General features: G+C 41.1%; 3 protein-coding genes across 4 annotated transcripts; 2 read left to right on the top strand and 1 right to left on the bottom strand.

Annotated features, from left to right (window-relative positions):
• The first annotated feature begins 33958 nt into the window (after positions 1-33958).
• On the top strand, positions 33959-41548 carry SLC24A5 (solute carrier family 24 member 5). The gene is made up of 8 exons (XM_042824676.1): positions 33959-34064; positions 35037-35120; positions 35210-35313; positions 35636-35736; positions 36498-36781; positions 37470-37676; positions 40564-40665; positions 41226-41548. The coding sequence occupies exons 1-8, from the start codon at positions 33998-34000 to the stop codon at positions 41546-41548; spliced, it is 1272 nt and encodes a 423-aa protein (XP_042680610.1). The 5' UTR covers positions 33959-33997.
• MYEF2 (myelin expression factor 2) lies at positions 35398-59341 on the bottom strand. The gene is made up of 17 exons (XM_042824669.1): positions 59130-59341; positions 54916-55142; positions 53671-53723; positions 52413-52420; positions 52208-52301; positions 51186-51377; positions 50345-50498; positions 49905-49954; positions 49755-49818; positions 48965-49066; positions 48752-48802; positions 48608-48676; positions 48248-48346; positions 45985-46056; positions 44885-45087; positions 44724-44775; positions 35398-42427 (listed from the first exon to the last, which is right to left on the bottom strand). The coding sequence occupies exons 1-17, from the start codon at positions 59324-59326 to the stop codon at positions 42264-42266; spliced, it is 1851 nt and encodes a 616-aa protein (XP_042680603.1). The 5' UTR covers positions 59327-59341; the 3' UTR covers positions 35398-42263.
• A 5199-nt stretch (positions 59342-64540) lies between these two features.
• CTXN2 (cortexin 2) lies at positions 64541-69613 on the top strand. Of its 2 annotated transcripts, none has more exons than XM_042824674.1 (2): positions 64541-64597; positions 69201-69613. In XM_042824674.1, exon 2 carries the CDS (start codon positions 69255-69257, stop codon positions 69501-69503), a length of 249 nt encoding a protein of 82 aa, XP_042680608.1. In that variant the 5' UTR covers positions 64541-64597; positions 69201-69254; the 3' UTR covers positions 69504-69613. The 2 variants fall into 2 exon arrangements, with proteins under 2 accessions (XP_042680608.1, XP_042680609.1); XM_042824675.1 differs by lacking the exon at positions 64541-64597 and adding an exon at positions 68595-68631.
• The last annotated feature ends 2476 nt before the right edge of the window (positions 69614-72089 follow it).

Here is a 72089-nt window from a genome sequence, read left to right as displayed (position 1 = left end):
ACCACTGAAGGGTTTAAAAGGAACAAAACCTGAAAATAATCATGACATTTGGAGAAGAATACCCACTCCTCACTCATCCATTTGAGGCAATACTCATTGATGCTTTAAGGATTACATCTTTATCACTAAGTCACCTATATATTGCATATTTCACATTAAGATCTGCACTGCTTGTTCATGCTATTGAAAAGTTGTGTTATGAATGCACACAACTGAGAAGCAGAAGAATAAACCAGTACAAACTCGGTCAATAAATACACACTTCAAGAAATGGCTTCCTAGTTTATAGCAGATTTATAGTTCTTATCTCAAGTTTCCAAAGTTCATCTGAATCTCCAATACAGGGAATTTCGATGTATCAGTAAATCTTTCAAGTCAAGAAGGAAACTCACTCAAAGAAGCAATGTCCCTTATCAGTGGAAGAAATGATAAATCTGAAATAATATATAATTCATGATGACACATATCAAGACGTTACACCAAACACTGACAGAAGACCTATTTATGACATTGCTTTGCTATGCATATTCCCTACAGAACCATCTCCTTTCTTATTCTGAACCAAACACCAGCTTTGACAACACACATCTCTTCAGAGCTCAGAAAAAAGAAAAAAAAAGCAAATCTAATTCAGCAACCATTTCTCATGATAGAAAAACTAGTCGCCCTCAGCCAGCAACGTATAAAACTAAATGAAAATTTAAGCTCAGATCAAGAAGAAATGCACCACGGTATGGCTACTTTAGAAAATTTACAACCTCAGACCATCAAGCTATCCATTGTTTAAAACACGTTAACATCACTGTTAAACTCCCCTTGGATGGAAAACAAAGTTCTAAGTTTGCTTCCTTCACAGCAGCTTCCTCAGCCTTCGTAATTTAGCATACACGTGGACTGACAAGCTCTGAAGAAATGCAGAGTCTCCTCAGATCTTTCTAAGACAATCCAGCTCCAGTCAGGACAAATTTACATTTCAAACCCAGAATTCAGAACATGGAAGCACTATGCAAATATTAACTGGAACTTGCAACACCCTTGGGAGTAAAGCCACTATCAGACAAATTTGAGAAGCGTATTAAATTCAGTAACAATGTGTGACATGATCAGTATAACACATCGTGTGTCAGCATCACAGCCCTTTGATTAGTTAAAATATCACTCGACCAAACCACCGAGTTAAAAAATAAGGATCATATGTACATATCTGATAAGTTAGAGACTATTTTCCTCCAAAGTCACTTCTGCAGTTCACCTTTGAATTAAAAGTAAAGTCACAAAAAAAAAAAAAAAAAAAAAAAAAGTAGCTTTTCTTGCACAAATGTTTCCTGAGGAACTTCACAGGATAAATGGTTTCTTCTCAAAACCCAGAACAAGGAAACACGTATTCCCTTAATTCTCCTTACACCTCCAAACAACATACCCCCAGTGGTTGGCAAACTAACAAGAAACAAGAAGCTGGCACACACCTAACAGGACCTGTGTGTTATTCCACAGATAGCAATTTTCCCCCCAATCTTTTTAGGTCAATCATACAGAATAACAACATCCCAAATGTTAGTATTCGTGTAGTTGTGTTGTAGTCAGCTGTAGTTATGTCACAGCAGCAGATGTGCTGCTTGCAAAGCCTGCTCAGGCAGGTCATCAACCTGAGATACCGGGGTGACTCCAGACTGGAGGGGATTACATTTTAATGAAATGGCTTCCAATGTATTTATTTATTTATTTTAATACTAAAGAATTGCCAAGCTGGGGGGAGACTAATGGAACAGACACACAGACTAAAAAGGCTTAGAGAAGTCATACAAGAGGAAGAACAAATGAGATAGAAGCACATGCTTGGGTAAACACCACAGTAATTGAAGCGGTGCAGCAGGAATCAATATCATGTCTACAAACAAGAGCAGAACAATGATTTTATACATAGGTACATACACACAAAAATGTAAGTAGGTGTATACATACACACACATATTTACTTGTCCAATTTAGTTAGATTAAGGGCTGCGTAGATCAGGTAACTCTTCCCACCCCTTCCTTCCTCCCCACTCGTAGCCCACTTCTTACCCACAAAGATAAAGCCTGAAGATGATTCCCTAAATACAGAACTTCCAAGCAATCTAGCAACTCAGTATGCTCAATCAGCAGCCTAGATGGCCAAGGCACTGCTCAGACCATACACCAGAGACAGCCTTCCAGCTGGGACTATGAGCCCTTGGCTCTTTTGTTACTTGCCTGCAGGCAGTCTACAGATGGCAGTTTCAATCACTGTCTGCATTACTGAATATAAATTTAGCTTTAAGTGGTATACCTAAACTACGCATAGATAGTAAGTAAACTAAATAATGTCCTTCACCAGACAAGTGATCCTATTTTCCACCTTCAGAATAGCCTGTTAATAAGTGTGCTTCAGTTAGCCTCTGTGATAAAGTAAATTTTATAAGACAGCTAAGAAAAGGCCAAGGCATATGGCAGTAGTGAAACAACCTACCTCCCTCACAAGCAGAGATGAATTAGAGGGTTCTGAAGGGAAAAAAAAAACAAAAGAGAGAGATTGCACTTACAAATACAGTTTCATTGACATCAATACTTTCAAAACAAGAACATCTGATTTTATTGATTCTGCTACTCAGATACATTATTCTATTTCTCCTCCTTTTTTCTTACAGAGTGAACACAACCTCTTGATCTCAAATGGAAAGAAAAAAGCAAGTGTTCTCTTGACCCCAAGCAATAGATAGAAAAAGATAGGCTTGTAAAAGAATAATTATATTGAGTTTCAGCCGGGACATTTTAAGGACATTGTCAAGTAACAGCCTACCCCACCTCTTCTTTCGCAATAAAATACATCTTTGAATAATTTGGTTAAAACAGAGGACCATCACCACTGAAACAGCTTGAAATATAATGCTCTAAACCACCGTCATTTTCAGCAAATACTGCGCAGATGCTACATAAATGACACGTCCCTTACACCACTGTAAAAATGATAAGAGGCCCACAAAGGAGGTATTCAAACAAACAATAACAAGAGATCACCTTCACTGAAAACTAGGAGAGACTTCTCTTTTTTGGGTAATTATTTATATGTGAGGAAATGAACTAAGAACTAAACCAATATGAAATACTTCTAAGATTTGAGATAATTACAATACTCAACAGCGTAAAGACATTCGAGGCATTTTCCTTTGGCTTCACTAATGTGGGATGCTGCTCTTTCTCTTATTGATTTGCTCATCCTTCTGATATAATAGAACCACACTAATTCACACTAACGACTGGGAGGCCAATCGCAAATTACCAGACCTTGCAAATTAGCAAGTAAGCAAACAAACACTATTAAAAAGCCCAGCCAAGGATATCACAGCACATCACTTACATTGTTCATTTGTTTGTAAAGGTAATTTAGTCTTCTAACACTCCACAGCTCCCAGTAAGAAACAAGCACAGAAACCCCATCACTGCTTGTTTCTTATTTTTCACATCCTTTTCCACTCAGTCTGCTTGAAGAACCAAGATCCCAGAGGTGGCTCAGAAGGAAGTCACCATGGCACTGCTGCTCACTCTGGAGCCTGCACGCAGGCACGGCAGCCATGTCAAACATCCATGGATAAGTAAGGAGCCTCCCAGCCCACAGACAGACATGAGGTGCTCCATCCAACCAATAAACCAACGTCCGACGTGAACAATTCAGTTTTTGTAATGCCAAAGTCAACAGAAAGGAGTTGTAGGAAACCATGTCAGCTTAACCTACCTGATTAATTCTCAACATGACTGTGCCGATAAAGAGATAAAGTCATTTTGCAGATCATCCACAGTAGGAAGAACAGGGCAGGTTCACAGTGTTTGTGCCAAGTCATCTCCTGCTCTGACTGCCATATAACTGAAAATGTAACCATGAAAGACCCTTGCATGCATGAAAATGGTGGAGAACCAGTGCAACGCAAACAAGGAGGGATTTGCAAGAATATCACTCTTGCAAGGCTGAGTTTTCACCATATGCAATTTGCACGAGGTATTTAAGGCAGGCAGCTTTGTCCTTTATTACTCCTCCCTGTTCTCTACTGGATTTTTAACACTAAGAACCTGAGACACATGCTGCAATTTCCTGGTTGGTGTGACTGTCAGTAACACAGCCTGCGCCCTACCTTCAACACCTGGAGCCTGGTAGGAGACCCAGATTTTGGCTGCATTAATGCACTGGCCTGCCACCTCAGGAGAAATGGGAAACCTCTCAGCTGCTCTCCTGTTGGCAGGATCAAGTGGGTTTTCCTCTCTTTTAGTAAGCCTACCAGCTACAATAGCCCTTTTAGCTATCTATTCTGCACACCTGGACCCTGGAGACCAGGCAGGTACAGATCAGCACAGCAGGCAGCAAAGGTGCTTTGCACCAGGGACCTTCGAGCTCAAGGTGAGACCTGGCTCTTCAGAGCCACTTCCTGTGCTGCTGTGTTATCGCACAGGGCTCTGCCTCAGCCCTGCCCTGCCATTTTCAGCCAATTTGCTCCACAGCAAATTATTATTCTGCTCACAGCTTCTTTGTGAAAGGGCCACATTAACCTTTCTGCTTTTTCCACTTCCAGCATAAAGCTTCGCAGTGCACACATTTCCTTTATACTTTTCTGTGCAGGGGTCCAGACCATGACCCCGACTGGTTTGTACTTCCTTAGCCCCTTCCAGACACACAAGGAGCTCTCCCTTCCATATTCCAGCTTAAGGACGGGGAGCAAAAATAACCAAAGCAATATTTCTTCCATTTCTCTACCTCCCCCCCCCCCCCTTTTTTTTTTGTGGCAGTGGTTTTGCCTTACTGTACTCTCAAAATACATTTTACCTCAATGTTATTCCCTTCTTTGATGTTGCCAGTCTCTATGAAAAAAAAAATTAAAGTTTCTTCTCCCCTCTTAAATCTTCACAGCACCCATACAACTCAGTACTGCCCAGCTCTGAGTCCCTACCAGAACAGCCAATTCTTTAACTTCAGTCAGCTTCCTCCTATGTTTGGCTCATCATTTTAAGCTTCAAGTAACTGCCAGAAGGACTGATGAGCTTCACATCTCCTGGTCCGACTTGATTCATGCTGCAATTCTCTACTAGTCCACTGCATTAGAAACTAAATGTGCTACACAACATACTTTTAAGGAAAAAAAAAAATGTAAACAATTCTTTCCCAGATCCCTTTTCCTCCTCTGCAGTTACTCTCCCCTGCTTTTTGGAGCTTGTGACATTAAAATTCAAATTAAAACATCAGAATAGTCATTTACAACACTTGCAGGAAAAAAAAAATAAATTCTGTAGCTTTCTGCTCCATGCCCACAAAGCAGACAAATACAGATCCAGTAGGAGCAGGACTGAGGTCCCCAAAATAGTACTAAGCATTGCCTCAAGTGATTGGAATGGGTGGGGGGAGATGTGCTAATCCCTCCATCAATTCAATCCTGTGAACTCCTCTAAAACTCCTCTATTTCCCAAACTGATAGCACAGCTAGGATGCAGCCAGCTGATAAGGCACTACAACTCCCAAGCAAGATCGCAACCCAGGAAGGATTTATTTATTTTCTCCTTTGGGTTCTATTCTGAAGTAACTTTGCACTGAGCCAGCATTGCCTATTTGTAGCTGGAAGAGTTCCTCTCATTAGCCATGATAATCTCATTATCTATAAAGTTTGATCACTTTTTGCCTACTTTAAAATAGCATATACCAAAGCAGGACTGGATGAAAGCCAAGTATAAAACATCAGTAACACTTTGGGTGAAGAACTCCTAGTCCTGTCAGGCCCATGATTTTACCACCCTTCTTGAGACACTACACAGTTTTGCTACTGTTTATGTGCTTACAGATTTTTTTCTTTTTCTTTAAGACTAAAATAAAGTAGTCCTGAGCATGCCTTAAAATTTGATCTTTTTTTTTCCCCTCAGAACTTGAAAAATAGCTGAAAAAATGCAAAGGACAAATTCTGCACCTTCTAAGCATTTAGGGGGCTTTTGTAGTCAGCCTTCAAAGCCATTGCAAGGTGCCTAGTGACACATCTTTAAACAAGCTGCCACGTGTTTCCTGTGACATCTCTTTCACGAATACATTCCTGTACAGTTGTCACTGTAACTCTGCACACTTACAAAACAAAACAACCCTGCACGATTCTGTGAAAGAAAGCTTCTTGCTATGATCTTCCAACAGCTGTTTGTTTCTTGTAGGTTGAAAATATGCCTCCTCTCTTCTGCCTTTTTTTTTATTTTTTATTTTTTTTTATTTGCCCTGCAACTCACTGTATTTTTAATATCACTAGCACTACCACAACATATCAACATTGAATCCAGCTTTCAGAGTGAAAACGCCCAATTTCTTTTGGTTACATTATGGTCCTCTCAAAAACAAAAGCCAAGAGATGCTCTTTTCGTGCACCCCTCCTATGAGACTGTCACACACTGAGGAACACACAGAGAGCCAGACACCCCCAGGACACTTCCATTTGCTGCAGTGTCAGGCAGATGTGGAACTAGTTATATAGTGTTCCTTGAACTTTTAAACCCACGAGCTTCTAGACCTTTTCACTCCTCAGAAGCCCACTGTGTGCCCAACAGATAAACACTGCTTTCTTCCTAAAATGCATGCAGATTATACCTGGCAGCAAGGGCACTGGTAATGAAATAGCACTGAGCTACACTTCCTATATCACCACAGCCCTCTGAGCTACTGCTGTGCTTTTGTGCAGCTCTAAGGGGAAACTGGAACAGCTGGGAACTATTGTAACACAGATTAACACTCATCTACTTACAGTTCCCATTTACAGATTTCCTTAAAAAGAAAGGGAAAAAGAAATCCTGATAAGGACAAAGTAGAACTTCAATCAGAAGCAGAAACTTATGGACTTGGTGATCAGTGGGTAAAACAGCAAAGACATGCATTTCTGGAGAAAGAGTTAAAATGAGCATGGTTTATCATTTCAGCTTAATTGGGCCAGATTCTTGGCTGGCATAAACTAACACAGTCTCATTGGCTCAAATTAGTCTGTGGAAACAGGCATGGCTTCAGCTATTCGGATGCCAAAAGGGGCCCATTACACACATCTAAGCCCCTTTTCATTACATGCCTGAGGAGGACACCTATTAATTCCTCCATCAAGGCCAATAAAATGTACTTCTCATACTATCCTAGAGTCTGGCTCACATGTACAGAGTATGAAAATCTGGTAGAACAAATGGCTGATGTACCTCCCCAGTTTACATAGGGCACTGCTCAGCGCTGAGCATCATAGCATGGAAGGCAAAAGAGGCTGCGAGGGGTCCCAGTCTGATCTTCTTTTTTCTCCCATAGCATTGCCATGTTATTCAAACACATTCTCCCCAGCAGCACTGTGACTGTTGTGCAGTTGTCCAGGATGTCTTAGGGGACGTCTGTGACACATTTTCTTGTTCAGCCATTTGAGCAGAAATCCCAGGCTTTGCTACATAGTTGGATTTTCGGAGAGCCGACTATTAATATCGCCTTGGAAGAAGCTGGGCTACAAAGGGAAGCTCAGGATGCACACCATCTTTTCTCTCAGCGTTACAGCAACAGCAGAAAAATTGGGGTGTGGAGGGCACAATTTCATTCAGCTCATACAGTAAATTGAGTCAGGATTTAGAAGCGGGGCTGGCTATTCTGGAACAGACACCATGATGATAGTGTAGTCCTGCCTGCACATTGAAGTCTGACCTGTGGGTATATCTTTGTAGCAGTATATTCATCCAACATGATAACAATTCTGAAGTCAACCAGGGAAAGTTTGTGGTTTGTTTTTTTTTTAAACATATATTGGATTCCCGATATCCTTGAGGAAATTATTTTGACCTTATATTGCTGAAAGTTCTCCCCAAGTAATACTGCCAGAGCTCCTTTGTGGCATATAAGTTTATTAAAAAAATGCCTGTTGCAGATTTTCTGATCAGAACCTAGTAATGCAAGTCAGAGGCTTCTGTTCAGCTGATTCAGTGATAGCTCTCTTCAGAAGGGAGAAATTACTTTTGTGTAAGCAGCAATACCCAGCTTGTTTCAAACCTCAGCCTCTGGCAAATCTGTCATAGCAGGAGACATTCCCTGTTTCTTTGACAGATTGGCCCGTGGCAGAAAGTTAATCTAACATGTCAGAAAAAGTATACAGTAGGTAAAGAAAAAAGCCAAAACTAACACTCTCAGCATTTTACATCAAGGCACATTTGAAAGAAATGCTCATTTATAGATAGGAAAAATATTGCTCTTAGTCCTTAAATTAAAAGAAAGAGAAGGCATAAAGGTATGCCAGCAATGAAAAATAAGCTTTCAGAGTCAATGGACCAGAATCCATAACCTACACCAGGGATTTAAACCTACTACCACCACCAGCTAAGAACCAAGACTGCTCCTTTTTGCTATTACACATCAATTTTCTTTCTCCTTATCTTTCAGAGTGCTAAATTAATAACTGGTTTCAGCCACCATAATGCATAAAAACATGATTTTGGACTCCTACAACAATAAAAAGAATCATGCTTGCCAATGCTTATCAAATATGCAATTTTGTTGTCATCATTCTATATATTACTCCACTCAGCAGCACAAATTTGCTTCAGTCTCTGTACTTCTTCGTGCTGATAAGGTCCCTGAAGTTATATAAACCATCATTCTTAGAAGTACGCACATGCAAACACACTGAAGTTTTTGCTTTAAACTCTGTCCCAAATCTTAGGCAAAGTCAACAGAATTGCTGCTGGCTAACACTAGCCTGGGAAAGCCTAAGTGAGCCAGAGCCACAGTCTCTGTGGGAAATGTAGTTTTATCAAAAGTCTAAATATTTTGCAGGAATAATTCAATGACTAAGCTCCCTTGACAAGCATTGAAGCAAGAAATTTTTATACTACTTTGTTCCACTGATTTGATTTTCAGTTGTACCAAGACTGTAAGATTATATTTTCATTTTACTAATGTAGAATTATAAATACTCAATGTCTCAGAAATTACTTTCCTTTCAATGAAAGAAAAAAAAAAAAAAAAAAAAATCTTAGAACTGTGGGGAGGAGAGAGTTGGGAAGAAGTAGAGACCAATATAGAAAGGAAACACAGTTAGCAACGTGAGATCTTCCCAGGGGGTTGTATTTCCAGGCAGCCACATGCAGACCATTAAAGCAGGATAAAATTTTGCATGCTTATTGCTATTCTAAACGTGTCAGGAAAATCTCATAAAAACTTCTCAAGTTGCCAACTTTCTTGGGCAAAGTAACACTCCTGATTCATATGTAAAGTGTTTATATAAAATGGCTAGAACTGTGAAGGAGTGTGATAATATTTAATCCCTGCACTGCTTCATAAACTGAAAATTACATAAAGAAAGAAGCAGCTCTCCAATTAGTCTGAAAGTTTGCTAAGGTTCTGAATGCCCGACAGAGTCACCCAACACACCATTTTCCACTTTTCGGGTCTTTCACTCCCTATTCTGGTACGATTATAGCTTCTCTCTCGACTCACTGATGCTAAAATAAGGACAGTTATTACAACAATGTTTTTTGTTCCAGGTGTTATCTGACAGTTTGTTCCTGCACTGCCCTGCAGTGCTGCTAGAGCAGCCCATCTCCACAGCTCTGCTCCCTGCTGGGCGCTCCTGCACTCACACTTTGCTGTAACTGCTAGGGAAAGAACACTTTTCACAACAAGATCTTTTCCTCAGTGCAATTCTTTATGCAGAAACAGCAGATCTGGGCTAGATGTGGAAGGAGGCAGCAGAGTTAAGTGAGGAGATGAAGCAGCCAAGATGACAAAAGGCAGCATCTAAAGGGAAAGGCAGCACCTCAAGCCCCTTTCCTGCTTCTTTCTCTCATGTACCTCCTGACTTGGAGGATTTCCCAGTCCCTCTGACACAAGGTCAGCACCACCGCCTGCTCCACCATCTCTCCTGGCCTCTTAGTCCTAGGTGAAATAAAAAGTGGAAAGTGAAGAAAGTGAGCTATTCTAAAGCAGCTGTGACAGCAGAGTGCCGTCTCACACAAGCTGGACGGCTACTCCAGACACTGCCTGCCAGAGTGAGGGATCAGGCCAAGACAGATGAGGAGCAACACTCCCGACAAATGCGTAACATCTCTAATACCAGCCATCCCTCACAGTTGCACTGCCACCTGCTCCCAGCATCTGTGCAGCTGTGCATCAGCTGGGCACCCCTCCTGCAGTTCTAAGTCTCAGCTAAGGATGACCCTGGTGGCAATGAGAGGAAGAGAGGTAAAAACGTTTCAGAACCACTGTCACACTAGTTTATACAATGACTAAAATCTCAAATTAAACACTTTCCACATTCTGCACAAGCACATCTTTTATGTCTCTGAGAGTGATTTCATGAATGGCTAAAAGTACCTTGAAAACAAAGCACTAAGCATCGTTCTTTTTGTAGTGTATGTTTTGAAAAATTGACCAGGCTCATATTAATCTAGTAAATGGCAGCTTTCCAGCCTGATAGCTTCATAATGGGCATCTTGGCCTTTCAAGAGTCTTTTTTTAATCCCTCAGAGAGCATATATTTGCAATTGCATGTGAACTATCATCCTCAGGTAGGAGGTTCCACATTATATTTTGCTGCTAGCAAGCTTCTTCCCATGATGAATGAACCAATCTTCATATTTCCCATTCTGATTTATCATGAGTATTTGTGACAGCAGGCATGAAGAATTGCATCTAATTTTGCATGCGTTTTACTCTCTCAAAGTAGTGGGAGAAGCTACAATATACTACAGAAGAAAAAAAAAGTTGCTTCTTTTTCAGTTAACAAGAAAGAAATCCCAGCATTGTTAACAGTTACCCATACAACAGTGCATTTCCATAAAACAGACATAGGTAAGTTTTACTTGCAGACCACGTGAAATAACTTCCCAAGTTATAGTGAAACTTCAAGAGACAAAATTTCAGGTGCCTTAATCATACAGAAATCCAACTTCCTCTGCTGTGTACTGATAGATGATTTGAAAGAGTCTGTACTGAAAGGTTCAGGGATTCCTCAGGCTTTGTTTCACACCACTGCTCAGAATAATACTAAATACTTCAGTCATACTCCAATCATGGCTGTCAAAAACTTTGACAGCATCATCAGCAAGTAACACAATCATATTATCATCTAATCGGCATCGCCAGATTTCAGCATCAACAAGTGAATGCACAGGTGTTCACAGGGAGAGGATCAGACACTTCACACTTGGCTGAAGGCTCTGCTGATCTTCCCGTGTGTTTCTCACTGCATTGTACCACAGTAACCTAGGTAGAAGTCGCTGCAGGACAAGCATGAAAGCTGGATAAAGAACAGAGGTTTGATTTTATGAAAGGTTCTGGGCTTTGAAACCTTCGGCCTTTTGCCAAGTCTGAATGGAAATTTATGGAACTTTCCCGTAAAATTATTACAACTCAATCTAAATGTCTGCTTTCACTTCAGTTCTATGCTGTACATGAGACACACACACAAAAAAAAGCCCTTTAAAAAAAAAAAAAAGCTGCTTCCGATTTAAAAAGCATAAAGAAAGGAACTTCCAGTCTTCAGAAGGAGACGTGGGAATGTCATTACCAGATTCTAATTTTCTTCTACAATATCCCAAAGCCCCTAATCAATCCAATTTGGCAAGACATTTTGGTGCATATAGTTCACTCACCCCAGGAAAACATGCTTCTGTCAAACTTTCACAGTAACTCTGGCAGGCCTACTACTCCCCAGAAAGTAGGGCTGAAACACCGCTGCACCGAGAAGCGTGGCTGTCAGTTACAGGAGACAGGAAGCCACATGAGCTACCTAAACCCAAATGAGCAAAAGGGAACCAAACCCTCACCTAGCTGCTCATCTAATGCAGTGCTACCATAACCTTTGGCTGCGCAGTCCGTCTGCCCCACAGGGAGCTTCCAACCACCAAAATAGAGGCAATGGGAATACATTGGATGGGGTGCTCATGGATGCTGTAATACTACGTTGACTCTCAAAGGACCATCCAAGTGAATGCAATCCCAAAACACAGTATTTTTAGGTTGTGACTACAGCCTCTGACACTTTAGGAACAAGCTATTCTATTCTTCAGACACACAAAGAGCACAGTCTAGTTACTGTTCCCCACTTCCCCGTGTGAGGCATGGGGTTATCAAACTTGCCCTTCCCACCAGTCCATGTCCTTTGGGTTAGAAATACCACCTCTGTAAACTGCTTCCATCTAAACAAGCAAGTCAGATTAGCATCAACAGATGCTAAAAAATGCTTCCCCTTAGGATACTGTTCCCAAATGCTCCCATCATAAACTTCTACAAGTAAAAGGCTTCTTCATGGAATTGAACAAGTCCAGTGTTTTGTCCCCCATGAGTCGACATTTGCAGCAAGACCAGAAGAGTTCATATGAGGAGCTCTTTGATTACAGGAGAACAGTTATAGTGCTGTCAGCACAGCACATGTGATTTCGCATGTGCTTGAGGAAGAAGGGAATAACAGAAGTGAAGGGAAGATGATTGCAATAGGGAAGGATCTTGTTACTAGCTTCAATGCACAGAAGGTGTCACAGCACAGATCGCCCTCTGTATCAGCGCTTCTTGATTTTGCTTTCTAGCATCACAGGCTAAATCAATTTCCTTCTCCAGGACCGAGCTGGAAGAAAGCCTTAAGTAAAATGTCTTTGTCATAAAGGATATTATTCCCCTGCAGTGCCAGATGGGTCCAAAGACATGCAATTTATCCAATATCAGGAGGTGAATATAAGGTTACCAAAACCATTTTCTCTGAACTCTTAAGTCACTTTTGCTTTCCTAGGCTAAGGTTTGTGATTTCAGTTTTTTTCACCACACTGCAAGAACTAAAACACTGTGCAAGTACACAGTACAGGAAGAAAGAATGACACCTGCAAGAGAATATTAACCCGAATTAGCTTTTGAAATAGAATCGTTAAAGAAAGCCCCTCTGCAAACACTCTGAGAACTAATTTACCTGTGAAAGGAACTCAATCACATCACAACCACTTTAATTCTGAGTAAGTGATTAACTAGATTGGAAAGAGTCAAACAGTTTAAGACTAGCAGACAAGCTAGTGAAAAGACATCCGGGGGAAATGAGCAAAGCTTGCCTGCACATAGGGAGGGAGACCACAGGACATGGTACGGATCCAAGCAAGGGATCTGTACTCTGCAGAGCCTGCCCAGAGGAACCTGCCAGCTCCAGGGTCGCAGCCTTAAGTATCCAGAAAACAGAGGAGATGCTGACTCCTAGATGTCCAAGATTCTGGTAGCCAGCGATTTAAGCTGAGACTGGAAGGAGGGATAACTTCAGCCAGATGTGGGAATAAAAAAAAAAAAAAAACAACAAAATCAGCCTGGTTAAGAGAGCAAGCATTAGAGATTTGTGACCCAGACTTCAGGGCACATGAGCTGGCAATTACAGATCACTAATTAAATGCAGGGCCACATTCTTTGGCCACCCCCTACCACCCAAGTCACAAAGGAATATATAGTTCACACACACTAACATCAGAAGGGAAAGGACAGCAAAAAGGAGATAGCCAGGAACAAGCTATCGCAGTTAAAGAACCACTTCTGCCTACAAATCTGTTCCAAGTTCTCCTGGGAAGCTGGCCAGATTAATTACTCTGGTAGACCACACACAGCCCATGGGTAAGCAGCCCTTGCTTTGAGTAACTGATTTGAATTATGAAACTCTCCGGAAAGCATTGTCAAAGGTGCCAGTCTTGAACAAATAACACTGCACAACCCTACCTTCATCCATCTGCTGTGGTTTGAGTTGTGCTATTCCAGGATTCAGCCTATTGCACAATGTTAGGAGACTGCTGTTGAAGGGGGAAGACTGACTGTAGGAGGAAAACCACAAAACTAACTAGATCCTGGCCTGTTTGCTGGGCAACTTCCAGAACACAGACTGTTTTAATCACAGACACATGTACACATCCCACCACCCTTCAAATCTCCCTGCCAGATCCCCATTTTAATGAATGAGCAAGGTATTGAAACCAGTAGGAATCCTGCTTTCTCAAGGCCCAAGAACACAATTCTTGCAAATCTCAAATCCTGCTGGGTAAGAGAAGCCAAGGGACCATGCAGCATACACACAGGATGGGGACTGAGATTATTGCTAACTTAGGCTGCTGCGAAGCCAGGATTTCATCAGTTTCACATTTCAGTAAGCATCTTTTGAATATCATGCAAAAAGAAACAGAATGTGACTGCAATGCAGTCATGCCTTCTTTGGGTACCCAGAACACTAGATGACTTGCAAGTACCAGAAACAGTGCCAGAAGGTATTCCTAGTGCCTCCCAGGTACCTTTCTGTGATAGTGATGCTGCTTCTCAACAGCTCTACAGCCACAAGGCATCATCTGCCTGGTCTGGTGTGGGTGCTTTGAGGTAGACCTAATTTCTCCAACCCTCTGTCATGACAATACAGCCCACTGAACACCACAACCATGCTGAAACAGTGACATAAGTTTGTTTGATCTAAAAGCAGATTTGCTCTAAGGTGCAGGACTGTGAAGTATAGAGCTTGCACTCCTAACACCAGCTCTGTTGTAGAAATGCAGCCTCTAACAGCAGGACAGTAGCAAACCACTGAAGGGCAATGACATCATGGACTGCTGCAGCTGTTTGTTCAGAAGTCAGAGCTGGAGCCTTGTGCAAGTTCAGCAATAGGATTGAAGACTCAGAAGTGGGCAATGCAGGCCACAGCAGAAGAATAAATCCAGGCACTCTGAGGAGCAGCGTTAAACAGATCTGCTGTCAGAAGGATTAGACATCTTCCACGGCTGCCTTCTTAGACATGGAAGAGGTTTGCTGAGGGGGACATCTGGACCACTTCCATCTTTATTTTCCACACCCTTCTGGAAAGTTTTCCCCCGTCTATCTGAATTCATTTCCACAGAGCAGCTGACAGCCTGGCATAAGTCTGATATACTCAGCTTCGCTATCACTAATTACATAACACCTCAGCAACTGATAGCACACCAGTCGAATCCACTAAGACATTATCTCAGCAAGCAACTGCTCACAGCACAACAATTAGTAAAATTGAAATCAGTGCTTCTAATACTTTTCCTGTTGCTGGTAGAACTGCAGACAACATTATTGCGCAGTCTACTATGTTATAAACTGAGCAAAATCCACTGCCAGTAAGGTGGCCTGCAGAATGTGGCAGCCTGCAGCAAATCCATCCATCAAATAAAAGCCATTTTCTTTACATGCATACACAATATATACTCTTACATAAAGATAAATCTCTCTCTCTGACGTGGGACAGTTTATAAACATTAAAGTCAAAAACAGAAACATATGCAGGAAATCCTAATAGAAAATTAATCTGAGGGTGCTTAAGGAACACCCAAAATACAGACCTGGTAGTGCAGCATACAGCTCCAGAGTTCTTTGCAGAGCTCTGCATGAGCACAGCCATCAACTCCTCTGCATCACATTGCAGGATAAAGGCCTGTTTTAAAGTCTATAAAAAAACCAGCCTGTAGTACAACTCAGAACCAAAGTGAAATCAAATTTAGGCCTGAATAGACCCAATATTTCTGTAGAGAAGGAATGAAGAAAAAAGAAAAAGATAAGGCACAGCTGTTAATTCAGATATCAGATGAATCATCCCAAGCTCTAGGACTGTAATTTCACTGTTGACATCTGAGCTCACATAGCTTGAAACCAACTCCAGTAGCACTGGTTGTAGGGGCTAATGCCATGTCAGCTGGTTTCAGAAACAGACACTGAGCAGTAAGAACAAATAGTTCCTCAGACTGCTTAGCCACTGATAGCCAATGTCTTTCCTTTTTTCCTCCCCCTACTTTCATTCTCTCATTTCATTCGTGCCCCCTGAAGCCTATTCAGATTTGAGAGATATATGAGATCAGTAGTACATCAAGAACTTGGAAAGAAAACATCACACAACAGGAAAAAGGATATTTATGCTCTAATTCTACAAGGAACACTAGATAGAAAAATATATGTCAATCTTTCCATCCAGTTCTGAATTGCTTTCTCCCACCAAACATTTTTCCTAGTAGAACATTAGAGATTATTTGCAAAAAATATGTTTATGAAACATTGCAGATCCAGATGGCATTTCTGAACAACAGAACACTATCAGTGTTTCTAAGTAAATTACCACATATTTATAGCACTCAGTATTGTAGCATTTTAGAGAGACAACTTCAAACGTGCAAGTGAAAACAGACCAGCATTTATATCACTAGTTACTAAGCTCAACACCAAGCATGCACAGATTCTCAAGTTAAAGGTAATAAATAATATGGAAAAACACATAGCACAAAAGCTTTAGAGCTGCTTTCCCCTGCGTGGGTACTCAAGTCTGCCTGGCCACAGAGCATTTTTAAATTTGGGTAAGACCCTGTACCAAAGTGAGAGCTTCCCCAAATGTACACAGTTACCCTTCGAATGCATGGACTACTGTCATTTTGCCCTTTAGTTCAACTTCACAAAAGAAATAGTCCATATGTCTAGCATAAATATTTAGATAAAATGCACATTATGCAGACAAAAGAAACTGAGAAACACAACCCTGTAATATGTAACACGCCAGGGCTGCACTTTTCAAAGCAAGACTCTGAACACACAGTGATTTTAATAGATTTAAAGATATCAACAGCCACTCAACTATTACAGTTCACGTTACAACAGAAAAGAAATGCAAACAGAAGTACTACTTACCAATTCTACTGACTGCTTCTGCCTTAAAAATGAATGACCTGTAGGACCCAGAAAGGGTATCAGACACATGCTGGCATACATCCACTGCCCTGACCAACCAGGAATTCACAGCACTTAGTCATCCACATCAAAGACTGAATACCTTTTTTCCCCAAAAGTAAAGCTCCACCATTTCTACAAACTACAGTCACATTTTAGGTAACTGTACCGGCGTTGACATTTCTGCCACGTGTGCTCAATCAGTCCTTAGCCACTTACATCTGTAAGGAATCCATACAGAGATAGCGAGCAACACTTGCCCAGACATGTAATTAATGAAGCACTGGTGTTAGTCCATCCAACTTACAAATACAGATTGTACAGAATACCAAGTAAGAATGTGAGAGAGAAAGAGGAGAGGGAGGTAATGAATTATAAATGCATCTAATTTGGCTATAATACAGGCTGCATATGTGGACTGAGAAGAATCTGTGGCTCACAATGTATAAGATGTCACCAAGCTGTATTTTGCTAATAATTCATTTCTATAGCCAACAAATTAAGACAGACAAAGTGTCATCATCCCAAGTAGCTGTCTGTGTTTAGATACTATTTAGCTACAGTTTGTTTTTGCTTAATACAGTTTCTCTTAAGATATTGATAGCTGCCTGAATACTAATAGTTCTTAGCCAAATTATTGCAAGGCATACAACCATATAACTCTAATAAATAACCAGTGCTTTCAAAGACAGCAGAGGAAAGTGTTTCAAAATACCATGCAAAATAAATATACATAGGAAGCCTTAAGCACATACTAGTTCTGATTTATTTAACCAACGTTGTTGGGAAATCAATGCTGTTTTGTTTTCATTTCTACCATTCATTTTGGTGTCCTAAAGCGTCGTTAGCAACAGAAGGTGAACATTAGTTGCGTCTCATTTGCTCTCTGGAACTCTTAAATTCCCCAATATCCTCACTACGTACTTGGGTATGCATTGGTAGAGACGCCCCTCAAGCAACCAAACCCCAGAAGAATGTCAACTATTCTACATGTATAATTTTACTGTCTATTCATACAAGCTGATAACGAGAGCAACATATTTAAGACTATCTGGCTACAATTACTTTGCTTTGAAAAAGTATTACGGCAATAAGCATTATCTATACACAGGAAGATGGCTAGATGCACAGTGACACAGAAACTCAAGCATTTTATTAACGAAGTAGATTATGTCTTCCCAGAACTTGATGGGAGAACACAATTCTTTCTGCTGCAAACACACGGGACCCATCACTTTCACTAAAGGTAGATGTTCTCATAACATCAGTCTGACATACACCAGTGATGCAAAGTGCAATGCAACAGATGATAGCAGTATTCCCACAGCAGTCAGCTTGTGTTATTATCCAAACATCCCCAAAATCCTTTCTCCACTCCCCTGCAAAAAAAAAAAAAAAAAAATCCAACCCCTACCTGTATTAAGCCAGTGTGGTTTAACACTAGCTTTCGTACTACATTAAAAAACTGAATATCTACAAGCACAACTGCTAATTAATAACCACTCCACACCTGAGACTTGTCTGCAGCTGGATGCAGCATCTGGATCTAAAGTGGCAGCTCTGAGATTAGAAAGAAAACAATGACAGGATTTAGATGGTAAAATTTTCTCTCATTGAATGTTTTAATTATATAGCGTATCAAACTCCTTGCAGAAGTAAACCAAAGTAAGGTTTTTAAATATATGAATCTAATCCTCTGATAATCTTGATTAACTATAAGCATTCTATCTATATAAAAACTTACACGTGTGTGAGTCCATTATCAATATTTGTATAGAAATAAGAACTATTACCCCCTAAAATTGTTACAAAATATATCAGTTACCCTCTGTTCTTGTATATGCTCCAGTAGGGAGCACAGAATGAGGCAGCATACTTTATTGAGTCAGGTTTAATCCACTAATAAATCCACCTGGACTTCAATAGATGCCATCTCCTGTCAAAGCCATCAGAAAATGCTTGATCATTTGTTCCTGCTTTGGTTGCCTTGTACAGACTAAGCAAGAGCTGTAAGTAACACCTATCTCTGGACCTTACCATCTTTATGGTTTGGTTTTTTTAGCCTCTTTAGAGAAAGGTGACAGTGTCTTCATTTTAAAGGTCACAAACATGGGAAGGAATCACTACACACTTCCAGCATGGCATGAGCAGAGCCAGCTAATTACTCCCCGAGTCCCATCCAGCCATGGTGTATTTGTCACACTGCTGTCTGTGCTTTGTGCAGCCCTGTCTCCAGGTAGCTGTGAAGAATCCATCTGCACACACACATACAGGCTTACATAGCATGTCTGTGTAACAGTTGCATAACAAAAACACATAAAACAGTCGGGTAAGCTGCCAAAAGGCAAGGAGAAAGCAGATCAGCTCAGGAACAAACAAGACGACATAATACGTGTGCTTGGAGCAAAAATCCAAGAGCTACTAGGCAGTGCAGTTTGAGAGACTCACTTCCCACCATGAACTACCAAGTGAAGAGCACAAAACCTAAAAATCACAATGGATTGCCCTTTTTTGCCCTCCACAAAGTCATCACAAGTCTTCAGTATAGGAAGCTCTTTCCTTCTTATGAAAGGAAAACCTCACTAATTGCAGTTACACAAACATTAACCACATGCTGTTGCTTTACCTGCCTCAAGTCTCTATTCTCAGCACTGGATTTTAAAAACAATCATAGCATCTAGCTGAAAATCCAAACACTCACAGTCTGCATGAACATCAGCTAAACAAATTGCAGCTACAATATTCAGCCAAACATTGGTCATGCCCATTGCACTGAGACCTTGCTAGGTTGGAAAAGATAACAGCAGAATAACCTTGGGCCTTTAAGAAAACTAATAACCAGTTGTTACAAAGCAGGATCAGTCAAAGTACTTTGATTATTTGATATATTATCTCAAGAGTCATCACTGTCCCTATCATGTTTTCACTTGCTCATTCTGCAGTGCTCATTGGCACCTTACCATGAATTCAGAAGTCACTGGTCTCATTATGGAGCATCACAAGGAGATACTGCAAGCCACACCTGGACATTATCCACCACGTACCTGTCAGAGTTAATTTCAATTTCCTCCCACCCCAGCATGAAGCAAGAACAAATTGAAGGGAAAAAAAACAGAACATAATTACTTCCATAATCACCTTCAGTTATGTCATTCTTTCTTATGACTGCATACACAGCTGTTCATAAGCACCAGTGGGGAGTACATGACAATGACTTGGGGTGGTGGGGTGGAGAAAGCATTCTCCAACAGCTTTTAAAGCATCCCTTTTTTCCATTTAGTTTTGGGTGATCTATGCAGACATAACTTATTTAAAAATAGTTGTAAGCTTTAAACACTGAAAAAGCCGTTCTACATTTCCTTCTACCAAAGGATACTACTCATTAAACTAGTTTCCAGACCAACAAACTTTAATGCCAGCAAGCATTGGAAAGAGGGCAGATGATGTTGTCATCAGTGACATTAATGGGCTTTAGGGAACTATACAACATAAGGAGCACAAGTGCTCTACAATCAACAGTTTGTACTTAACCACTAGCACCTGGATGAGAGCCTTTCAATCCTCAGAGAAAAAAAAGGAAAACAAAAAAAAAAAAATAGACTGCAAGGAAAGGAGCAGCTGTTCTATGCATGCATCAGACTCCGCTCGACTCATCACAACATGCAGGCAAAGGTGGTATTAAAAGTGTGTAAAAACAGAAAAGGAGGCAGCTGACCTGCGCTGCACAAATACACCAGGTACCATGCTCCAGTTAGGAAAGAAAAAACAAGAACAGGACATTTTGAAAGAGTTCGCAGCTCAAATAATATATTAAGAACATCCACATAACAGGGAAAATTGTCACTGGATACTACTAAGTACTACTGCAGATTGACAGTCAGCTATAGACTCCTCAATTAGATCTTTTCTTTCTCAACTCCAATACAAATAGAGTACCATGTTCTGCAAGATGTAATGAAGTGAGAAATGCCTGTATCACTTCACCCATACTTTGCATAGTTCTGTTTGATTGCGGAGACAGACAGCTTGCTACAGCTAAGATCAAAGGAGGAATCTGACAGGAGAGAAAAACTATGACCTAAATAAGAAGTATCCCAGCAAACATTCAAACTTCAGCAGACAGGTTACTGGCTGTGAAGAAACAACTTGCCTGCAGCCGGAGAAGTTACACTGCTGCTTTTCCAAAGCTAAAAGAAGAGACATGAGATAAATAAACATAACAAAACACCCATCTATTACAGGAAAAGACGAGCAGGGCCAACACTTTCAGAGCATGCTGTGGTCAGCAGCTAAACCAACTGTAAGAGCTGGAGTGAACTAGCATGCAACCAGCACCTGGAACAGTGAAAGACACAATGAGGCCACAGCAAACCTTCAGTTACTTTGCATGCAATTTATTTTCAGATTAAGAAATAAATGAGTGCTTTCAGTTTTCCACGGATTGATCACTTGGCTTCCTCAACTGGGACCAACTGCTGAGCAGCGCACCTAGGCAGATGGGAAGGGAGGTCTCTGACACAATGCATGAGCATATCAACAGTACAGATAGCTTCATAGTGGTGTATTAACAACCATGCTACAGTCCAGCCCTAGTCCAAGACCCAGCGACAGTCCAACAAAGCAGAGAGGAATCAGCCAGAGCCAGTTAACGTGGCTTAAAAATACTGCCTTTGCATCAGATTTGAGCTGCACAAGCCAGTGCATCCCACAGCATGTCCAATGAGCTGGTCAGGAACCAAATTGTGGTTCTAGCCCCTCAGTTGACTCCTTGTATCTCTCCAAAGCAGCTGGCACAGAAACGGGAGAGCAGCATCCACCATCCACACAATTTGTTACCCATTTCCTAAGAGGTACAATGGGTATTAACTGTTTGCTTTCCTGTATGCTTGCCTTCTGCAATGGAAAACTTTATGCAAGGACCGCTTCACACCTCCCCTGGCACAGGAGCAAGGCTACTGTTGGATCAACAGTATCAGTCAAACATCCTAAAGACCTTAAGAGGGCTTCTTAATGTGGTGCAAATTGTCCAGGACAGTCAAATGCTTGGCCTGTTTTCTTTGCATGCAAGCTTGCATAATACTTTTTTTTTTTTTGTAATAATATGAAATATTCGTAAATATATACAGGGAAGAAAAACAAGTTTCACCAGAAAGTGCTCCCTTGTGCACCTCCCATATCATGCTCTTTTGTTTTGGGCATGAGGCCAGAATAGTTCTGCCCTCCAGATTCCAAACTCATTTTTCTCTGGATGAGTACTGGAGTGCACATATCGACAAAGGACAGCAGCAAAATCCTTTTCAGGAGGGAGGAAGGTCAAAGCATCACGTGGGAACAAGTCTTCTGCTCTGCCAGCAACAGTGACATGTTCTGCATAGATAATGATTGCAGTTTATATTCACATACTCACATTTCCAAACACTGTCCTGATACTATGATGAAGAACACATGCAGTTCCTCTCAATGAACTATGTTTTGGAAGTTGCCTTCTCCAAACAGCTGGAGGAATACTGGTTTCCCAGTCCTCAGGCAGGTCATAAAAATAAAAGACTACTGACAGCAAGGGGAAAAAAAAAAAAAAAGAAACCAAAACCACACACACAACTCTGTTGTGGTACTGCACAGAGTCAGCTCCTTACAAACCATTACTATCCCCATGTTACAGGAAGATCTTTATTCTGTCAACTTAATAATGCAATAAAAGGCAGAGGAGAGCTTTAGTTATAAGTATCAAAATATAAAATTCTACCCCAGATAGTGCTGGGAAGATAAAGTCTCTTCTCACAGACCAGAAGTGACAGCTTTGCATTAGAAAGCAGCAGCAGATATTCAAAAGCTCCAGGAAAACCTGTAGTAAAGACACTGAAAATCAAAGTGCAGCTGCTCTTTTTACTGTTTAAATCATTATATATTAGCAACAAATCTTGTTGTTGGCCAACAGTCAGAAATGGCATATGGCCAATAAAAGGTTCAGTGGAGTTTTCCATCTGTCACTGAAATCAGCTATGGCTCCAGCTCATACATAGTAAGTTTAGTGTCATAATTATTTGTGTACCAGACATCAACCGTTCATTCTAACATAATCATTTGACTACACAGTTTGCTAAATATACTGCCCAAGCATAGCAGTACGTAAGCACAGGAGTGAAATACACACAGTATATACTGCTAGCACACGGATAGAGGCGGTGTCTGCCACAGGAGGTTAAGCCAACAGAAACATACCAAAGGATCCTGTCAATATGCAACAAAGATGTTAAGAGGCAGCCATGCTCTTATTGAAAATTAAAGCACACATGATAGCAAACCAGTGAGTGGTCACCCCATCTATTTTAAACCTGCTTACTCATTACAAGTTCTAAGCAGATGGATTTACTTTGCTGTCTTCACTGCCCTGCCAGCAGAATAAGAATGCTGGAAGACAAAGCTTTGAACTATTTTGTCTCAGGAAATACTAAAGGTATCATTTCAGTTTTTTGTAAAATTATTACTACAGCATTTCTACCTTTACCATTGTCAATCAACAACAATATTTCTCTCCCTTCCCTACAGCACCCAAGTGCTTTGAATCCTGCACCAATAGGTCTCTAGGGCTCTATCTAGATCTCAGTTTTCCAGATGCCAAGATTTACATTTCAGTCAGCCAGGAGTCACAGACTCCTTGGCCCCCTAGATTTGACTGCAGGCACAGGCATACTTACACTCCCCAAAAAACATAATATTCATGAACATAGGACTTATTTCTCTTCCTTATGATTCACTGCTCCACATCTTCTACAAAACAGTGATCAAAGAAGGTTAGAGCCACTGGACCCACAGCTGGATCTTAATGCTTAGCACTAGGAAAGCTGGGAGCACAGCAAAGAGAGGTGCAGGAATTCACTAGAACTTTTTCTATCATTTAGTAATCTTTTGTTGTTTGGTCAGAGCTGGCACAGCAGCAATAAGCTGATTTGCACAGAAATGGGTTTATGGCTCCAACAGAAGACAGCAGTTCACAGGGACACTTTTTTCCCCCGCAAACAAGATCCTATGCATAGTAATGTTCTGTTGTTCAGAACAGGGAGGACAGTAGCAGCAGAATTTGTTTGTTTTTCAAAAAATAAACAAATACAGCAAGAACTTGAGTATTCAACTGGAATGCACAGACACTCATTACTTAGATTGGTACTGGGTCCATAGGCTACCCAGCACATTTGTACAAGGCTGTCAGATACAGCCGGACCAGTTCCAGAGCAGCAGATGGAAAGCAGGCAGGGGAACCTCAGGTATCCAAAAGTCAACCACCACCAGTTATGGAAAAGTGAAATGGAACTTAACCCATTCAAACTCCTGCAAAGAAGATATCCCATGAAGCAGATCCAGCACTCAACAAAGACAATAATACATTGAACATCTTTAAAGCCTGCTTAAGTTTGCACAATTTTCTTTACTGCTCCTATAAGTTGAAAGAAATATCCAAATCAGAAAACACATCCCCTCATTTCCAAGCAGAGCTTTGAAAAGCCTGGAGTCTTACATAAATTTCCAATTTTGTCCTGTCTTGAAGGTTAGAAATTTGTGCAAGTTTGCTTACCAACAGCAGCAACTCACTGAGCAGACAGGAGATAAAAAGAGTTCAAGGAAGTCCTTCAGGAAGAGACAGCTCTAAAGAGACCACAGGAGAAGCTGAAGAACACGCAGTACATGCTGTGAAAACAGCCTTCCTCACCTTGAATTAGAGGAGTCTTCAAAACTAGGAGCCGTAGAACTGAGAAGGATCAAGGGACACATTCAAAGGTCACATCAAGAGAGAAGGGGAAACAAAAGACTGCACCCTTTGTTTACGTGTGCACATGAATGCACCACGTGCCCCTGGAATCAAAACAAGCAGAGTATGTAAAGAAAAAAAGGATGGAGTTTTCCATTACCTGAAAAACAGCAAATTCTGGAACAGGTGAATTTCACCAAATATTCTTCTATGCTTGATCCATAAGCAAAGGCCAGATCACCTAAAATCTAAAGGGGCACAAATGCACACATTTAACTTTTCTCTGGGAGGCCCCGTTTCCTCCTTCTCAGTGACCACAAGACTAATTTGATCTCTCAACAGTTCCAGAGCAAAACCTACAAAAAGCCACTCCTTACTCAGTGATTTTGCCCTGGCTTCAGTGGGCAAAGCCACCAGAAAATCATATGAGAAGCTGCATACAGTCCCAGCCCAACAGTCCAAGCACTTGCACATTAAAAAATGAAAATGCATTTCCAGATAATGAAGTTACATATTTGGGGAAATCACAAAACTTAAACTGTCATCACTGCTTTACCTCAGGATAGGAAACATTGAAAATCCACTTAGCTATGGGCTTCTCAACATGTATGAAATTCAGCCTCAGCACACCTGAGATAGGAAAGACACCATATTATATTTGCAATAACGTCTGAAGCACCGATTGTCACTTGAGGAAGAGATATTGAAGATACAAAGGTAATTCAGTGAAAAGAATGCCCAGTAGCAGTGGAAGGCAGGGAAGCAAACAATACTAGAAATTATTAGAAAAAGAAGTTGTCTGTATGCTATCCTGTAACTCAATGGAACACCTACATCTCAAGTGTCATGTTGAACTACAAGCTTCCTTTCACAAAGGGTATGACAGAAAAGGTGCCAAGGCCTGTAACGATAGCTAAAGGAATCAAATGACTCCTGCACAATGCACAATTACATACGCTCTGGGAACGGGTGGCTGAGGGGGAAATATTACGGAAGCTGCACACTGTGGAGAAGGACAGCAAGGAACAACTACTCAGTGCCTACTGTAATACAGGGAGAACAAGGACAGTGGCTTAGATGGTGAGAGGGCAGGCTGAAAACTAACAAAGGTGTTGCTTCATACTGCCTATAGGCAGCCTGTGGAACTTGCTGCCTCAGGGATGCTACAGAGAGTGAGCGTGTTTGTGTTTTCAGAAGTGAACACACAAGCTGATATAAGTTTAAAAAAGCCTATCAAAATAGCCTACAAAACACAGATAAACAAATCCTGGGCTGAGTATTGAGAGCAGACTGCTGAAGTACCCAAACATCCTTGCCACCCACTTACATTCTGTTAGAAAGTCACTACTACTGCTGCCAGAAACCGGACCAGACCGATCTGGGCTGTGACATGACCCACCAAGTCTGTTTTCATCTTAATAAGTGCCTGCAGAAATACCTAAGGGGACACAGGATTCTGCTGCACCAGGCTGACTGCCATACAGCTCTTCAGCTCCACCAAGTTATTTGGTGAAGAAGAAAGTGATCTCACAGCTTGCTCCAAATCAGCTTTGTTGGCTTTGTTTGATAGGCACAAATAGCATCAGCAACGGAAGGGAAGAGGCAGGGATGGAAAGTTATCACCATGTTTTCCTCCCCACCAGACAGCTTTGTCTCCTCTAGCATAAACAAGCCAATAATTTGCTCTAGCTGAGAAGTCTGTGGCAACTGATGAGAACTTTCAAAAATGGTCCAGAAAAAGGTAAGCTGGGAATTATTCATACAAATGTTTATCAGTAAAGCAGTCAGCAGTGAAACAGCCTTCTTTCCAGACAGGAACAGGACAGCAGCTGGAGACCCGGCTGCCATCTCAGTGCCCTGCTTGCAAGAACAGTTCATGGAACAAGTCCTGCAACTTGCATATACTATTCACATCATCTCCCAAATTGCCAATTATGTGGTCAGTTATCACTGATGAACAAAGAAATAATGTCAGAAAACACATAAGCTGGAAGCTTTTAATTGGATGAGAAAACCCTGAGTCATACAGAATTCACGATATCTGAGAATGCAAAGAGATTTTAGCAGCAAGGACATGACGGCTGTTCTCTGCTGAGGGAGAAAGTTTCAGCCCTGTCACATCAAGTCCCATTGTAGCCACAACACTCAACACACTTGCTAAAAATACAGCATTATCTATATGTTCTGTGCTAGCAATTAAGCTATCAACATGCTTATTATTTAAGGCCTAATAAAACCTCAAGATTTGCCTTAGAAAATTAAAAGTGTTACGTGCACATATATAGCAGTGACAGAATTCCTATAAAACGTGTAAGCCTTTAAATAACCTTCACTTCACAGTGGAGCTTTTTAATGTTAGTATTGTGAAGGAATAATTAGTAGTGACTCGCCATCAGTTTATGAGAGCCTGGGAGAAGCTAAGTCCTCATATAAAAACACAAACAGCGTTTATGGTGATGAGATTTCTCATGAGGAAGCAGTGGGGGACTGCACCAAAGCTCTCTAAAGAGACACATCCTCAGAATCTAAAGAATTTTATGCTTCAGTCGTCTGCACTGCTCAGTTTGAACAGTAATAGTTTTGTCATCTCCTCAACAGAGGCGGAGAATTGATTTTCTTCCTTCATCCTCACGTGGAGTTTCCATCCTCACAGTGTTTCCAGTGGAAAGACAGGCATCTGTATGTATAACTTGTATATTAGGCTGGATATAATTTACATGAACTCTACCCAAAGCATAAAGCAGCAGAACCAATTTGTCTCTTGAATTTAAGCCAGATTCTTTAAACTCCATGTTCATAGATCTATCCAGACCATCTTTTTTGGCATACAGCCACCGTTACATCTTCCAGAAGTTTCTTCCCTTCAATTTGTTGCCCTCCATTGCAGAAGAGGCAGCAGGCTGCCCCACAAAGAGCCCTGCTCCAGCTCCTATGGGGTGGGAGGAAAAAAAAAGAAAAAGCATTCTCTCCAGTTCTCCATTCCTAGAATAAAGGGCACCCATTGAGCAGCCACAGTGCCTGCTCCTCACTGCCCTCACCCCTGGGGCTGCACAGGGCTGCTGGGAGGAAATGAGAATTTCAAGGAACATATTACAACAGAAAAGTAACAAGAGGTGAGCATCACAGACACTGCCCCAAAAACTGAAGGTGCTTTAAAATGCAAGGGCTCTCCTCTAAGCAGACTTATAACATAACCCATCATAGCCAAGCAGTATGTTTTGCAACACATTCTTTTTTACCAGTCTATTTCTGAAAAGGAGAAACATCCTCAAATCAGCACCTATTACATTGTAAATAACGCTAGTACACACTGATGCTATCTGGTGGAACAAGTTGGTAGCCTGTAAAATGGAATTAAATGTGTCACTTCTCTAGTATGTCAATAACAATTATTTTTCTAACGCTTGTTCAGTTATAGGAATACATGAAAAGAAGCAATCACATTACAGAAAACATGATTTGATGTTGTTTGTATACACACACTCGTGTACTGAGAGTTTGTTTCATCTCCTGAGATTATGGTTATTGCCTGCAAGTTCTGTGTAAGAACAGTATAATCATAAGAATAATAATTTCCATTTTATTTATGTAGAACATAAATTTCTAAGTACTTACAACTCAAGGTCAGCTGAAAGTTACCATAGAAGCAACACTGTTTCATTAGCAATGCAATGGAAATAAAAGACAAAAATCAACAACAACATTTTAAGAAACCCTGGAGACTCACTAAAACCACAGAGGCTGCGGTGCAGCCAACACAGAGCTCCATCCCCAAAACAGGACCAGAGCAGCACACCAAAACAATGTCATGCCATGGGTGAAGCCAAGCCTCAAGGCAGCAAAAGTGAAAAAGTCATAGCAAATAGACTTGAGAAGGCAGGGGGGGTAAAGCATAGTAAGTGTAAGTGCTAGCATGAGGTTCTGATCAAGAGCCCGTGTCAACAGGAAGAATAACAAGCACCACCCAAATACATATATAAAAATATATTATATAATATAAAAAGCACAGAAGGTGAAGCAGAAGTCACCCTGAGAGGTACCAGAACTCCTTGATGCAGGAGAAGGCAAGTTATTATTACCCATAGTATTCCCTCAAAAATTTCAACTTTTTCTTTTAGTCCACCCTGGATGCTGGCTGCACTTGCAGAGCACCAACAGTTTCCCATCCTTTTTAAACTATGTGCAGCCTTCTGAGTTTCACAACCTTAAGATATTCTAAAGAACATATCATGAAACACATCAAAGAACTATACAAAAACATCTGATAAGACTTATTACCAGCTAGTACCAGCCATGCTCCACTGGTAGCTGTTTTGCTTCTGAAAAGGATAGCAGTACCAAGACTTATCCTAGCCTTTGAGATAAGGCTTTCCACTGTGATCTGTCTAGGTAGCCAACCAGCATGAGACGTTCACTTTTGTGATACCAAAAGCACCAGCATTTAAATACATCCTAATTGCCTTAACAAGGACTTCCAATTAAAAAAAAAAAAAAAAAAAAAAAAAAAAAAAAAAGCAGTTAACACAGAGGTGCATTCCAAGTACTAGAGAAGGCCCTTCTGACCTAAGTTGGAAAAAAATGTCTGGAAAGTTGCATTTTCAGTTTGAGAGATTCCTTTGATGCCTTGATCAAACCACTCAGCGAGCAAGACTCAAGACCATCAGAACTACAGTTTCACTAGAGAGAACAGATTAATTGAGACAAATAAGTTTTGGGGCTCAAGGATGAGAGGCACAAATTCCTATAGTTGAACCAGGGGGAAAAAAAGAAACACTCAGGCACTAAAATGAACAGATTCAAACTTCTCCAGCTAACAGTACCATGTGCTTCTTTCATTAGGCCCTCATTTTCTCAACAAGCAAGCAAGAAGCCAGCCAAGGAGCTCCTATCCTTTTCGACACTGTGGGCAGCCTATCTCAGTCTATGTCTTTGTCAGACTAGAACATGAGCAAGGCTCCAAAGCAGACAACTCACACTACCCACTAGGAATTACTTCATTACACTGCTTACATTGAAAATATTCCACAGCTGTTATCTCAAGAGAAGGCACCAGCTTCAGCTGTCTCTCCACACACACCTGCCTCCCTCTGACTACTGATTTGAATGTGCTCATGGTCTGCTTGCACTAACCTCACCACTCGCTCTTAATGACTGAAATACAGCCAGAGGCAGCCAGAGAGCACAACTGAAAGCCTAGAAGCTCCCCGCATTTAGTGCAGACATATTAGCATTGAAGTCTAGTTATGAACCATCTAAACACATCCACTGTTCACAACTTCACAGCCTAGAGCCAATAAAGGAACATTCATCACATGTGCAAGGCAGAGCATGAAGTGCTGGTTTGCATTGGCCACCACAAACCATTCCTTCAAGCAGGTTTTCTGGTCATCACCAGTGACTGCAGTCAAGTGATCTGAAGCATTCACAGTAGAAAATGTCACTATTCACACACTTCAGTGAGCTGAGGGTCAGAAATCAAGCCCTTCCTTTTTTCTCTCTGTGTAATGCTATAATGGGGTGACAATAGCAGAATGGCAAAGTCTTCGGCTACAGCAAATGAGAACAAGCCCAAATACAACAGTCAGAAATACAGAAATGAAGGAAAAGAGCTGCTTACCTTCGGAAGGCCTCAGGTAGGCAAGGATATCTGGCAAGAGATGCTCTCACTTCCACTGCCAACCCTTAAATGAAGTCTGGGTCACTGAGGTGCATTATGTTACATGCACCTGAGCTCCCCTGCTTTGGCCCTGCCTTCCTAGCAGGTGCCCAATCACCAGTTTGTGCTGTGACTACATTTCTGCTACACTGTGGTCTAAAGCTATGAAACAACCCACCGCTCCTTCTTCAAGTAGGAGGAAATATAATTTCCAAGATAATCTCATGAATTAAGTTGCCTCAGGATTAGAAACCGAGATACACTTTTTAAAATTTTCTCTGCACCTCCTTATTTGAGAGAAACAGAAAGCAAGCCAGGACTCCAGTGCAGCAAACATACCTCAGGAAGCTGATACTTAAAAAAAACCAGCAACCATCATGAGAGCTGGCAACTCTCAAATCACCAGTTGTAGAGGAAAGAATATTAAACAGCTATCATCAATCTATCTGGATCCAGGAAGCGAGCCATGAAATGCTGACAAAGGGGAATATCTGGTCTGACAGTGAAGGTATATTTATCTTTTAAATGAAGAATAATGGAGTTACACTGAAGAGACATATTTTAGCTCTGCAACAGTGAAGTATCAATCCCGTCACCTCATAGTGATATTTGAACACCCCCAAGGTAAGAAAATTTATTTTATCAGCCATTTTAGAGACCACCATTTTACACAGTTACTGTAGTCTCCAAAGGAACTACGTGAGCAGCACAACCAGAACAGCAGTGTGGAAACCAACCTTCTGAAAAGTTCTAGCACAGTCCCATCACAGCAGCAGCCCGGGTAACCAGCTCTCTTTTCATCCTCTGCTTCTTTTCTGCCAAATAGAGATAATGCCAGATTATCAAAAGAATGTTAGGGGTTTTGTTGAGGCTGAAAACATTTTCATTTGATTTGCTTCCCAACACATTAGGCCTCACAACCAGGAGTATAACTAACACATACTTACACAGAGCATCGCTTAAGGAATGCATATCTGTGCCCTGGGTCACAGGCTGGGACAGAAGCCATAGCACTAGGGTACAGATAACAGCAAGATGCACTCCTAGCAGCTCTGGGGCTGTCTAAGCGCATTTAACCCCAGACCGGGCTAATTTTATATAGACTACTCTCCAAAAAAAACAAAAGAAAGAAAAAAAAAGAAAGAAAGAAGTGGCAAACAACTAAAATCCTTATCTGAACACCTTTCTGCCTGCTGAGTGAGCTGAGATAGCCTCACCTCGTTGTATCTCTTTCATCTGAAGACTAGATTCTACCTCTAAGGACTCAGGATTACCCTCTAATCCTGATATGCTTACCTCCTTTTTTCTCCCAGTATCCATGTCCTGCCTGCTGACGTTATGAAGAAAGTGTGGGGGGAAAGAAAAAAACAAAACAACTCAAAAAACACAAAGCAAATTCACTGCTTACAGAAAAACTCCTCCTTAGCACCACACATAAGTACTAATGTCCTACCTCACTCTGAGCAAAATGAGCACCTGCTGCCTGGAGACAGAGCAGCTGCTCCCAACACAAGTTTCCTCCCACCTGCCCCATCAGCCTGTCCTTCAAACCCTGCACCCTAATTGCATACAGGTGGAGTCAGACCTCTAGGCAGCCCAGCCTCCTTTTGCTTAAAGTGGTAGTAAAGTAAAACAGTCCTGGGTTGAAAGGGGGCACTTGGACACATAATATTTGGTTACACCAAAATACAGATAATGTTCCCATTGAACTACAGCTGTTGTAGTCATCCTACAAGGTCTGTTCTCGGGCAGCCAAAGGGTGGCAGGCTGTTAATGCTAGCAACCTGAAAACCTCTGCCCTTCTCTCCACTTTGGAAACTCTGAAAAATATATTTACATATTATTTTTACTACTAGGGGCTTTATCTTAACAGCAGCCAAAAATGCAGCAGCAGCATACATAAATCTGCACTGCTAGTTGACTTACCTCTGCTTTACAGAACACTCCTACAGACTGAAAAAGCCCAGGCCAGGCAGCCGGCCATCTGAGGCCAAAGCATAGTCTGCCTGGCAGCACTTTTGTGCTGGGTCAAACACACAGATACACAGCACATGGTTCCTCCTGCTGTGAGGCTTTGGGGCTTTTGCTCTTTCTAGGGGAACGCTTTGCAGAGAGAGCAAAAGCACAGCAACCCCCCCCCACCCAACTTCATGGCAAAATAAGCAGGCTTCTGTCTCCTGAAATCAAAGGTTTGATTTGCTTCAGCTGTGCAGGAGAGGGGCTGCCTGTAGAAAGGAATTAGAGCTTGAACACGTAGCAAAAATAGACCATGGTGAAACCTCCAAATCCTGGAAGCACATGACTGAGCTTTCCTAATTCCACAGCCAGCAGTGCGCAGTGCTGGAGAGCCCGCTCCCATCAGAACGGCACTCTCATGAGTAATTAAAGTCGTGAAAAAAAAGAGCACGCTCTCAAAGTGCCTAAATTGAAACAGCAGATATCAGAAAACTGTGCTGGGGTTCTAAGAGCAGGTAAATGATCAGCTCGAGGGAAGAGAGGCACATAATGGCAAGGAAGGCGCTTACCTCCATAACGAAGCTCTTTCTGTTGACCCACGTAGGGAAACAGGCATCAGTAATTTAGACAGGAAAATTTGCACTGTTTCATTATGATGGAAAAGTGGGGTTTAGAAATAAATCCTATCCATAAATCTTTCAAAATCACCACGATTGATTTCCTGCTGCAAAGCAGGAGCAGCAGCTGCCACAGCTCTGCTTCCCTCTGCTTTTCAGACAGCCTGGGGAACATGTCCTCCAAAAGGTACCCATCACCTCCACAGCTTTGGGCGATTGAAGTCATTTCTACTGAGGTAAAGGGCGTTCCAGGCCCCTTTTCATGGAGGGGTCAGAAAAAGGTAAAAGTAATTGCTGCAAAGTCTGTTGTTCCAGAACGTTCTCTCCAGGAACACGCATTCATATTGTAACGGTGGGTGGCTTTAGGATTTTTTTTGTTTGCTCCATTTTACCACGGAAGAAGAAGAGCCATCTTATCACCTCATCTCATCTCCTGCGTGCTACAGAGATGGGTCATGCACTGAGCAAGCAAAATGGGTGCAAGGAACGAGCGCTGGGAAGCACTGGATGCAGCAGAGCACCACGCTGTTCTCCCGTTTGCATGTTTCTCACCAGTGCAAGCATCAGCCCGACGCCTGATGAGCAATGAGCAGAATGTGGGCACCTCCAAATGCCATCGTGCCTAATGGGATCAAAGGTGTTTGTGGAGATGTCTGAGAGGGGCTCGATGGAAAACAAACTCCTTCTATGGGAGTGGGGAACAGCCGTGCAAAGCCATCCTGCAAAAAGACTGCATTTTACCATTTAATCCTCAATTATACACATGACTTCGCTGCAGAAAGGTCACCACACAAAGAACGTTAGTCAACCGGGCTGAAGGGAGGGGCTGCGCGGCCGCGCTCAGCCCAGCTCTCGCTGAACGGCTCTGCCTCAGGAGCACAAACGCCCGAGCGGAGGGCGAGCAGGGGGTCGTTCAGCCCGGGGTCACGTGGCCCTCCCGGCCCTAACCCCGGCTGCCTCCTCCCATCGCGCCCTCAGAGCCGCTCCGGGGCCGCCGAGATGCGGGCGAGAGCGGGCGGGCTGTGGAGGCGGCGGGCGGCGCTGCTGCTGCTGCTGCTGGCGCTGTGGGGCTGGAAGCCGAGGGGAGCGCGAGCGCAGCGCCCGGCAGAGGACACAGGTGGGGCGAGGGGCGCGAGCCGCGCACCTGCCGACCGCCCCCGGCCGCGCTGTAACGGCTCTGTCCTCGTCTTTCAGAGAACGGGACGGATTGCGTTCCCCCTTCGTCTGAGTTTCCTGAGGGATTTTTTACACCGCAGGAGAGAAAGGATGGCGGAATCGTTATTTATTTCCTAATTATACTTTACATGTTTTTGGCCGCGTCCATCGTGTGCGATGATTACTTCCTTCCGTCTCTAGAGATCATCACGGAATGTAAGTGCGTTCATCCCTTTCCCTGTAGCGCCGGGGGCTCGTAGCTGGGGCACTGCGGGCAGAGCTGCAGCCACCCCGCGGATCCTCGCACACACAGACCTTAGCAGCGTACGATGCTGCGCCGAAAAGCAAAGCCTGTAAGCACCGGCGTGAGCTGCCGCCATACAGTGGGTGTCAGAGGAGGGGACAGTTAGAACAGCCCGTGAAATCTCATCACCCTGCAGGAAGTCCCCAGGCTTCAACAGACCGCTGAATGTAAAAGTGGTCCTGGCTGAGTTCAGATCTTCATTGATAAAACAGATTCTCCAGGGAAACTCATCCCTGAACACTGGAAAATGCTCTCCAGACCAGAATGCTTGCAGGAAATGTAAGTTTAAGCATTGCCATAGAGCCAATACTTCATTTAAATTGACATGTTAGACTGTTGTTCCGTATCAAGCTATACTTTCCTATCTCAGCACAGACCTCAATCCAAAAGGTAATGTTTCATAAACAGTTTACAAGAACAAAAGTCGTATAGCGTTCATGGAGGAGGTTCATTCCAGCACTGGTTTAAATCTATTTTTGGTTTACTAAGACACAGGAGCATGGATTTCCCTCAAAACAGACTTGACTTGAATCATCATGAAGAGTTACCACACTGGTCCAAGGAACCTCCCCACCAGTTTTATCCTCATGAAGCAGCATTAAGGCCAACATAAACGTGCCAGTTTTACCTTTTAAGATCATATTGCAATGCCTTTGTTACCAGTTTCTAGTATTTAAATGAGGTTGGGAACAAGTTAGCTCAATTAACGAGGCTACATTTTCAGTGTTTTAGGAATTTCAAATAATTGCATTAACTGTATGAAAGAGAGCAGAGTTCATCCCAGTACACTGTAGTAGCTTCTAACATTACATACTGATGTAAGACTGCTGAAGTATTTAGGTTTTAAAAAAATTCTTAAAGCAATTCTTTTGCTCTGTCCTCAGGCCTTGGCCTCTCTCAGGATGTTGCTGGAGCAACTTTTATGGCTGCTGGAAGCTCTGCTCCAGAGCTTGTCACTGCTTTTCTAGGTAAGAGACACGCACTTTGACTCCTAGTAACCTAGAACTCTTTACCTTGCATGTCAAAGAGGAACGTACCAGAGTCATTTTCCCTGTAGGAGTCTTCGTGACAAAAGGAGACATCGGCGTCAGCACCATCCTTGGATCGGCCATCTACAATCTTCTGGGGATCTGTGCAGCATGCGGGCTGCTCTCTAGCGTGGTAAGGATCAACTCGGACAGGCTGCACCTGAGAGCCAAGTGGTTATCCTTTCTGCTTCGCCAACAAAAGTCAAGAGAGACTTACTATGACAACCGTCAAGTTTATTATTTCGTAGCAAAACCAGCATGTAATCAGATTTCAGATAAGTTGCTATGAAAGTTTTTAAAAACACTAAGTTGTTAAATATCATACTTGAGTCATTCCTAAGAATCTTAAATTTGTACATAATATAGAAACAACATACCGATGCAGCATTTACAGCACTTAGTGAAAGTATTACAGACACATTTTTAAAAAATGAAAATGAATCTGTGATCTGCAGGTTTCCAGGCTATCCTGTTGGCCGCTGTTTAGAGACTGCCTGGCATATACCATTAGTGCAGCGGCGGTCCTTGCGATGATATCTGACAGCAGAATTTACTGGTAAGAGCACAAGTAGTGTTTAATTACCGTTGACTGGAGATTAGTGAAACAGTGCTAAAAAACAAACAGACAAACTTCAGCTGCCATTCACTAACAGAAATATACATCCTGTTGGCTTTAAAAATGTAGAAAGTCACAACACTTGTAAAGATTGTTACCCAACCATTCAAACCCTGCGTATTTATAGTCTGGTCTGCATAGGCTTCTTTGTACAAACTTCACAACTTCTATCTGACCTGTTTTGGCATAGCAGTTGGTCTTCGTAGCTTACTTCTTTTACAGACTTTCCTTAACAGCATTACCACTAAAACGTTCCTCTGTCAGAAGTAGATCATGACTTTCTGATGTCAAGTCTCTTCCATCACTACTGAAGCTCCTCTTGTCTCAAAACAGTCAGGCCCGGCGCCACCTCTCTGAAATTTCTGACTCAAAATAACACACTCTGTCCGCCTCCTTAACCATCTCATAAGACTCAGTTTTGCAAACATCAGTTGTTCAGTAAGTTCCCCTGGAAAACATGCAGCTATACAATACACAGACAAGATTCTGCAGGGGAGGAGAATTAATTAAACTGCTGAAAGACATGAAGAAACTTACAAACTTCCATGACATTGCCCATACAAGTGCAAAAAGATGCTTTTGTTTTTTCCTTTCACTACTCATGCAATTTTTGTCTTCTCATGTCAGTCACTTTAGTTATTTATTATATATTAATCTATATTACACGTTATGTAATTTTTTTTTTTTATTTTTAATTCTAGGTATGAAAGTGCTTCCTTATTATTAATATATGGGTGTTATATTCTGGTACTATGTTTTGACATTAAAATCAACCGGTGCCTCATGAAAAAGCTCAGTCCCTGCTGCTCGTGTTTTACAAAAGCCACGGAACAGAGCGGTGAGCAGCAGCCATTAGCTGGATGGAGGGAAGAGAGAGGGCCTCTAATTCGTCCACAGTCAAGAACTGATAGTGGAATTTTTCAAGATGAGCTGGACTATTCTCAGCTTTCAACAAGCTTACATGGGCTCGATGAGATCTCTGAAGGTATAAGTATTCTTACAGTTGTCTCTAAGTTCTAACAAAGAGCGGGTTTTCAGATATTATTAAGATTTTGCTCAAAAAATATCATAGTATTTAAGTACTTCGTTATTCCGTGCTGGAATATAACGTTAAGTAAAATTGTAGTTGTGATTTTTGTATGAAGCTAGTTGCTACAGGAATGCTAGGACAGTTGCTTATTTGTGCCAGTAACAGAACTTCCATCAGTTATTGCTGTGCATGTTTGAAACTTCCCAGCAACTCTGTCAAATGCAGTATCAGCTGAAAGACACACTGCTACTGTACTAATACATCCTGTTTCGTCATGACAGTGGCCAGTTTGTAACCCAAAATATGCATTAAAGCAGAAGGAATATGGAGCCACGGACCAGCTTCCTCTTCACTTAGACAAATCATCAGTTGGTGCTAAATCTTGTAAACATTTTGCATAAACCTCATAGACAAGTTCATTTTTCATCCACCTTGGCTGTCTCCTAGTGACACAGTAATAAAGAACATCTGATTTCAGAGTTCAGTCCAGTGTGATGTAGGCACTAGTAAGACAACAGTTACAACGTCACAGTCATTTTCTTGTACCTTTTTCCAGTATTCTCACAAGTAGAAGCAAATCGTCTGACTTAGTGCTAAGATTCAAACTTAATGCTACAGTTTAAAACAGTTCATTCATCAACAGATCATCCAAGCGTCTTCACCATGCCTGAAGAAGATATGAAGAGAATTCTGTGGGTGTTATCCCTCCCTATTATTACGCTGCTCTATTTGACTACACCAGATTGCAGAAGGCGGTTTTGGAGGAATTGGTTCATGGTAACATTTTTCATGTCAGCAGCATGGATTTCTGCAATCACTTACGTCCTTGTGTGGATGATAACAGTAGCAGGTAGGTACCTCAGGTGCTGCACCGAAGCAACCGATTGACCACGGCTGGAAAAGTTTTCTTTGTGTGAAGATTTTCCTTTTTCACATTTAGCAGTCAGTATAGCAACACGTATTTTGCTTAAAACAAATAATCCCTTGTGTGTGACTGCTTCGTTTGCCTCCTTCCATCTGAAGAAAACCTCTGTAGAATTTACCTATTTTTGACTGCTTACCATTGTGTGAAAGAGAATTTGTTTACAAAGCTACAAAAAACAGCCTATATTTAAAAAGATAGTTTCATTAAATTGCTCGATGAAGTGAAACAATGAGGTATGCAGGAACAAACTCATCAGGCTGAAGCCTGGCAAACATGGAATCCACCAAGACTGAAATTAAAGATTCAGATTTTTGGAAGAGATCCATTATTTCTACACCTCAACTGCCAAAAATGGTGCCCAAAATTCCATATTATTTTATTCCCACTACAGTGTCACATGTTTATTAGTGTCATATATGTTTATTCCTTACATGTGTTTCTCTCTTAAAAATCTGCATCATAAAGTAAAGCTGAAAAAGCACTGAATTTGAGCGAGGTAAGATGTGAATGAATGTAAAATCAGTTCTAAAATAACTTAAAGTATTAAAAGGTTTCCCCATTTCACTGTTTCTCCAGTCAGCTCAAGAAAAAAAAAAACAACCAGGTTTTAATTTTAAGAACGAGCAGAAAACAGATCTCTAAATGAGAAACAGCACAAACATTGCCATTTCTACATCATAGCTCACTAACCCTACTTGAGTATTCTGCTAGTTCAGCATCCTAAACTTGTTTTCAAACTAAAAATTCAGCGAATAACTTCTTGTTAAGTGCAGACACAGACCTACACAACGGTAGACATGTGAGAAGTTACTAACATTGCTGGATACAACACCCATCAGGTTCACTCCTTGGTCAAACGATTTTCTGTTTGTATCTAAAAATCAAAGATTCACCATCTGAATGCTAGAAGCCTCTGAGACAGGATCCAGATGAAAATTATTGCCCATCTACTAGACGAAACACTAATTCATATGAAAGCAGGTACAGTGGAGTTCCAAATAGCACATTAGTGCTAGTCCACTCTGAAGAGTCATTACAAGCAGCACTGGGGTCTTTGTCCCACTACTTCAAGGTCAAATATGTTCTATTTACACATTAAAACTCTAAAAATTACATGTATTTGTATATATATATATTCAAGTCTAGGTTCTCCGATGAAAGTTGACCCAAAAATATTCTATTTTTGCATAAAAATGGCCTATCAAACGTGCCAAAAGGTTCATCGCAGGGGGCTACGTTTTGATGGTCAAGAGCAAACCTAATTTAGTACACTTTTTTTTTTTTTTTTTTTACTAGCAAGGAAATTTTCATTACTATAGCAAGATATTGCTATCGATACACAAAATGAACTGAAGGCTAGAAAAATAAGACCATTCTCTCTTTATGGTCAATTGCCAGAAAAAAAAACCCTACAGTTCAACTAGAAGATGAATCTATCTACTAGTTAAAAAAAAAAAAATCAGCTTCACCTGAGTTTAGATTCTATCTTATAAACTTCAGAGGGCTAGAAACGACTACTAGGTACATAACACTGGTTCATTCATATTTCAGCTTTGTTTGCTTAACTTATAAAAGCTGATCCTATTGGTCCCTCCATCCTACCAATCTCTTACATTAGAAGCCATGGAAAAATAAATACCACTACATATTTTACAAGAGGATGATATTAGTCCCTTTGAACAGGAAAAATTTCAAACAAATTTATGGGGTTGATCTAGACTAAGCTGTTATGTACTAGGCAATCATTGCTGAGCTACGTTACAGCACACTGCCTCTTATTTTAAGAAAACTGCTTAGAAGTGTCTGAATACTCTTCAGTCTGAATACTAAAACCAATACAGGTTTTAAAAACAATAATAAAATAAATTTATGTGGTTCAGTAAAATGTAAGACAAGCTTTAATTACTTAACAGTCTGAACAGAAATATCAAGTACTTCAAGGTATTGATGCTTATGAATGGTACATAAAACTAAAGGCTGCTACAATTTTGAAGATCTGAATCCCTGTATTCTAAGAAACCTGTATTCTTTCAGCACACACGGGGCTAAAAATACAGGCAGGCAGGAAATTTCTGCTTTGATAAATATATATATATATTTTTTTTTTATTTAAAATCAGTGTTGATGTAAAGAAACTCACCCTTCTACAGAACTACTTGTACTTAAAAGTCATTTTGCTTCTTCCCATAGACTGAAAAACTTCTAATTCCTTCTAACTGCAATGAAGTGATAGAGCCACATAGATGAGACAATATTGTAACCATACCCTTAATGTCCTCATTTCCTAACAAAGTCATGCTTTGGTGTTTTTTCTCCTCTCCCCCCTTTGGAGAGTTTGTGTTTATAAGAATTACTGCTCCATAACACTTTGGAGTGCCAATGATGAAATGTCTCAAACCAAAGAAAACTATTACATTTTCCAGGAATTGAGAAAAGGGAATAAATAGGAATTTAAATTTCAACTGCACCTCAAAGGACAATCCATAACCAATATTTTGAACACAGAAAACCTTCCATCCACTCAGGTCTTTGAAAAAGCTGTAAATAAGATATTTGCTATCCTATAGTTCCTTGATTGAGGAACAAGAGCAATATAACATTTCATTGTTGTTACTGTTACTCTTTTTAACTACTTCATAGTTCAGTCACTGCATGTTTAGTCAAGTTAAATTGGTGAACAGTTTCCACAGATTTTAGAATTACTATTATTAATAATCCTTTTTCCAGCAAAGGACACCTGAATAAATTTCTTCAGATGAAACAACCTAAAAAAATCTCGCTCATATTTTCTCCCATTGTCTCTGAACTACAGGTGAAACACTGGGAATTCCAGAGTCAGTAATGGGTCTCACATTACTGGCAGCAGGAACAAGTGTACCAGATACAGTTGCAAGTGTGCTGGTGGCTCGAAAAGGTAAAGATCGTGGTGGTCAGGCTCATTCCAATTGGTGCTTTTAAAAAGCACTTTGACAACAGAGTTCTAGTCAACATCTCCAGAAATTCAAGGAGCAGCTTCAAAACTTCCTCCAGTTTCTAAGTTTACCATGAATAAATATGATAGCTTAGCTAAAAAAAAAAAAAAAAAAAAAAAAACATAAAAAGCTGCGGTTCAGACATTTAAAAACCTCCCAGTATCTCAGGTAAGTGTTCTGGGCTGGTGTGATTTGTTGTTGATCACATCACAGCTTTACTGCAAAGCACAACCTGTCTTGGTATTTTAAACACAACTGGATTTTACTGTCCTGTTTAGCTTAGCTTAAGAGCAGCTTCGCAGGCACTGGTGACTTAGGGAGACATTTTTTACGCTTGTGGTATCAAAACCACAGTCTGTGGAATCATATTTACCTTTGTGCAAAGAAAAAGATTGAAAAGGGCGCTTCACAAAAAGTCGAGGGCCGACAGCCTATTGCTCCAAAACAGTTTGCCAATTTTGTGTAACACGAGTCAGGTTTATTTGTACTTCTTGTTTTACAGGAAACGGAGACATGGCTATGTCTAACATTGTGGGATCCAACGTATTTGATATGCTATGTCTGGGAATACCCTGGTTTATAAAAACTGCCTTCATAAATACATCCGAACCCATAGAAGTGAACAGCAGTGGTCTGACCTACACAGCCACTTCTCTCATCTGTTCAGTTGTTTTTATTTTTCTGGCAATTCACCTGAATGGCTGGAAAATAGATAAAAAATTGGGAGCAATTTGTCTTATACTCTACTTAGCATTTACTGTATTATCAATTTTATACGAACTTGGCATCATAGGGAACAATCCTACAAGGGTCTGTGGTAACTAGTTTTAATCAGTGATGTACTGATGAAAAATAAAAGCCAGAGAAAAAGATCAGTTTCTTCATTTAGTCAAATAAAAAAAAAAATCCAAGACTTCCATTGGACTCTAAATCTTATTTACAGAACTAAGTCATGGCATTAAAGTAATATTAAGTAGAACAAAAACATCACAGCCTAATTGGAGCCCTTTCCTTTAGAGTCAAGAATTACAGTATGACAACAAGCACGTAAAACTAGAATTCTGGAAGGAAAAAAAACCACCTAGTTTTTACATTACAATGTTGATACAAGAGCTTGGGAAAAAAAATAAAAATCACAAAACACTAAACAAATCCCACTATGCAATCTTAACAGAGAAAATGGCTTATTTTATTAAAAACAGTATAACCATTCATTTAAACTGAATGACTAGAGAGAGACACTTGGCCTAATTTTCCAAAGGCTCCAAGCATCCAAAGTTCCCATAGTCTAATGGAACCTACAGGTGCTCAGTGCCTCTTAAAAAAACAACAAAAAATCAGGCTAATTGTCTTTAAAAACCAAACATAGTAAGATTCAGTTAACAAGTATCACAGTATATTAAACACTATACTGTTAAAGGCTGGTGGGATTTAAAAGTTCCTTTTTACAGCTTTTGTAAGCATACAATGTTACTAAAAATGACTTACTAGGATAGAGAAGCTAAACAGACATAGGAATGTTCCTGAACACAGTTTCAAGTTATGCATTGCGATCCAAGCGAACGTCAATTTCTCTGCCACTGATTTTTATGCCGTTCATTATCCTACAGGCCTTTTCAGCAGATTCTGGCGAGTCAAATCTGACTGTTCCACAGCCTTTTGATTTTCCATTCTCCATTTTTATTTCTGCAAACATTACATGACCTGAATAAACAAGTTAAACAGCAGTTACTTTAAGCCTTCAGTGTACTATAAACTTAAAGAACTAATTAGAAGTGATAAAAGATTAAATATTAAAGATTAAATATAATTTGGGGAACATACAATAATAGCATTTTTAGACTTACGGCATATTCACTGATTCAGGAATGAGACAAATCAGAACAGCAGTGAAGAATCCAAATTATGACCCACTCTTTCAACTTTGCTCTAAACTAAGATGAAGTATATCTTAATTTGACATCAAGTTGGAAACAAAACACCCTAAAAATCTAAGGGAAATTTCCACATTTCATTCATGGAGTCATATTGCCAGAACAGTGATTAATGGACACATTTTGAATGAATGACAGCTCAATCCAGTCCACCATGTTCATTCTAGTATGACAATCACAGTAATATTATCAACCAACCACAACAATCTTGTAATTTTGCAAAAAAGTTGCACAGCAAAAAAACCAGCATGCACTTCCCAATTCTTTTAGTGTTTGCTCAAGTTTGGACACTCAACCCCGAGACAACGCATCTATGTAGATGCCAGAAATGCACTCCACTCTTGAGCCCTCATTTGCCAGTTGGAACAGTAAATTCTCCCCTAAAATACAGGGCTTTTTATATTTAAATGTCATAGAATAAAAGGCTGGCCTTTCACTGAAAGAAATCACTTTCATTCCAGCATCATAAGGAAATATGGAGATGTGGATTCATATGTTTGTTGTTTATATTTGTGTTTATCAGTCTTAAAAAACACTCAGCATCATCACTGCACCTGACAGTAGCCAGAAAGAACAAAAAAAAATTCCAGAACTCTGACAGTTGCCTACACAATTAAGACCAAAAAAAAAAAACAAACCTGTTTGCCCGTATCAATTTTTCAGAAAACAATCTAATTCCTTAGCATAACTGCAAGTGTAGCACTAAGCTGATGATGGCAGAGTGTAAATAACTGTACCAGAACACAGATATTCCTATAATAAGTCACTCGATGCTACAACTGTATCTGCAAAAGAAGTTGTACTTGAAGAATTCTTCTTAACTACCTGTATGCATTTTAGTAGAGAACAGTTACATCCATTTGCACAAGAACTTATTTCACATACCCATTCAAATCATGGCAGGAGGTGGATGGCAAGAAAAAAGAGCACTAGATAATCCCTGAAAAATTTCTGAAGCAAAATCAGAAGTGAACAACACCTCGTTGGTTTCAGATTAACTTGTTAATCAAGTTCACGTAACTGCATAAGTTTAATACTGAACATGAATTGAACAGCTCTGCTGCACGTTTTGTTTTTAAAAGAGGCGAAGGTTTATGTGATCCTTTAGCAGAGTGCTGTCCCAGTACAATGCCAGGATAATGACTTCCAGCTCCCAGAATTTTAACAGCAGCACTCAGTCTTGATAATAGGGGAAAACAGGGAACTCCTCTCTAACGAGCTGGTGCACCAGCTCTGGCTATAATTGAAGAAGAACTTTCAGTCATGGAACACAAGGACACTGAGTTCCTGTAACTATTGAATACATTTGAACACTGAGTTTTTTCACAGTGCTACTGCAAGGTCTGAAGTATTTCTGCTCTACGCATTGGTGCATGACAACTCCCTTAGATATCACAGCAGAACATTTTAAATTCTTTCTTTCCTGCCTCCCAAAGTCAGTAAAGCCATCCACAACTCAGTTATTTAATTCTGAAGCGTTACATTCAATTACATCAAGTTATACCATTCTGAAAAGTGAGATTTCAAAAAAATTAAACTCACCCTCATATTTCAACATACAAGTTTGATTAAAGAAAGAATTACTGGATATTCACAGTACTCCTGTATCTTACAAAAAAGAAGGGCTTTTATTTCACAACAGAAGGCATGACACTACAGCCTGCAAATGTGCTTATCAGGATCACCTACTTGCACTAAAAAGATCTGCTGCTTTAGCAAAATTATTAACACTGCTTTGATGCAGTACCATTACTGCAAATTATATATGGCCTGGACACACTGACACCCCTACAAGCATTTATCTCAAAATAAACGTTTCATTACATACCAGAGGAAACCTTATTCCTATTAAAAAAAAACCTCAAAGGGTAATTTTATTAATAGAATGGGTTAAAATTTACAGCAGATTAGCACTCTCAGTCAGCACAGCCCATGTTGTACCTTAGTCTCACATGCTGTCAAACCTAAAAATTTAAAAATTATTTATAAAACTGCCCTTATCTAAAGAACATCATACAGAATGTGAAGTCAGTGGAGCTGAGTAGATGTAAGAGTTGCATACATACCACACTGACTGAATTTCTCCTTCAGCTTCTGCCAGGTCAAGTCAAAAGGGAGCTAGAATTTAAAAATATTTATTACTAGCAAAAGGTTACGACAGGAGAGAGCATGTAGTGAAACATGCACACAAAATAAGCTTAGAGTTTCCCCGTACTCAAACACTTACATTTCTCACAAATATCTGGTTGCCTTTAGAGCCCAATCTCTCTTTCATGGCACCTCCCATGGGGCCGGGCACAAATCCTCGGTCTATATCGATGTTCCTGTCCAGGCCTCCACCCATAGCTGGTCCCATTCGATCAAAGCCAGAACTCATCCGATCCATTCCCATTCCTCCAGGCATACTGTTCATACCACCCATCCCACCACCTACAGAAAGAGGATAACAGTAATAGTGTATTTTATTAGGAACAAATGCATAAGCATATTATAAACAAAAGTTATTTTTCTTCTGCCATAAAAGAATGCATACATGCAGTCACTCATACACACCACTGTCAACTGAAGAGAACTAAACTCTCAGCTCTACTCAACGCAGCCCCAGCACGCTCAGTGACAGTCAGTGAAAAAGCACATAGTGTAAAGAGCAGACATGACTGCAAGTCCTGTGAAGAGTATGGATTTTCCCATGATACATGCAATAGAATATATTGAAGTACATTACATAAAGAACCAAGATCAATGGCATTCAAATATCCTGTACACTGGTTTTTCTGGATTCATAATTAAAAATTAATGTAAAACAAGTTTATCAAGATCACGAGGGACCCTCTAACTCTCATGTCTCTTGAGATTGCCACTAGCAAGATTTTAGTTTCTCGTGTGCTCTAGCTTGAGGAACTGAGATATTTGCCTTAGTATAAACTTAGTATCCGAGCTTTGCACAAAGTTAAACTCTGTGATAATCTGCAACTCAAGAGATTACTGAAATAACTGAGCTCAGCTTCATCAAGTTCACACAATTCATTTTGCCCATTCATCTTTTTTCTAGAACACAAGTTTACTTCAATCACTTCTCCCTCCACTCCATAAGCTCAAACTATTTCAAACCTGTATGTTTAAGGAAAAGACTAGAGGAAAACCTGCTAAATGAATTTTCACCTTAACAGAACAGCTTTAACAACCACTAGACTTGCAGTCACATGCAACAGACTTCTGACACTGACCAAACACTGCAGTACAAATCTGCTGAAACAACTGCACGTACAACAGCCAGATCATTACATTGCCTGAGCATTCACGTTCCATGGAAACAAGTAAACCTACTCATTCCAGATCCTACTGGGCCCATTCTAGGTGCTCCCATTCCTCCGGCAAAAACACCAATCATTGCACCACCTAAACAGATAAAAAATAAAGTGACATACACTGAAACTGCCAGATAGTGACAACAGCAAGGCACACAATGATAAAGCACACTGATCTCAGTGCTTCCCAGCAATTCTTTTCCACAGAACACTTCAGCCTGTGCCTTTGTTACACGAGCTAAGTAGGAAATACCCAGCAAGTAACTACCTCTTCCTTCCCTATTACAGGATGTAAGCTACTCTGATTTTCTTTCTAGGCAGTTTTTCTCCACTCTGCTATCAGTGCAAACACCTTAAACTAAATAAGCCATTTCCCACACTGGGATTAACAGCCCCATTTTCAAGGCTGAAGGGTTCATTCTATTTGAACCTTACTATGTTTCTCCCACTCTTAAGAAACTCAGGTAAAAGCTCAAATTGTCTCTCAAAGCCTGTCTTTATTGTCTACGAATGCAAAGTTCATAGAACTGGGTGGGAAAAAAAGAGAAAGAGAGCAATACTAGTTAAAAAGTGCCAGGTAAAACCATGAAACCTCCAGAACAGTGTGAGAAACTGATTCTAGAAAGTGGGGTTTAATGAAAAAAAAAAAAAAAAACAAAAACAACACACTCTGATTTTTATTGAAGCGCTATGATTCAGTAAAGTAATCCTGAGGGAGCTTGTAGAATTGTAAAAACTCAAAGAACTACATTCATGTCAATGCCAAGCAGAATAAGGGGCCACGCGGACTTCAGAGCAAACTCTCCCATTTGTTCTGCAGAACAAAACTGACAAAATTAGTTCCAACAAACTTTGTTTCTACAAACAGCATTCTGGAACCACAGGTCTAACAGTGGTACCGACCTGAGAGAAGAGCTTCCTATAAAAACAGGCAATGTTTCTGGATATAGGTAGTGTAATCATTTCAGTTTTCAACCTATAAGTAAGGAAGCAGGAACTTGCAGATTACTCTGGAACTGGCAGCTACTACATTTTTCTTGCTTGATTTTCTCCCTACAAGAAACAGCTCTGTTTTTAACTTACGATAAAACTGATCAACTGCTGGCTAATTTGGGCTGGACACCACTGCCTCACTATCTACGAAACGTAACTGCTGATATTTTCCATTTTTCATCTTCCATCAGATTCATTTTCTGTAGACAGTTCAAAACAGCAGCAGTGGTTCCCTGTCAGTCTCTTGGGAGAAACAGTTTCCTCCTCACAGAAAACACAGTCAGACTTCAAAGAAATACGGACCAAGCTGTTCAAGAAACTATGGTTGTTCAACACCAGCAGGATTACTCCCAATAGTTTGCATATGAGGAAGCCCTTAGTACTTAGTCGTTAGGCCAAACGGGGTGTATTACAAGTAACAGACTTTTGAGTCCTCTTGTACAAGCATTTCTAACTGAACTGGCTCTGGATTTTGACTGAAGAAACAGATGTTCATCCTATGTTGCAAGTACACATAGTGAAAACATACACTCAATTTTTAAGGACCTTAACTCCAAGCCGCTACAACTAATTTAACTGATAGCCTTACTACATCCCTACTACTTGCTACACAATTACCAGTAGCTGTAGAGAAGCACAAAATAGTTAACTTTCACTGAGACTTGTCCAAATTAACAACCCTCTTTCTCCCACAAAAGACTATGAGTTGCATTTTTCCTAGAGTCCATGAATCTTAACGCACCAGCACTTTCACAGTAGTGAACTGAGGTGTGGAGCACAGTGAGGGGCTGGCAGGGGAAAAAAGAAAGGCTGGCTCCTATAATGCATTCACCCAGGTAAGAACGTAGTAACAAATTGAAGTGGTTAACACTGGAACCTTCTTCAGTTTGTTACTACATTCTTACCTGGGTGAACAATTTTCCAGTGTGTCTTTGCAAAAGAAGGCTCCTGGAAGTTACAGAGGTAGTGAATGAACAGCTTGTTCAAGATTGCCAATATGTTTTAGTATCCGAATGATATAATGTCTGGCACAGTTAACAGTCTGAAGTGCAATACTTTCCTCGAATCACTACTTCTATGTTACAGATTAAAAAAACATTTTAACTTCCATCTTCAGAGATAACCATAATAAACACAAATATCCTTAAATTAATAAACATCCTTATAATAACAACCAGTGAGACAGAGGAAGATGGCCAAATGAAACCACACCTCTTACTTCTTCCCCCCTATTAAAACTCTTCCAATACTACTGAAATTTGCCACAGGGACTTTAACAGTTACCATACCCATCCTTCCAAAAGAATCTCCAAAACCACGGTTCAATGCCATCTCACTACGAGCAAAATCTCTGTCCATGTTTCCTCCCATTCCACCACGGAACATTTCTGTAGAGAATAATGCACACAACAGAAAAATTCTGTCATATTCATCTAAGTAGATGGCAATACAACACTTGTTTCATAGTTGCTGTTTAGATAGAAGCAGGTTTAATCCACCAGTCAGAGGTACCCTTCATATCAGCTCCTATGCTCCCATCCATGCCACTGCCCACATTTCCTTTGAATTCATCTACATTACTCATCTCTATCTGAAGAAAGAGCTTTTAATAAAGCTCGCAGATTAGCAACCTAATCATGCTCACCCACCTCCCATTCGGCTGACTCCAAATCCTCCCATGTTAGGCATTCCTTCCATTCCACGAAATCCAGGAAGCCCTGTAAAATAAGGAAGAATGTTTCTCTATCCAATATTTAAAAGATACATAATACAAAGATATTCACTGCACGTACCGCCTCCCATTCTATTCATTCCGCCAAAACCAGGACCATCTATTCCCATACCTTTGAATCAAAGAAACAAATGCCATTTAGAACACAGGTAAGATCCTGATGTATTTCTAAAAGTGTCTCAAAAACACACTATGCAAGGATGGCCTTGACAAGAGCAATGACAATTATAAACTTAACAGCTCTGAAACTTAAAAATGAAGAACATGGCTTTACCTCCTGGACCCATGTTCCCCATTCCACCACCCATGCTCAATTGTGTTGCACTAATGGGCTGCCCACCTGGTCCAAGTCCCATACCAATGCCACCAAGACCACCTTCAAAAAAAAAAAAAAAAAAGAAAAAGAAAAGCTATCAACATAAGATTTTCAGCATAAGGAGATCACTGTAAGCAAAACTACTACTAAACGGTTCCAAGACCACATCAACATATATTATGTGAGCTGCTCTGAAAGTAATGCCTTCTATTTTATTACACTGGGCCACAACATCAAAAGCAGATGTCGGTGGTCTGGTAGTAAAGGTTGAACCTTCCCATCAATATTCCCTTACATTTTGTTGCCATGCAACAGGTGGCAGCAGAGGGGTAGTCTGACAAAATGGTGTCTGACATGGAAGTGCACATGAAGGAAAGGTGTGTCACTGAATTCCCCCAGGCAGAAAAAATAGCAGCCACTGACATTCACTGATACTAGCCGAATGTCTACAGAGAGCAAACAGCAGATGTTAGCATAGCGAGGTGGTGGCGGTGGGGTTCAGCAGTGGCGACAGCAATATGAAAGATAAGCCACATTCTAGATGGCCACAGACATTTTTACAGGCACAAAATGCATAGCTAATGATGGCAACTGTGTCAAAAAATAGTGCTTCGTCGTTGAGAATTTGCTCTATCAAACAGCATTGTCGTGCCTTTGTATCTTTTGTGGTTTCAGTGGAAATAAATAGGAGGCAGTACCTTCAGAGAAACATTCACAAATGCAAAGAGTGAAAAAACAGTGTACTCACGAGGTAACTGAGGAGCTTTGCTGTCCACAACGCGGAAATCTTCATGAGGGACTGATTTGTCATCCTGATAAAAAAGAAGGATGCTATGCTATGATTCCTTCAACACTGTGGCATAGAGAAGTAAGGTAAAAAGAAATGAGAGCAACTTACCATTTTTACATGCATAGGTCTGTCAAACAGGAATTGTCCATTGAACATAGCTTAAGAAACACAAGTCAAGGAATCTAACTACACAAGTCAATTTAACTTTTTCAAAAGAACCACTATAAAAATTATGTCTGTATCACTTTCAGTTTTCTCCTCTTCCTCATCTGATCTTCAGAATGCCAATTCAAAGGCTGTTAGGACTACAAAGCCAAATTCACATGTCCACGTATTTTAAGTTTGTTCAACATCATCACAGACATCTTTCTACAATCTAGAAGCAAATTTAGTCACTATTACAAAAATTGAGCTGCATAGTATAAGATCCAGCCTGTAAGTGGCTAGAAAGCAAGTAAGCACAATTTGCAAAACTGTGCTAATAAGGAACCTTAAACAAAGACTAATCCATATTTGGTCCTTTTTCATTCCCCCAAAACCAAGGATACATATTGCTTGAACAGCTTCAATTGCTTGTTCAAATGTAACTGTTCCCATTCCTCGACTCTTGCCATCTTTATCTTCTTTGATGTCTGCACGCTTTACAGTTCCAGCAATGCTGAATACCTCTTTTAGTTTCTTCCAACCAACTTTAAAGTCAAGCTTACAGACAGAAATACATAAGTATACATCCCTGTTCTATGATTAAATTTGGAATATTTCCTACACTGCAGGAAATCTTCAGATTCTCAAAATGCTTGATGTAAACAGCAAGGATTTTTTTTTAAATGTACACACGCTACAACAAAGTCTAACAAAAAGGATAACTGAAAGCATCAAGTTATGCTATGTATATCTATTTCACTGTTCTGATTATTGTACCAGCACTGGAAATGGATGGGTTGTTGCACAGAGCAGATATACACCCATATGGCCCCCTGCAGACACAGCACAGCCTCTCTCTGACATTTGTGCAAGTAAAGAGCTGATGATCCCCAACGGTTTAAGTTCGTCTGAAGTAACCAGCAAGAAATAACAATAAACAAGTTGTATATTGAGTTTAAAAAAATAATGAAGAAATGCATTTGTAGATATTGAAAATATGTAGTAAGCATATTTTTAAATTGATGTATGTGACTGTGCAATAAGTAAAAATCCATGCCAATTTTAAGATTGGAATGCATCTTTCATGCCCAAAATTTGGGTAATATTTTTCATTTTTAGTTGAATATACTGACTGTGAACTAAGATTTCTCATTTCCTCTCCCATTAAAACTGGATTACACATGAATAAAAGATATTTTTACTAAGATCAGGCACTACAGTTTTAAAATACGTTTTTAAACTTACATTTGCAACAAAAATAGTGGACCCAAGCCTGCCTGCCTGCAAGTTACTGATAACCTCAGGAGGAATGTTTGGATTATTGACAATAGAAGGTGGTAAATTCATCAATCCAGGTGCAATATCAGCTCCGTGTCCTCCTGCAAATTGTCCTCCTCCACGCTGCAATGCCCTGCGAGCATGTTCACCTTCAGGATCCTGCAACAAGCGCAAAAATTAAGCCCAACTCAGTGATCAATAACAAGACTGGTAACAAAAACTTTCTATTTGAAATTCTACATAAACCCATCAAAATTATCAACTAACATCCTTGTCCATACCAGAGCGATCAAGAACTGAATTAGCACGGAGACCTAATGCCCTCACCTCTAGAGGTGGGTCCTTTCAGATGAGGGTTGAGTCATATTGGCAAAGCACTTGTTGAGGAAGCGTGCACTGCCACTTCACATGCTGTACCTAGCCTATGGACAAGTAGAAAAGATTTCAATCTAAAGGACTGTCAGCCTAGCACCTTTTTCCAAGAACTGAATAAATCTAAATAGCTTTTTTGATTTGTTGATACCATTATTAAAGCTGCAACAGGACAAAGAACTGCGTGTCATATGCTACAACACTACAATAAAAAGGCTGTCGTTAATTTCACTTTCCAAATCAGCAGCAATTCTCTACTTTCCATCCCATCTGTACAAGTACATAGTGGTCTCACAACCAGCTCATTCTTCTCCAACTCCTGTTTGAAGCAGGTAAGGAATATGAACATAGCAGCAGAAGACAACACAGGTAAGAATATGAAGTTAAAGATAAGGTTGTTTAAAAGGAGAATAGCATTAGATAGTTTGAGCTTTGAAACACACTTTTTGTCAGATCGCTCAGTATCGTATCAACTTTCCACAAGCCAGCAGGCACTTCAGTCCATTCAGAAAGTACCATAAAAAACGAAATTGAAAGTTACACAGCTGAGACTCACGTCACTAAAAGAGAAGACTATCTTTAGAATTTTGTATTAAAAGCAACAGCAACAATCATACCTCTTTAATATTCAGTGGTCTTCCACTAAGATCATATTTGTTCATAGTTTCTAACGCTTTCTTAACAAATTCTTCATCTTTGAATTCAACCACACTTAGAGGGAACAAAAACATTTAGAGTATTAAAATAAAGTTTAGAAATATTAAGATTGACAGAATGCTTGGTTAATAGTGCATTTATACGCACATAGAAAGAGAAACTTACCCACAACCCTACAGCCACGATGATTTGTAATTATATATAAAGAGGAAAAAAAAAAGAAAGAAGTCAGTCAGCACAAATGTTAGTATATTACAGATTAAAGATCCTGTTAAATAACTATTTATCAAGTTATTTTCAGCTTCAAAATTTATAATAAACTTTCTTTACTGGTAGTCAAGCTGAATTTTTTCTCCTTTCTCAGCATACATATCATTCAAATGCATTATACTATATTGGGTTCTCTTTGAGCCAAACCAGAATTGGACTATAGAAAAATGCCACACAGATCTGCGTAAGGAAAACTGGGGGAGGGAGGGAAGGGGTGGAAGGAAAAAACACCCAGAACGTAACCAAAAACCAGTCAAGACACTCATTGTGCCATTAAACACTGCCCACAGACTGCAAAATTCAACTCCACGTACATCATATGCATAAGAACAATGAACAAGGTGTCTGCATACCTCTTCAGTATTGCTAACATACTTGAGAGATTACTTTGTAAGAAAGTAACATTTTTGGCTGCACCAGAATCCTTCTAATAAACCACAGAGTTTAGGATTGCTTTAAGTGAAGCAAAGCTGAAAGCATGATTTTGTTTTAGCAAGCATGGAAGAAAGTCATTTACAACTACTGTTACAACTTCAGTTAAGACTCAAACCTGCATTTCTCATGTTCTCACTGCAGGTTTGGATCTACTGCTGGCCAAACTTTAGACAGAGGAGCTTTAACAATCTTCACTCTTAGTACCTCATTGCTGCTGGTACTCTGTTGGCCACCAACCATCACCACCCATTTAGTTTTTAAAAAAGCAAATGCATTAATCCAGTGTTTAGAGTACCAACCATACAAAGCTGCCAAATCAGGCACTTCAAACAGTATATTCTTAGCTAATATTTTATACTTCTTGTCCCCAGGAAGAGAATACTACACTAGTAACATTTAAAAAAAATAAAATCAGCAATTTACTGAGCATCCCTTAATAAAAGGGATTTGTACCGAAACAAAGATGTTGGCTAAAAAGAAGAGTTAAGAGTAAATGCCATTTGTTAACATTTACAGAAGTATTTTGTCCTTCACAGCCAGCTAGTTTGAGTTGTGTGAATGCGTCAGACTATTTCTAATACAGAAACCTCAAAGCTATCTTAATGAAATCAGTGTGAAAATGAAACTTACTTTCCAATAACTGGTACAGGTATTATACAAAAATAAAACTGCTGAGGAACTTTTAAACCTCTAGCAGATTGTTGCCCACGGCACTTACCCTTGATTTTCCTTCAGCATCCTTAAACAGCTCCACGTATGTAACCTCACCAACTACATAAGACATACAAAGGGAAAATACCAAGAGACAATGCATTTAAACACCAGTATCTTTCTTTTCTGTGCCCCTGTGCACAACTCTACAGAGAAACACCTATTATTCACCAACAATCAAAACCAGACCAACGTACCTCCTGTCAAAGGCTATGTAATTTAGCTAATTTTCAGAAATATGCAGCAGCCACATTCTCAAAATCTAAAAACAAACAACTATATTTAACCTAATTCATACTACAGATCATATTTTGGCCAGTATGATATCGTTGGTGAACAAATTCAGATATACACAGTCCCTTAACCTAACAAATGAAACGTCAACGTTCACTGAAAAGTGTAACATTTGTCATCCTACTCACAACACCTGTTTTAAGGTGACTTTCTACCTGAATATCTTCAATCATAAGTTTGCCTTCAATAATAACCAAATTTACACATCAAATATTTCACAGCAAGCCACTCACTTTCTAAAGTAGGAAGTTTCAGTAAGTAAACCAATCAAATAGTCACGTCACCTTACAACAGATACACCAGCAGTTACAGAAGGGGTTTTTTGGCATTTTTCACAGCCTAAAAGCCAGGTGTGCTTTGCATTACGGTTGAAGAATCTATTTTTTCAAGACAGAACACAGAACTAGCTTTTTACAGAAGTCAAATGTTAGCATTAGATTCCCCAAAACTTGCAATAAGACGTTTGGGGTATTAAGATTACACTATCAGAACTGCAACAATAATAACAAGCTTTTAATATAAATCTCCAGACAAACAGTCGTGGCAGTAGTGACAATGCAGACAAAGTTAATGCCACAGCCAGATTCCACCAATACAAAACAACTTTTGAAAGACATCCTTTATTATATGTTAACACACTAGATGCGTTGCTTAGATGCAATAGCCCTTTAAAGAAAATCTACGAGACTACAACTAAATGAAACAATCTCTTTAAGAAGACATGAGGTCATGCATATACTCTCTACTGTCACACTAGAATGGCAGAAGATTGTGAATACCTTGTTTACCAGTCCTACTCTGCAATGCAATTGTCTCAGATGAAAGAGGGGGAAGGGAGATAGATGTACCAAGTAGAGGCCAAAAAAAAAAAAGTCAAATCAAATCTGTGTGGCTCAAAGGACATATATGTTGTATTTCCTCCCTTTCTACGTGAAGTGTATTATAAGGAATAAGTTACCTTTCTCTCTCATAAGATCTTTAATAGCTTGCCATTTCATGTCATATGGGATGTTGCTAATGAAAACTCTATTACGATTAATAGCCTTCTTCTCTGCACTGCCTGCGTTCTTCTCCTTTGAATAGGGGTGGAATCTATTCTTGTTTCCAAGAGAAGGGATTGCCTTCGGTTTTGCATGCTTCTCTTTCACTGGTGCCTTCTCTTCTTTTGCCGTCTCATCATTATCCCTACATTCCAAATAAATACATAAATGAACATTAGTCTCACCTTGAATTACAAAACTGCATAGCACCAACACATCCAGCTCTATAACTCTATGCTATCAGAACTACCCGGATGTTGCCCTCCTTTTAAGTAACAATACATCAATCCTATCAGTGTAGTTTCAAAATAGGTTGCTTTACCTAGAACAAAAATCAATGTTACAAGAGATCTAGGCACTATTATAAGTTCAGAAATCATATATTGCTACTTCACTTACATCCCTTTTCCATTAAGTCTGTCAATACTGAGGAACATGGTGCTATAAAACTACTACAAAGATCAAAATTCAAGAAATCAGATGAAAAATAGCCTACAGCATCCACACTTTGGTACTTCAAAGAACTTCAACTCATACTTGGCAAAGTTGCACCATATTTGCCACACAAGAGTTGAAAAGATCCAATTTATGGAACAGCTTGGTATACTTCAGTCAGTGTATTAATAAATGCATACAATCGACCCCGGCAGGCAAACTACCTTTTTTTTTTTTGTACACAAATACTTTTTATCCACAGATTTTGTCTGACTGCTTTTAGAGAAATGAGAATTTAACTTAGAACAAACGCTCTTTTTATTTCCACTGCTTAACACTACTATAACTTGAAAACATTCTAAACGCATAGGAAATAGGCTTATTAAGACATGCTTTGCCTCTAAGACTAATTAAGTCACCAGGAATCATCCATTAAAAACAACAAAGCTTTCTTTCTTGCCCTCTGCCTTTCAAAAATGGAGCAACAACAGCTGCCTGCTTTTTAAAAACATTTCATATTCTTAGGACAGCATGCTTCCTCTCCTCTCGTGTAGCACATTTCACAACCTCGGTACAATTATATTCTATGTACAGAATTAGATAAAACACCCAAACCAAAAGCCAAACCTCTTCAGCACTTGAGAAAGTGTCACTATGGTGAGGTGTTCAGTAACAGACGATCAAGGCGCCCAAACCACTGCACTGAAAGCCTCCAGTAACAAGCCAAACAAACACGACCCACTAAGCAGATGCTGCATGTGACTCGTTCAAATCTCACTGCAGTTAACAATAAACTTGAAAGCATGTGCAAAAGGACTTTTTATATTAAAGAGCTGTCACCAGCCACTCAAATTAGAACAAGAACATGGCAGTGTCTCACAGAACACATGGCAGTGTCTCACTGTTAAAGAGATGGACGGTGAACCCTCTTTCTTAATTAACAGCGCTATCTTTACAATTCCTCCTGCTTTTCAGAAGGCTTTGCTTTGATTTCACTTTGACTACAGGTGGTTCTTAGTGTAAAATGAGCCAAACAAAACAAGCATTTTAGTTTTACAACCATAGCACATGGCAAGACTGCCAACCTTAATGCACTGAAATTATTATTTTCAGCTCTTTTTGCATAATTATTAACAGTGAGTAAGTGACAGTTTTGCTCTCAGAACATACGTAAATGGCCCTTCATTAAGTTAAATGTATTATCTACTCAAAGTTGGACACCTTTCAGAGAGGAATAACTTCAAACATGCACATTTTTCTCTCGCAACTTTTTCTCAAATTTTGAAGTACTCATATGATATTAACCTCACAGTCCTTGTGTTTACAAGCGGATTAAAAGAGGATTAGCAACTGAGAAATGCAAGGACACTGCTTGGGTTAAGAATTTGTAAAATTTAAAACATTCAAGTCAACAACACATTATCTAGCTCAAGCATTCTCCAGCTCCCACTGCACCACCACTCCTCCACACCACCCTGTCTGCTATGGCACTGTATCTCCTGGGTGGATGTGTAATGAAGTGAAAGGGGTGGGACAACGCAGGGAACAGGTAGGAGCAAGGGGGATCCAAGAGGGAAAGAGTCGAGTTTCAGCTTTCCAGTCAGTCCCGTTCATTCCAAGGCAGTTCCACTCGTAAAGACAAAACTGATATACCGTGATACCCCCAGTAAAACCAGAGCTCCTCCTTGGTTTTCAGGATTAGACCAACAGATTCTCTTTAGCCTTTTAAGCTCTTTCCTGCTTAAAGGATTATGAAACAGCCTGGGCATGTTCAATGTGGTACACAGGAAGTGCCAGGTCTCCAAAGAGAGAATCCCCTGGCTCTGACAACTGACTGTATGAACCGGTAGGAGAGCAGAGAGGATGCAATAAACTCTTAAATCTGGGAAACCGAAAACATTTAGTCTAGAAATCACAAATGGTCTCCTGAAAATAGAGATTAAAAAAAAAATAATCAATCCTTACAAAATTCATCTGCCAAAATCAATGGGCGAGTGAACAATCTGGAGGTAGAGTCCATTTTGTGGTTGCAGCTCTCACATGAAAAGTACTTTCAATAAAAGACATTCAAAACAATGTCCCCTTCATTACCTACAGGCCACAGAACAGACAGGCTAGGAAACTATGAGCTGCCATTTTCTCAAAGAAAAAAAAACAATAGTAATTTTTACTCTTCACGTTTTGTGAAGTTAATTAATTAATTAAACATTTCATGTTTACTTCATTCCTCTGCACATAAGCATCTGTATAGCCATACAGATAACAAGCTCAGCAGAGATGGAAATGCAGACTCTACAACTGAACACGTGATTCTATTACGAATACATCAGTTCAAGTTTACTGAGTTCAACAGATCCGCTGCTCAATACAAGAAATTTAGGGAGGTGGGCAAGCTGAAAGCATGATTCCTCTTCAACTCAATCTGAGCACTAAACAAACCTGGCACTGAAATAGGCAGCACAGTTCAACTCCGTGACGATGGCTTCATCCTTTGTATACCTGTTTCAGGAAAGACTGGAAACTGTACACAAAACACTAGGATTTGAAACTCTGTTACCAAGAACGTCCTGTTATTTTCAGACTAGACCCTGTTGATTCCTATCTTGCAGACTGATGGAATTTTTTATTTGCATGCAATTAATTTTGAAGGGAAAATAATTAAACTGCTGAATGGAGAAGGGACACTTAAAAATAATTTTAACAATAGCAATGCCAACAGGCAATAAAATACTTCATGCCTTAAAGAATGCAAAAAGGTCACAATCTTCTGGTCAAGGTAGAATAATTAAGATACTCTGAATGCTGAGGGTCAGATTCAGGAGAAGAAAAAAAACCAAAAGAAATGTTGTTTTACTGAAATGCAGACTTCCCTGAAAGTCAAGTAAAGGCATCTGGGCTGCACAGAGCACATTAAAAGATCCCAGATTCCAACAGCCTTGATGTATTCTAACACAAGGCCTCCTAAAACATATATTTTGCCTGTAAGACGCAAACGAAGTTGTGAGAGGAGCTGAAACTTCAACAATAAGAGGCCAAAATCTACTTCATCTAAAGAATTACAACCCTTGAAGCCGGACATCAAAAGCAAGCAAACCCATACAAGGCCATTCACTGCATTTTTCTGAAGACCTGGCATTTCTGGCTCTCCTGCACTACGTTCCTTCTGGACTTACAATAAAAGAGACAGCTTACATACTCTGTATATGCTTGTTTTGTCTTTTACAGGAAAAGTTTGTGGGTTTTTTTGGTTTTTTTTTGCATGTTGTGTAAAATAAGTCACCATAGGGCTTTCTCAGCATTCCCACAAAAACAAACAACAAAAAAGGAGAAGCCCAAAGGCTTTACAAAGCGCAGCACGTCTGGAAAAGCAAACACAAACACAGACGTCCCAGCACACTTCTGCACACGGCTCCCGCCACACCGTGCCGGGCCAGAGCCCATCACAGCACCCTGGAGGCCAGGCCCACCGCTCGGCCTCCGGCCCCGCACCGCAGCTCCCAGGGCAGACACCCGAGATCGCCGAGGCCCGGGCCGCCTCACACGGATGGCGGCTCTCCAGCCTCGGAGCGGCCCGCGGCGGGGAGGAGCCCGGCGGGTTGCGGGGGAGAGAAGCCCAGCCGCCTGCCGGCCCCGTTCCCGCCGCCGCGGCCCAGTCGGCCCGCCGCACCCCGCACCCCCCGCCCGGCCCGGCACACACATTTTGACGCCATTTGCGCTGCCCCCGCCGCTCTCGGTCGCCGCCGCGGCCTCCTCACGTTGCGGCGGCTGTTGTTGCGGCTGCTGTTGCGGTGGCGGTTGCTGCTGTTGCGGTGGCTGCTGGCCGGCAACGGCGGCCTCCTCCGCTCCCCGCTGCAGCGCGGCAGCCGCAGCCTCCGGCTTGTCGTTTTCCGCCATTTCGTGGCCGGGCCGCGGCCCCGCTACCGTCGGTTTGAAAACGGCCCGGAACGCCTCGGCCTCGCCGCGCCGGGCCGGCCAAGTCTCGCGAGAACGAGGTTTGCGGCGGAGGCGGGGACGCGGCGGCTTACGGCGTTGCCGTGGCGACGGCGGCCAGGCCCGTCCCGCCCAGCGAGGCCCGGCCGTGCTTCTACAGTCCCGTTTCTCGGTCACGTCTGGGCAAACGCGGGTGTTGGAAATAAATTCTTTCTGAGCTTCCAGGACTCTCTTTTGTCCCTCAGTCCTCACACCAGGTGTTGGTAACACCTGAGATTTTCAAATGCTGTGAAGCTCCCTCCCACATAACCCAATGAAGGTTAAAAAGTTCACATTAAAGAGTTCAGCGTTCACACATCAATTAGAAAAATAACGCGGTGTTTGTGACAATTGCAATAACTGAAATAGTTACTGCTATCATTACGTTTTACTGCTCTCGGTTCCCACAATTCACAATTCCCACGCCCAAGTGGCTGCACTCTGCTATTGAGAGCCCTGCCCAGCTGTGCTCTGCATCTTCAGTGTTGGGACCCCACACTCAGTGGGATCTCAGTGTTGATTTTAATTTTGTTGGAATTTAAGCCATGATCAAAAGCAGTTCAGCAACAATTTCATCAGATGGCAACTGCAAAAAAAGTTCTATCTTCCTAAAAGTCAGTTTGTACGTGATGTGAGAGAATGGGACTCCTCAGATTCACATATTTACATCTTGAGAGTGCTTTCCATGAAAGATTATTTTCAGTTATTGTTCCCACCTATATGATGCATGTATGGTGAAAATACGCATGGCACATATTTTTTCTTGTTTTGTTTGCTATGACATGAAAACACGCTTAGCATTTTCTAAACCTGTCCCTCCTCTAGAAAACCCTGAGAATTGCTTTTAACAACAAATACACTTCCTAAACCAGTTATCGTTTGCAGTTCATTTAAAGATTCCTTTCTGCAAAGCCACAAGTATTTCCAAACCAGTTTGTCTTGCCTAAGACTGCACCTAACATACACTGCTTTACTCCGTGCTTAAAAAAGAAATAAATAACTACTCTGTAAATGAAACCTTCTTTTACAGAGGTGTTTACTACAGGACCTGAAGTAAAACAAATATCTTCCCTAAATGCTCTCTTTTGCAATTAAATACTATCTTCCTAGTCTGGGAAATGTGGTGGTTTTTAACTCCGGAAAAGAAAACATTTTACACTTCCAAAGGGCAAGCTATCAAACGCATCAGCCTGTGTGCCTGCAGGTATCTTCTAGAGACAGAGCAGAGCCCAGCTATTGCACAGCGAGAGCCCACCTATTGCACAGACCTTCACACCTGCAGCTGCGGTGCAGACTGCTGCCTCTCTTGCTCCCTCACAGAGAAGTTTGCCTTCTCTGACTTTCTTCCTCCCCCGACCAGAATAAATCAACAGCACTTACTGACTGAGTTCCCCCAGGTAAGAGAGCGTACAGATGCCTGATACAGGAATGAAACTGCATGTTGACGCTTTAGTTCAGTCTGTTGTATACTCATAACCAGAAAAACAGCGCAGCATCCTATGCCCAGAACTTGGCATCAGTGACAAACGGGAGCCCTGCCCTACTTGATCTGCAAGGATAAAACCACTTTTTCCCTTAGTGGGGGTTTAAATCTTTAAACGATAGATTATCATCATTTTTTTCCCGGTGTTATGCAACCCTTAACCACAGCTTGGGAGCCTAAATCTAATCACCCATTTTTTTAGAAGGCTGCATAACAACATCAGACGATGACAGCAGTTTTACTGGTCCTATATTGAAACAATTCACATCACCCCCACTCTCCCCAGATCACTTCTTTAGCTACTGAAATTACTACAGAAAACAAAACTGAGCAATCTGCACGTTGGTCCTTCCTTCCACAACACGTAGTCTTCAGTAAGGGGCTGAGTGCCCCTCACATACTCATTAGCTTTTCATGGTGAGGCAGGAAATACCTCCTGCAGGTTTAAAGGGAACCCATCCCACCTAAGGCTTTAGAAGCCTCTGCCCTCTCCTTGTTGGCCAGGGGCCTTCTCTGAGCTCAGCGGAGGAGGGACCCAGCCCCCCTCCTGGCCCATCACACCAGGTGGCACTGTTGCTGCTCACTGTATGCACACACCGTTCCACCTTCCCCAACACTAACACTCAACCTGCCTCAGTTTCCGAATCCCTAAACCCTTGTAAGCCCACTCAGATCTTTTACACAGGGAGATTGCTGTGCAGAATTGTTTCTCTGCCTCATTCTTGGCAGTACCCTACATATCCCCAGGACTGCAGGCTGGACATGTAAGCAGCAGATGTAGTCGGTATCTGGTAAAAGCACGGCTTTTGGATGAAACAAACAAGCAAACAAACGAAAAAGCCAGCATGGTAGAACAAAGGTGTTCATCCTTTTTAAAACATTAAGAACCCTGGAATAAATTACGTAAAATATTTTCCATCTGCAATTCTGTTCAATGCATGCATTTATATATAACCATTTTTCAATGCCCTCCCCCAACTCTATTACTGCTTTTATCTCCCCCATATATTATTGTCTTCAGCTGGTAAATTTCTCATGAACTTGTTTACACTTGCTTGAATTTGCTGATGAGGGGAGTTGTGAATTGATGTGTTTTTAACGATACTTCTGCACAATGCTCTTCAGTGGCTCTACCCTTCCGTGAGCCTGTTTTGAATCTCTAGAGGATTTGTTTGTTTGTGAAGGAGCACTCAGAAAGCTCTTTGAAGCTACAGGGAAAAGGTGCTACAGTGGAGTTAGTTATCCTTCAAAATAGTTACATTTCATTGACGCACCACTCAAATGATCCTTAAACACTAAGAAGTCCTAACACACAATAGCTCAAAGAGCTCCCTATTGCCTTTTCCTCCTTGGCACCCACTTGGCTTTAAGCGGCTGGCCTAAAATTAGTCAGTTCCATTTGTGGGGGCAATGTACTAAATCACCGATGATAACATCTCTCTTTCTGTTTGAGGGCTCCCCATTGAAAACACACTTGACACTCCCTAACATAAGGATCAAATCAATCTGAAATATGACTGAAGTCATTGATAACAGTTGTTATTCTGCTGAACACATGGATGGGCGTGGTAAAGAAGCAGAAAGTGAAAAGTAGCGAATGCTCCATTTGTCTCAGAATGCTCCATGGGCACATACACTGCTATCTCATTTGCCTTCTGTCTGGTTCCTAATGAGAAAAAATTAGTGATCCTTAAGTGAAAGAAAGGATGAAATACAGGAATAAATTAAGTTATTCCATTGCTTTTTCTGTTTTAAAATGTATCAGCATGAACAAAAAAACAAATGACCAACAGCAACAAAAAAAATGTTATCTGTCTGATGACAACCGGTGGCAGAAGGAGCCTCATTCTCTGTCTGTGGCTGCCAGCTTCTGTTCCACTTTCATATCCACGAAAAGTGGATCTTCAGCACAACTGAAAGCTCTTTTAAATTGAACAGTGAGTATCAGATTCCTAAAAATGATCACGCGATTTCAACAACTTCTGCTGCACAAGAGAAACAGTGACTTCACAGTCTAAAAAACAAAAACAAAAAACCAAACACAAAATCTCTTAAATTCACCTCTATAAGAATAATGACAGAAAAATATAATACATTTAAGGGCAGGAAGATACTACAACTCAATCTTTTCCAGGAGAAAAGGCCTACTTACAAGAAGGTTCTCCAAATACAGCAATGCTCAATGATTATCAGGAAAAAATGGATACCTGCCACTCTCCCAAACTAGTTGTGTTAGGTGGGGATAGGGTGGACAGGGGCCTTGTGTCTTTGCCAATCCCCACATCATCCCAAACCATGGCCATTCCTCTTTAGCAAGAGATCTTCATGGGCCCCAAGTTAATCAGGGACAAGGCTAAAAAAGAAATCTAGAGCTCATTAGGAACAGAAGAGGCTCCTTATATACATATTCTGAAAGCACAGTCATACCATTTGAAACAATCTATTTATAAGCTCTTCATGGGTCTTTAAATACGAGAGGCACTTCAAAAATTAGCTTGGCTTGTAATTTCAGCAACAGACATTGTTTACCAAATTACTGACACTGCAACATTAGATGATCAAACTAGCAATCATTAGTGAGCGCACGGCTAACCATCCGTTTAACCATTGGTTCTACCAGAGGGACACAGCGTGCTTTGAGACTGGCCAGTGCTGAACTGCAGGCACAACAGTGCAATCAGCTATTAAAATGCCTGGTAACGCAAAACTTTTTTCCCAGTGTGTATTAGGATAAAAGAGACTTAACCTCTCGTAGTGTTGTTGTATGCAGTAAGAAACACGTGAGGTTTTCAAATTATTTTCTGCAGAACAAATTCTTCCAACGGTTCTACAGCAGCCTTCAACAAATCTCTTTGTGCCTGGCACTAAATACAGTGCCGTCTCACTGGCCCACGTGCACCCTTCCAGGGCATCCAAATACCGCATCACTATCATTTAAAAACAGATTTGCTGTTTATTAGTGCAATACACAGATCCAGCTTTGGGAAAAGAAATCCTCTTTCCTTATCCACCTTAAACACCTGCTGCAGCCGCAAACCGAAGCCTCTTTAATACACAATCAGCATCAGCTAAACGCGGCTAATGAAAGGCTATAAAGCGACAGCCAGGCTGCGGCCCCAGCCGTATGTCGCCACATGTTCCGCACTTTAATCGTTATTATCGCCGAAGCTGCACGGAGGGACCGAGCCCTCGCCGCAGGACGCGGCGGCGGCGGATGGAAGAGGCGTTCGGCCCCGCGCACCGCGACTCGGCGGCGCTGCTCGCCGCCCGCGCGGGCTCCACAGGTCGCAGGGCTCCCGGCTGCTGCGGCACCGCAGCCTGAGCGCGGGGAGGGCCGCCCCCGCAGGGCGCCGCTTACCGATGCGCCGCACGTAGCGCTTTGCAGGAAGTTTCCACGCTCCCCGGTTTAATCCGCGCGAGGGGGGTCGGAGGGGAGCGCCAACGGGCCGAACGGCGATGGAAGGGGGCGGGCGGCGAGGAGGAGGCGGCGGCGGCCGCGTTTAATTTTTTAACGAGGGCGGCTCGAGCGGCACCCGGCGGGGTCGCGGTGCCGGGCGGCGAGGGGGAGCGCGGCCGAGCCGCCCCCGCCGCCCGGGACTCCGCGCAGCCCCAGCGGCCGGAGCAGTGCCAGCCGTCGGGGCTCCCACCTGGGCTTCGGCCGGCCGGGCCCGGAGCTCCGCCGTCCGCCACCATGGGCAACGCGGAGGAGACGGGTCGGTAGCGCGGGCGGTTCGGCGGGGCCGGGCGGGGCGGGGCGGCGGGGCTGTGCCGGCGGGGCCGTGCCGGCGGCCGAGAGCCCCGGGCTGCGGGCGGCGCCCCGGGGGGAACGCGGAGCCGGAGAAAGTAGGGGCTGCGCAAGCTGCGCATGGAGCGGCGGGCAACGATTGCTCGGCGGGTGCTCGGTGTCCTGCGGTTCTCGTAGCCTGCATGCCCCAGGGAAACAGGTAGCGGTTTTCCACATTCGCAAGTTAAGGGTGGCACCGGTGAACGTTTTATTTTCTTGCCTCTGTTATCTGGACCTTGGCCGCATATCCGTGAATTCACAGCACAATGCATAGCGCAGGGTCTCTTGTTCCTTGGAGACTCCAGGCTTGTCTATCTACTAAGGATAAAATCTCATTTCTGCAATTCATTGCTTGCCTGGAGGCTGCAAATGTCACTGCCCAGCTGCTGCTTCTCTGCAGGAGAATGCAGTTTATGTGGAAAAGTGTACTGAATTACATGCTGCAAAAACACTGCATGTCGGGGGATGCTTTGATACACTCACACAAAAGTTAAATGTGCTCCATTTGCTGGGCATCGGTGCCCTGGCCTTCCCACCTTACACCCACCTGTCTGCTGCCTCAGAAACCTCACCCTGAGCAAGCAGTTTTCTCCCCAGCAATGTACAGAACACAGGCATGCAGCGTGTGCATGAACATGGCAGGTTGGCTGTGTGCTCAGAGCTGCTTCTGCAGCATTTCTGGCCATGCGTTGTTAACTCAGTTTAGATCCCTTGGAAAATTCCAAATTCATGCTGATCTCTATTTCATTTGGTCTTCTTCATTGATAATCTTCTTACCCTACCACCTCCTATGCCCAATTCCTGAAATTCGATTTCTTTGACCAAGTAGTTGAGCACAAAAATGCCAGTTTCTGTCCCTAAGCACACAAACACCTTTTCAAGTTACATTTGCTGTCGCTCAGAAACGTAGACCTTGGACTGAAACTATTTGAAGTGCCTTTAGAATGACCAGCGTCAGCAGCTGGATCTGCAGCACATCTAAAGGGAGAACAGATGGCAACTGATTTAGTGAATTCTGTAACACGCTCTGGTTTATGAACTGAGTTTTCAGGACCTGAGGCTTAATCCTGCCAATGGGATGAATGCTTCCAGTTTGAGCAGCTGTCAAAGGTACTCCTTTACACTACTGAGCCACTACAAAACAAAACAAAACCAAAAAATCACCAACCAAACCAGAACCCCAAGGGGGTTCTGTGGGAGAAAGGATGAAACTCAAAACATAAGGGAAATTCCTGCCTTTCTCAGGATAGTCCAGAATTATTTAATCTTCTCAGTGTCTCTCAAAACATGAGGATACGAAAAAGGTGACCAAAGAGCTGGGACTGGGAATCTCAATCAACACCAAACACTGGCAGAGTTGGTCTGGAGATCCACTAGACTAGTAAGAGTTTCAGCAGTTTTCTTCCAGCTGACCGTCCGTGCATAATGCCATGGTATTGCTGTTCATCCCACACATGTACAGCCAGCATCCCCAGCTCACACCTCCATTCCCCTTACCTTAATAGTCTCTGTGCCAAGCTATTTTCCTCATTGCTATTTTCTCTTAGACTCGCTGTTCCAGTCTCACAAGGGCCTCCTCCAATGGCCTTTCTACTCACAGCAAGATGTTAAGGAGCCTTTCTTTATGCCAGTGTTTTTATACGGGCAGTAAATCAAAGGATGAATGGTCTTCACCTATAAAAAAGTCAGGAGACATCAGTCTGAAGCCAGCCCCTACAAAATGACTCTGCAGATTCTAACTGATTTAATGCCTGTCCCCATCACATTGCCCTAGAGGTTATCTTCTAGAATTTTTGGATGCAGGCCATGTTAGTTAGCATTCACAGTCTTCTGACTCATGATTTGACACATACTCTGCAGCAACTGAAAGGATATCTGACTAGCTGGGAGAGGACATCTAACCTGTATGCAGCACTAAAGTGTGAAAACAATGGACGTGCACTCAAGGTCAATTTGGTACCACAGTTTTGGGGATATGTAATTAGAGCAGAATGTTCTGTGAACTTTAAAGCTTCAATTACAAGTTAAGAAATTCAGGACAGGGGAAAGAAGCACACAAAGCCGTGTACTGGAGTTTCCCAGATCTCATTTCCCCAGGAAGAAAATACCCACTGTTTTCTCATGCAGCCATTTCAGACAAACTCTTGCCAAGTAAGACTAAGACAACCACTCCATGTCAGTCAAACCTCGCAGAGATTTGTCCCACAGTGTCTGATAAACAAACAAATCCAACTAATTTAAGTGCATAACCTGCAAAATGAGTGTGACATTTCCCAGGATTCAGCTCCAATGTAGGGCTCCCCATGGCCATCCCTAAGATTTTTTCTATGTACCTTTCAGGATAGCAATTCTCTGCTGTTTTTTCATTTATTTTTAGTTGTGGTGTTGTTTTGTTTGGGTTATTTGATCTGGGGGGAGGTGTGAGCTCTGTCTTCCTCAGCATCTACATTTCATTTTCCCATACAAGCCTTTCATTTAGTTTTTATAATCCAGTGTCCTAGGAATTCTGGAAGGATAACTTTTCTTGACTGGCTCTTGTTCAAATCAACTGACTTCTGACACCAATTTGTGATATTTTTTCTGCACAAGGTCAGACTTACAGAAAAACTGGAAGGATAAACAATGAAGACCTGTGCAGCATGTGCTATTATATTTCCAGAAAGTAAATATTGATTACTGTTGACATTACTTCTCTTGTAGGCTATATCCAGATCTTTTCCTCAACTTAACAGGAATTAAAACAGTGTTGACCCAAAGGGCAGAATGTCATTCAAAAGAAGGATCACATACAGCTCTATAGAATAGATGGTTTGTATGCTCTAGAAAATGTATACAGAAAGTAATAGAAAATCACACTATTTAATACCTATGTTGAGGATCAATGCATAAAGAGAAGAACAAAGAGTTGTGTCCCATCCTTTTCATCTTTGTTTTAAAATTTTCATTCTTCAAGATGACATGTACAAAAATCCCACCAATTTCTGAAGTAAGAAAGGAGACATACACAACATAAAAGTTTTGCCTGTTTTGATATTCTCAGGAATACTAAATCTTGTTTTTACTTCTGTTGCTATTAATTCTAGACTTAGTCAAGATATGGCTATAGTGCAGCATGGAGTAGAGATACTGGAGCTCTCTTTGAACTGGCTAGGGCAGGTACCAGTATCAGTGTAGTCATGGCAGCACAGAGCTTCCAGTGGCCTAATTACTCTGCCAAGAAATAAATGGATGCCTGGAAATCCCTGGGGAAGGAGGTGGTTGAATTGTTAACAAAAAGAGTTTTCCCCTGAGGCATGTTAGTTAAATAGGTGTTAACAAGAGCCAAAAATCCCCAAGCTCTAGCCTTAGAATAAAAATGCCTTTGTCCTTTGGTAGATATGATGTCCCAGGCCTTCCAATCTTCCTGCTGTCTATTGAGACTTAAGAGAGAGGGGATTTCAGTATCTGACAGAACACCCAAAATAAAGCAAAACAGCTTCCTCTGCCTCCCCGCCCGCCCCCCAACTTAAATCTACACATCAGATCACCTTAAAACTATAAAAACAAAAGTATTTAATGTCTGGAAATACACAAAAGTCTCCTGGTGGTGATGGCAGGGTGGGTCAATCCCCTGAGCTCAGCACCTTCTAAGCTCATCTTGAAATGTCTGTGAAAATATTGAGACTAAGGAGAAAAAATAAATGAGAGTAAGACTTGGGGGAGGGAATTTGCATAATTTCTTCTTCCACTAATCCTTCCTCGCACACAAGAGAATATTGTGATTTCTGTTGGTTTTTTTTGTTACATGAAGACGTACATACCGTATGCCCGTATATAAGACATATATACTGTGGGCACATGGCTGCAACATCACTACAGTGGCTCAAATGGTCAATTCAAACATATGTTTCAACAGTGCATGCCCCTAGGCACGCTTGGATCACATACGAGTGGCACTCGCTGCATGGACGTGTGTAGAGGAAGGTAAAGGAGCAGTTCTACCAATATATTCACTTCCAATTCCTGCATAGCTCAAAATGGAGCCCAAGACTAGAATTGCACACACCATTTTATTTTGAAAGTCATTCCTATTTATTTAGATTTCTAAGCTAAATTACATGACCAAAATTCATATTATTTGGCTGAAATTCCCTTTGAGATCAATATGAGTTTAAGGACTAGATTAAGGACTGAGGCAAAGCCATTCCAGAAAATGTATTAGTTTATCCAGGCGGATACCTTGTGAGTATTGTCTAATTAAAATCTGCAGGCTTATGCCCAGTCTGACAAAATGCTATTTGCAACAGCCATGTGTGAGATCATTGTGTTGAGGAGATAGAGCGCCAGCAAATTGTGAGTCTGCTGTTAGTAAGTGGATGGTACGTAGGAGCTGAAAGTTTCAATTTTATCACATTAACTTAAATGTGAAAAAAAACACAAAAACAACAGGACACTACAAAAATCCAAGCTGTTTTTGATTTCAAACTGTTCATATGCCACAGAGCTCAGACATACACACCCCATTTAGTAACTGATTTCACTTTTCTATGCAGGCAAAGAAGCAATAGAGGTGAAAATCCCACAGAGTCACCAAGATGTGATGTCCAATGATGAGCAGTAATTACTGCGGCAACACTTCAGCCAGCATGAGCGTCAGTGAAATGTCTGCCTTCCCTCTGACTTTGGAGCAAAAAACTGGTTTCGCCTTTGTGGGGATTTTGTGTGTTTTCTTAGGACTTCTAATTATCAGATGCTTCAAAATCTTGCTAGACCCCTACAGTAGTATGCCTTCTTCAACATGGGAAGATGAAGTCGAGGGGTTGGATAAAGGGACCTTTGAATATGCTCTTGCATGAAAAGTCACACGATATCCTGCCTTAAATTTGATGTTGATTTCATTTTGGAAACCAACTGTTGGTACATTTGTTACATATGCATACGTACATTTTGGAGATGTGTTGGTATCTGTGGCATTCATTTTGTTAAATAAATGTTTAGTGCAAACTCAGAAGTAGCCCATTTGTATGTGTTATATTGCTGAGATGAGAGGAGAATCAACTGCTAACTCAATTCTTGCCTCTCAAGAAGAGAATGTGCTGTACTAATTACTGTTTGTAAGGAACCTGTACTTTGCAACTCCTGAGTGAAACATTTAAGTGGTCTCCTGCAAACAGTGCATACTTCTATTTCCTTCCACTCACCTGACAGTATGTCTTGATGGAACAGGTCTTCCTTCTATTCTACAGCAGTGGAAAGACAAATGGAACTAGTGGAAAGGAAACAAACATCATTAAAAATATTTTGTATTCTACACATGCAGTATTTCAAAGTACATTACCTACTCAAAAGTCCAGTAGGAATTAAGAACACCACAGTTTTACTCTCCCAATGTCAGGGAGTTAAAACCTTAAGGTGAAAGAGACCAAGTAAACATTATGCAACTAACCTGATAATCCTACTGAACTGGTCAAGGCGTGTCAATTTTTACTCTCCTCGGGTACAGAAGATCAGTCAGTTTAAACTGGAACTTCACCTGTTGTACTATTAGTTGCAATCTGTTCTGTCTGGTTAATAGCTCCCAGTAGTAATTAGACCAACTTGTCAAGGCAAGCAGAGGCACTCACACTGCACATACTCACTTGTGCCCAGGGTCCAAGAGCTATGTGCAAATCTTTGTACCCTCTGGCTCCTCTCCTCAGCTTTTTCTTTTCATTGTGTTCCTACATCTGTGCACAGCGTATAATCTTGAGTGTCAAATGGGAAAACTGGTCATAGGAAATCTTATCAAGACAGCAGAACTGACAGTGAAAGTGGAGACTAAAACCACAAGGTCACCCTCAAATACACAGCTGTTTAGCAAGTATGATAGTACTTGACAGAAATACAATTTCACTTTTAAGAAAGTTGTCAACAAAATTTTAAGCACTGCCACCTTTGCTAAACAGCTCTCTTTGCAACAAGCAGTAAAGACAGAAACCAGTTACAGAGATTGGTTTCTTTTGCACATAATACACATGCAAAATACATGTGGTTCCTTTTGCTGTGTATATTAGGCAGAGGCAGTCAGTGAAACAGTGAACCTCAAATGCCATTTGGAACATGAAATACCAGATTGCACAGGGAAGGACACAATCTCCTGTCTGAAGAACAATAGGTACAGGCAACACCTATCAGCAGTGGCTTATCTAAATTATAAATAATTGTATGAATGCAAGAGCTTTAAAACTGCTTCAGAGTCTGCCAAAGAAAAAAGTGCCAGACTCTCAGAGATTCAGTAGATTGCATTTATCCTAGTTAATTTAACCATAAAACCAAAGGCAGATACTGATATGCCGTTTCACATGATCTGTTCTGCTAGATAGGATCATCCACTGCAGAGACCTGACACTGTCATTCTTTTTACATACACCTAATCAGCAAAGCTGAGCCCTGTGCTGTCAGGTTAGCATGCTGAAGATACTTAAGTTATCTGGGATAAATATAGTTCAGTTATCTCTAAACTACATGGCAAGTACAGCAAACATACCTGAAGAACCCCACTACTTACTGACTTCTTCTGTTTTTGACCCTAATCTGTTGCTGAAAGCAATTACCAAATTTCCTTATGATTAAAAAGCTTTGCCATTTCTTTCTTGTCTTCCCTGTATCCCTGAAAAACATCAGTGTCAACCTTCCCAGAAGAAATGCACAAAACCTAATTTTTCAAAGGCTTTCCTTAAGTATACAGAGTAAAACTTTCAGCAGGGCTAGGAGTAATTAGCTCAAAACCACATGTGGGACAAGGAAACCCACCAGCGTCTCTTAAAGAGCACAGGAGGGATCCCAGCAACTTCACGGAGCCTCTTCTGCATAAATGCACTCTGAGCATTTTATAAATTCTTGCTATCTGCACTACAACATATGCACAGCTGAAAAATAAGATTATGATCTGTGCACAGCATCGGACATAGCGGGGAGGGAAATGGAGATAACAGAAGTATTTTTGGGCCCCCTTGGAAATTTTGCAATACCATAAAGCCAGTAATTGTAATGGATAGGTACATTTGCTGGTTAATAGTTAACAAGCTAGAATGCTTCTCTAAATCACCATCTAGAAATGTTTTGAAAGTAAGGGATTGGACAGTTTATTCAATATATTAAGCAGAAGAAAAATCTGACCAATAAGGCACAGTCTGAAACACTTAAAAGTGAGGGACACGCTATATGCATGAATAAAAGAAGCAGCTTGTCCTTCCCAAAAAACACAAGGTTGAGTGGCAAGTTAAATTATCCTGAATAAGGTAAATCTGATAATTTTTGAATAATGATAGAATATTAAATGTAAAATTAATGGCAAGTAACAGTCGAGAGACTTCTGGAAATACACCGTGAAAAACATCAAGTATTATTTTCAAGAACAGCAGAAAGGTAAGAAGTTTTATTTTCCTAGCCAAACAGTAACA

The sequence above is a fragment of the Centrocercus urophasianus genome, unplaced genomic scaffold, assembly GCF_019232065.1.
Source record: "Centrocercus urophasianus isolate 14NV4802_14NV808 unplaced genomic scaffold, USGS_Curo_1.0 seq_23, whole genome shotgun sequence".
NCBI classification, from domain to species: Eukaryota; Metazoa; Chordata; class Aves; order Galliformes; family Phasianidae; genus Centrocercus; species Centrocercus urophasianus.
This window is presented reverse-complemented; position numbering and strand designations above follow the sequence as displayed.

What these genes read in the sequence shown, in the direction of transcription:
- MYEF2 (XM_042824669.1), bottom strand. Translation starts at nt 59,326, where the DNA reads ATGGCGGAAAACGACAAGCCGGAGGCTGCGGCTGCCGCGCTGCAGCGG. An exon ending in AGATCTTATGAGAGAGAAAG is followed by an intron (nt 53,724 to 54,915) that starts GTAACTTATTCC and finishes TGTCTTATGTAG; the next exon opens with TTGGTGAGGTTACATACGTG. An exon ending in GGGGAACATGGGTCCAGGAG is followed by an intron (nt 48,803 to 48,964) that starts GTAAAGCCATGT and finishes TTTGATTCAAAG; the next exon opens with GTATGGGAATAGATGGTCCT.
- SLC24A5 (XM_042824676.1), top strand. Translation starts at nt 33,998, where the DNA reads ATGTTTTTGGCCGCGTCCATCGTGTGCGATGATTACTTCCTTCCGTCT. An exon ending in GCTTGTCACTGCTTTTCTAG is followed by an intron (nt 35,121 to 35,209) that starts GTAAGAGACACG and finishes TTTTCCCTGTAG; the next exon opens with GAGTCTTCGTGACAAAAGGA. An exon ending in GCTCGATGAGATCTCTGAAG is followed by an intron (nt 36,782 to 37,469) that starts GTATAAGTATTC and finishes ATTCATCAACAG; the next exon opens with ATCATCCAAGCGTCTTCACC.
- CTXN2 (XM_042824674.1), top strand. Translation starts at nt 69,255, where the DNA reads ATGATGAGCAGTAATTACTGCGGCAACACTTCAGCCAGCATGAGCGTC.